The following is a 70,213-nucleotide window of genomic DNA, read 5'->3' on the forward strand; positions in this document are numbered from 1 at the left end:
ACACCACTGTGTTTTGGGAAAGCTGCTGTGGAGAAAGAAGAAATTAAGACAGCTGAATCCCTTGTTTGGTCTTTCAGAGGACCCTTCTGCTGTGGGACTGCTGAGGGTTGAAGAACAGCAGGTACTGATGGCCAGCACAAGTGTCCCATTGGCAACATGGCACCAACTGGGACTTCAGGACACTGTCCATGAGCTGATCCGTGCACTGGAGAGCTGGGCGTGCTCAGCAAGACTTGCTCACCCCTCAATAGCCCCACATGGCCCCTGCCTGAGTCCCGTGGAGAGTGGACACTGACAGTGGACTGTCACGGCCTGAATGCAGTCACACCATCGCTGGGTGCTGCCATGCTGGATGTGTTGGAACTTCAGTATGAGCTGGAGTCCAAGGCAGCAAAGTGGTGCTGCCACAGACATTGGCAATGCATTCTTTTCCATTCCTCTGTCAGCACATTCCCAGAGCTGGGGTCCCTCTTTGGGCCCTCAGGTCTGAAGCTGCCCCTAATAGTGTCTTGGCCTCCCTGTGGCCCCCTGACCACATAGGTGGGCTTGGTGACCACCTTGTTTAGTGCCGCCAGGAGCTCCAGAGGGGCCCTCTGGGTCCCTGGTGAGGGGGGAGCAGGGGCTGATGATGGAGCTCTGTGCCCAGTCACATGGGGGGATGTCTCACTTACAGGGGGGTGTCTCAGTCTTATGGGGAGGGGGTTGTCCAGTCCAATGATGGGTCCCCCAATCCCATGGGAGGAGGGGTTGTGTATCCCAATCCCATGGGAAAGGTCTCAGTTCCAAGAAGGTTAATCACTTACATGTGAGGGTCTCAAGGCCATTAATTGGTGGGCGGGGGGGCTCAATCTCAAATAGAGGGGCCCAGATGCTTGGGTGGGGACTCATTCCATGAAGGGGTATAATGTCCTCTGTCCCATTGGAAGGGTCCCAAAAATGAAGTGGAGGAAGGATGCTCTTGCCCCGTCCTGTTTGCCACACTGTTGGGGTCCCCCACGTGTATTCAGGGTCTTTCCCCTGTCTATGTTTTGTCTCCCAGAGGAACACAGTGCCACTAGAATGATGTCCCAGCTGGCCAGGAAGAGTCCAGGCACCTCCTGCCACAGGGCATGAACACTGGGGTATGGGGGATAGGCTGGGAACATGGGGGACACATGGGGAACACTGGGGACACACAGGAGACATGAGGACATTGTGGGATATGTGGGGGAACAGGTGGGACATGAAGGACACTTGAGGGACCCTGGGGACATGTGTGTACATGAGGGGGGCACATGGGGACACAGCATGGCAATGAGGGTACTGTGTCCATGGGGAGGGGCAGTGTTAGAAATGATGCAACTCCTAAAATTTTAAACTAACTTTAGTCAGGGGTTTTGTTCATCTTTGCCCAGGGAGAAGGGAATGGAAGTTTCTCTTCAAGAGACTCTGTTCCAGGCAAGGCCTGATGAGCTTGACATCTCAATGGACTGGGAGTTGCCAGAGGATGCTCAAGAGAAGTGACCATCAACACCTGAACATCCTTCCTGGTGTGTCAGACACACTTGGTCTGAGAAAAGATCAAAAGAATGAAGAATGAGGACCTAATGAGCATTGAAGGCAAAGGGATCAATAACCAATAGGAAACCAGATACAAAGAACTGGCCAATGAATGTTGAACCAATGAATTTTTCTGGGTTTTGACTGTGGAAGTATGTGAAAAATCTAGTAAAGAACCATGTGTGATGGAATGGTTTTCTCTGCACAACACAGGCAATGTGTGGATGAAATTATCTCTGTTGCACATTCTGGCCAGAACAACATCCTGGCTAGAATAAAGTAATGCCTTAATTTTCTTAAACTAGAAATGTTGTTGGAGAGTTTTTGTTTTTCCCGCAGTTTCGATGACAGCAGGACAGTGCTTCCGTGTCCCTCCATATCCCTCCACATCACCTGGGTGTCCTTTTCCCCCAGATGGATTTTATGGACAGCTGCAACCCTCAGCTGACCCCCACTGGCCACAGGGAGGCACTAGGAGCTACTGGGGCCATGCTGGGAGCAACTGCGATCACAACTGGGGTAACTAGTATCATACAGGAACAACTGGAACCATGATGGAGAGTAACAGGGAGAAAGGGGAATCATACTGGAGGTAAATGGGAGCAACTGGGACCATGCTGGGATCATACTGCTCTCATAGTGGGAGTGACTAGGATCATACAGGGAATGACTGGTACTATACCGAAGGTGACTGGGAGCCACTGAGACCAGGGCCAGAAGGATCCAGCAAACTCCAGGCCTTGGTGCTGGGACAGCCCTGGAACATATTCCCTGGGGGGAACCAATGGCACAGACAGGAAACAGGCACTGGGAACAGACAGGGCTTGGGAAAGGCAGGTACTGCCTAACTCACCTGATCTGCTGCTGTGCTCAGGTGGCCCCTGTGGGTGTTGGACATGTGTGGATGTGTCTGCCTGAAGCTCAGCAAAGCCTTTGGCACTGCCTCCATCTCCCTGCCTCCCCTGGAGCACCTGCAGTTCGCAGCTGGGACAGGTGCCTCTCGCTGGGAACACCTGGCTGGTGGCCAAGGAGGGGTGGGAATGGGGCCACAGCCAGCTGTTGGCTGTGTTGGGGCCAGTCCTGTTCAATATCTGGCCGGGGTGGAGTACTAGGGGCAACTGGGAGGCTTGATGGGGTCAAATGAGGAGTGTGGTGGCCCATTGGGAAAACTGGGGATAAAATGGGAAGTCTTGCAATGCCCTCAAGAGACCCCAAAGCCCACCTGGGCCACCATGGGTTCACTAATGCCCCAATCTGCTTCTCCTAATGGATTTCATGGACAGCTATAATCCTTGACTGACCCCCTCTGGGTACTGGGAGGCACAGGGAGCTACTGGGACCATGTTGGGAGCCAACTGAAGACACACTGGGAGCAAATGGAAGATGCTGGAACCATGCTGGGGGTACTGGGACCACAACTGGGGCAACTAGGATCATACAGGAGGGGACAACTTGGAACCATGCTGGTTCATACTGGGAGTGTCTGGAACCACACTGAGGGCAACTGGTATCATACTGGGAGTAACTGGGATCATAGTGGGATCATTCTAGTAGGGACAGGAATTGACTGGGACCATTGGGGATGTAACAGGGATCATACTAGGAGTCATGATCATACTGGACTCACACTGGGAGTGACTGCAAAGCATTAGAATCATATTGCAGGGGAATGGAATCATACTGGGATCATTCTGGGAGTAACTGGAACCATGCAGATGACCGGGAGCAACGGAAACCACACTGGGAGTGACTGGGATCACACCGGGACGATAACTGAGACTACTCTGGGAGCACCAAGGCGCGGGGTATCGGGGGCGGGGTTATGCAGATTTATGCTAATGACCCCGGCCGGTGGCGGCACCATCGAGTCGCGGAGTCCTGCAGCGCAGAGCGGTCGCGCGCCCCAGCTGCCGCGCGGAGGGAAATGGCGTCACGAGCAGCGCGGCAGCGGCGGATCCCGGCCGTGACGTCACTGGCTGGGAGCAGGAGGGGGGGTATGGGGGGCCCTGGATACCTCAGTCCGCCCTGACTCCCCCTTCCCCGGCCTCCGGGTCCCCTCCAGCCCCGCCGGACGCCTGGACTCGCCCTGACCCTGCGGTCGACTCGGCTACACCATGCCTCGCCCCAAACCCACACCCCGACGGCGCGGCGGTCCCCCGGCCCCCCCCCCCATCGCCCCGGCCGCGGGCACGCAGTGAGTGAGGAGTGGGGGACTCCCCTTATAGACACCCCCTATGGACTCCCACCACTGTTGTCCTCTGCCCCCAGCCTGTGCCCTAGACACCCCTATAAGCTTCCATCACCTATAGTCACTCCACACTCCCTCTCTCCTATAGCCCCCTATTGCGGCTAAACCAGGACTCCTGAAAACTGACCAGTATGATCAAGCAGAAGCCGTTTATTTTTTACATTACACACACTTTTATAGATTCTACAAACTACTAAGATCACACTTTTTGATTGGTGCCTTTGTCTTGTTCCCTCATTCTCTGCCTCCATTTCTCAGCGTCTGTGATTTGTTACCATGCAGGTGTTCTACAGTCCTCTGTAATCTAGTTCTTGTGATCCTGGTATGTGGTTTCTCAACTTCTTCATTCTTCATTCTTATTTTAGGACAGTTTATGTCTCAGTAACCTTGATGAATTCCACAGTGCCCTGAGAAAATTCTAGTAAGAACAGTTACAAGCGGCATGGCTCGTGCACACTGAGGCCTCAGTTGTTCAGATACATTGCTACAGCCCCCCTACATCCTGTTCCTCATAACCCCCCATACTCCCTGTCCCCTATAACTCCCCTATATCGGCTGTCACTGTAGCTCCCTATAGATCCCTCACACCTGCAATGTCCCCCCAGACCTTACAGATCCCTTATAACCTCCACAGCTTTCCCTTTGTCCCCCAGGCCCCTACAGCCCCCCATAGATCCCCTATAGCCCCCTGTGTTCTGTCAGGCCTTTTAGATCTCCTATACCCCCCATCTGTGCTCCCCAGGCCAAACAGATCCCCTAAAGACCCATAGACCCCCATCCAATGCCCCTGCAGGGCGCCACCCAGGTCAGCGGGCATTGCAGGAGATCTGCAGGTACCAGAGCAGCACCCGCCTGGTGCTGTGCCCCAGCCCCTTCGCCCGCCTGGTGAGAATCCCCCACATTCCAAAATGAACACTCCTGTGCCCTAAAATCCCCAGACACTCTTGATTTCCCCACCAGAACCTCCCCAGTGCCCCCCATGGACTCCCAAACTCTCCTGGGACCACACAGATAATCTCAGATACCCATAAAATCTACTTTGGGACCCCCAAACCCCTCCAGGACCCCCCCCCCCATTTCACCCTAGAACCTCCGGCATTGTCTGGGATCTTCCAAACCACTCGGGATCCCCTCTCCTGGGATCCCCAAATCCATCCCAGGACATGTCAGATCAACCTTCTCGGACGCTGCAACCTCCCCCAGAGCCTTCAAATCCACCACCTTCAGCTTCCCCACAGGACTCTCCCAAATACCTACTGGGACCCTTCAAACAATCCACAGGACCCCTTAAAATCCAACACCAAATCCACCCTGCGCCCCCTGAAATCCAACCTGGAATCCTCCAACCTCCCCTTTGACTCCTTCCCAAAAATCCACTGGGACCCTCCAACCCCCTGCAGACCCACCAAGTTACACCCCAGAACTCCAGATAACTACCTGGGACTCCTCAGGACCACCCCTTTCCCCCAAAGTACCCCTTGAACTCTGTTCCAGCCCTCCCCATGTCCTTGTCCTCCCCGTCCACGTGATGTGGTGGGCCTGTCCTCTCCCAACATCCTTGAATATCCCCCAGTGTTCTTCTGTGGTTCCAGACATCCTTGTGTCCTGCCACCTTCAGAGGCTGCATGGATTGGGTGTTCCCTGTGCCCCTCCCGCTGTGCTGGCACTGTCCCTCCTGTCCCATCAGGGTGTCCCCAGGGGAGTGTCCCCATGTTCCCATGGCCGAGGGTGTTCCCAGGATGTTCCCAGAGTGGTGCTTCCCCCCTGCCTCCCACCTAGGGTCTCCACAGGGTGTCCCCATCATGGTGTTCCCACATCCACCCTCCCCAGTGTATCCTCAGGTGTTCCTGTCCCCTGTGTTCCTGTCCTTGGGGTGTCCCCAGAATGTCTCCAGGGTGACAACAAGGGTGTCCCCAGGTCCCTGGGGTGTCCCCAGGGCAGTGTCTCCATGTCTCCAGGGTGTCACCGTGGTGGCCACCCCAGCCCAGGATGTCCCCAGTGCCCCCATATCCCCTCCATGTTGTCCCAATGTCCCCGCACTCCCTGTGACCCCGATGCCCCCACGTGCCCCCCTCCCCGCACCCTCCCTGCTGCAGGTGCAGGAGCTCTGCCTGCTCTTCACCCGCGGGGTGGATTACAGCTGGCAGCGCATGGCCCTGCTGGCACTGCAGGAGGGAGGGGTCAGAGGGCCCAGGCGTGGTGGAGGGGGTTCACAGAGGGGCTGGAGGGGTCCTATGGGTCCTCCAATGGTATCCAGGGGACTAAGGGGGTGGGGAGGGGGCTGAAGGGGATCTCATGGGTGCTGAGAAGGTTTCCATGGGGGTTGGGGGAGGGGGTTCTGTAGGTGCTGCAGGGGGGTCTGTGGGTGCTGGGGGTGTCTCTGGGGGGCTGAGGAGATCCAGGAAGGTCTCTTTGGGTGCTTGGATGAGGCTGAGAGGTTTGTTGGGTGTGTGTGTGATGGGAGCTGAGAGACCCATGAGACCCTCATGAGATCCCCTTGAGAGACCCTTGTGTGAGAGACCTCAGGTGTCCTCCAGGTACTCCAGGACTCACCAGAGGGCATAAGCCCCCAGGAAGGGCAGGTAGAAGTAGCGGTACTCAAGGACAATGGTGACAGTGATGGCAATGGCATTGCATAACCAGCTGAAGGCCCTGAACTGCAGCACAATGAGCCTGTGCCCAGGTGTAGGGGTACATCTTCCGACCAGGGTCAAAAAACTGCCTCTCCCCCCAAGACGAACTCCACAAAGCCAAACACCATCCAAATACCCCATATCCCTCTAAATGTCTCCCATATTCCCCAAATACAGCTGGGTACATGAGTCTCACCTGAACCTCAATTATAAAGCACCTCATGGTGGTCAAAGAACTGCCCCTGCATCCCAAAATACCCACAAACCCTCTCTAAGCTGCACAAATACAGGTGGGTGTAGGGGTCTCACCTGGGCCTTGTAGGCGAGCAGGGTGATATGGGCGATGCTGTACAGGGTGAGGTACATGGAGAGCTGGATGGAGTTCCCCAGTCTGATGTGGTTCCTGAAAGCACCAACCCTGTGGGTGCCCCATAGAGACCCCCAAAACTACCCCACAGACCCCCTGCAAATGCTCTATAGGGACCCCTGACTGCCCCACAGCTGCCCCCGTGCCTCCCAGTCACCTTCCCATACCCTCCGTGGTACCTGTGATAGAAAAGCACTTGCCCAGCAGGATGAGCATGAGGAGGAAAATGAGGAAGCTGATGGGGTGGAGGGAGCAGCTGGAATGGCGATATGGGGAGGGCTGGGCACCCCCCCTTCATCACACCCCCCACACGAGGATCTGTGCACCTTCACACAAACCACATGTCGTGGTTTGACATGGAAGTGAATTTTTCCAGGAAGTTGGGTCAAACCAATCAGTGGTCAGGTTTGGATATTGGCACCTGGAGTGACCACTGAAAGTATGGACACGCCTCTGAGAACACAGGGGGTTAAAAGCAAGAACTCCCAGGAGAACTGTCTCTTTGGTTCCGGTCGTCAGAGAGTGCAGACTCTCCCCTGCCCAGCCATGGGCTGGGTGCGGGAGGGGAAGCCATGCGGCCTTGTCCAGGTAGGCCGAGGGGCTGAGGGTCTGGAACCGAGCCAGCTCCTGCGGACGGAAGGGTGGAGAGAAGCAGAGATGCCTTTGTCCCCCCACAGAGGGAAAGAGACAGAGAGCCTGACGGCACCTGGAAATTTGCCAGCAGAGGAGAAGGAGAAAGCGGGGGGATGATGCCCAGTGTGAGAGTCGAGAATGCTGAGCAGAGATTTCAGCTGTCCAGGGAGTCTGAACTTTTAAGCCATTCCTGGGAAATTAAGGCTTTGTAAAATATTACTCCTCCTCGATTTATAGTGGAAGAGAGACAGTCTGGGACCTGAGATGTTAGAAGAAGAAATTTTTAGGTGGGAGGATATGATGGAGTAGCTTTTGGCTGGACTTTTCTTGTTAGCCATAGACTGAGCCAAACACTCCTACAATAGAGACTGCATTTTAGGGGGATGCAGTGGTGACCCAAGGAGACCTCCTTCAGCAACCAACAGCACAGGAATGGCAAGGACAGAGAAAAGCTGAGGAGGGAATGGTGATGCCCTCTGTCTTCAGGAAGAAGATGATCTCTGTTCCTGGACCCTTGGCCCCAGGGGAAAATGGGGGGGATTGTAGTCCCAAGATGAGAAGCTGAACTGTTGTCTCTTTTAGTCCATGGCAAAGCATCCTTAAAGGAGCCCTATGAGCAGTCTGTCCATGCACGGTGGTGAGAGCACTGTGACATGGAAAGGAGAGTGTCACACTGGCAAATTTTCTCAGGGCGGTTGCCATGTGTGACATGGAAACACAGGAGGTGGCAATTGTGTTTCCTGGGGGGGGGGTCTATGGCGCAAGAAAGACTCCTCTCTCCCTTGATAGACTAAGTATTGATTATCTGAAGGGTGGCAGCTTGATCAGGAATCCCGGGTGATGTTTCATGGTGGTTGATTTGGAAATTTGGAGGAGGAGGGGTGTTTTAGAGGGTCTTCATCCTGGATTTAGTGTGTGTGTGTGTGTGTCTTTTATAGTAGTAGTAGTTTAATAAAGTTTTTTCCTTTGTTATTAAGCTTGGGCCTGCTCTGCTCTGTTCCTGATAACATCTCACAGCATTTATTTGGGAAGATGTATTTTCATGGGGGCGCTGGCATTGTGCCAGTGTCAAACCATGACACTCCTGTACTCCCCCAAGCCCCTTATTACCTCCCATGACTTCAAAGTGCCCCTATGCTCCCCTATACCCCCTGTACTTTGCTGTGAAAGCCCCCCCAAACTCACCCAGAACCCCCAGCCCCATCAAATTTCAATATGCCACTTTGACCTTGACACCTCCCAGTCTCTGAAGATCCCCCAAATCCCAATATAACTTCCCCAGACCCTGATGTTCTCCAGTCCCTGCAGCTGCTACTGGACCCCACAAACCTGCCCATAACCCCACAAGCCACTGTGAGCATCTTGCAGGTGGTGTGGAGCAGCTGCCATCCCTAGACCAGGTCTGGGGGGACTGGGGGGGTGAGCACAAGATCTCTCAAAGCACTACCTCCCCCCAGGCTCCCTTGAAGCTCAGATTTCCCCCAGCTGCTCACTGATGAATAATGGGAGGATGACAATGAGGACGAGGAGGAAGGATCCTGTCTCCAGGATACCTGGGGAAGGTGGGGGGCAGGGTGAGAAGGGGTTCACCCCATGAAGCCCCCAATACCCACCAGGGTATCCCCAGACGACCCCTGCATTGCAGCCCCACCATCATTCCCCATGTACCCCAACACCTTCAGCTTCCTCACACCTCAATAACCTCAAATATATCCCCCATACTGATGCACCCCAATCCTTCCAACCCCCCAACCCCTAAAGAGTCCTCCAGACCCTCATATACATCCCCATCTCAATGTGCCCCAATCCCTGCAGCCCCCCAGACCACCATAACTCCCTATATAGCCCCAGACCCTGATGTACACCAATCCCTTCAGCCCCTGCAGAGCCCAATAAGCCTCCTCAGACCCCCCATAACCCCCAATATACCCCCCGATCTCGATGCACACCAGTCCCCCTCGCACTGCCTTTCTCCCCGGCCGCGGCCGCACCAAACTTATCAACCGAGAGGTGCCATGTCCAGAAGGAATCCCCGTTGGTCAGCACCATCTCTACTCCAGCTCCAGCCCATCGCCCTGTGGGGGGGCCGAGGGCTTCCCGGGGGCAGATGGGGGGTAGTCGCCCCACATTTGCTGAGGACTACACACCACCAGCGCTCGTGCACGGAGCGCAAGATGCGGCCACTGCACAGCACAGTCCCCGCAGCCCCTCCCAGCCCCCCCTAATTCCCCCATGCAGCTCCCCAAAATAGTCCCTGCATAGTCCCTGCAGCCCCTCAAATCCCCCAAGCCCACTTATAACCCCCCAGACCCAAATATGCCCCCCCATTCTGATGGACCCCCATCTCTCCAGGCACCCACGTTCCCGACAGGGCCCGCCCTGAGTGTTTGCCCCGCCTCCTCTCGCAGGGCTCCGCCCCCAGCACGATGCAGCACGGACCACGCCCCTACAGACCACGCCCCTGGCACGGGACATGTCCTTGTGTAGGCCATGCCCCCAGATCAGGCCACGCCCCCTGCACCGCAGCGGGGCAGAGCCTCTGTCCCAGCTTGTACTGGGCAGTACAGCCCAGTACAGCCCAGTACAACCCAGTACAGCCCAGTACAGCCCAGTACAACCCAGCACAGCCCAGTATAGCCCAGTACAGCCCCGTACTGCCCACTAGCACCCTGTAGAGTCCAGTATAACTCACTACAACCCAGCACAGCCCACTATAGACCAATATACTTCAGTATAGCCCAGTATAAGACAGTATAGCCCTGTACAGCCCAGTATTTTCCCCGAAGGAACCAAAACCAGGTGGTTCAGTCTGAGGAAGTGGAAGAGGAACAAAGAGCAGCACGTGGCAGCAGGGGGACGGCGCGGGGGGGGCGCGAAGAGGCTTGGGTGTCCCAGGGACCCCCCAGACTCCGGGAAGTTGACCCTGCTGTGTGGACTCGTACCCCTGCCAGCCCCTCGGGGACCCCTAAATCCGTATAGGCAGGGCCCTCCCCCACCGACGTCACAGGGAGGTGGGTGGGGCAGTGGTGCCAAAAAGCAATACCCCAAACTTCCCGTTTCTAACCCCAAAATCACCCAAAGCAAAGGCAGTGGCACGGTGGGAACTTGACGGGGAGCAGGGGGGTCCCCAAAATCCCTGGGGACTGGGGGGCAAGGGTTCCTTGGGGTGTGTGGAGGTTCTTTGGCCCTAGGGGCGGTCCCTGGGTTCTGAGGGGGGTGCCTGGGGTGTGTCTGCCTGGGCTGTGGATGGGGGGGGGGTCCTCTGGGCCCTGAAGGGAATCCCTGGAGTGTGTGTGTGAGTCCCTGGGGAGTGGATGAGGAGTCCTTGGACACAGAGTGGGGATCCTGGTGTTCTGGTGGGGTCTCTGGGGTGTGGATGAGGGGTCCCTGGGGCCTGAGTGGGGTCTTTGGGATGGTGGTGGAGTCCCTGGGTCACAAGGGGGATCCCTAGGGTGGTGGGGATCCTTGAACCCCAAGTGTGGTCCCTGGGCCTCGAGGGCGGTCTGTGTGGTACCAAGGTCACGCCTCATCCTACTCTCTCCCCCACTGCATCCAGGATCTCCACAGTGTGAGTCAGGATGTGCACCCCACTGCTGGTGACACTGGTGATACTGGTGATGGTGCCTGCAGGGGTCTCTCCCTATGGCTTCCGCAACTGCATCCAGGCGCCATGGGACCCTGGGCTGTTCCGCTGCATCCAGCGCTTCCTGAGCACCGTGGGGGCTGCAGTGGGTGACCTCCCCTCCACTGCCACATCCCTCAACCTCTCTCTCAATATCTTGCGCCAGGTGCCCCCTGGTGCCTTTGCCCACCTGCCGCAACTATACATCCTTGATCTGACCCACAACCAGCTGGAACTCCTGGCCCCAGGGGCTTTCTGGGGGCTGTCAGCACTGGCCCACCTAGACCTGGCCCACAACAACATGTCAGTGCTGGCCACAGGTGTGTTCTCTGGGCTGGGCAACCTGAGCACACTGCGGCTGGACCACAATCCGCTACAGAAGGTGGCCCCCAGGGCTTTCCAGCCACTGGCTGCACTCAGCATGCTCTGGCTGCGGGATGGCTGGCTCACCGCACTGGAGCCTGTGGCCATGGCTGTGGGGAATCTGACGCACCTAGACCTGCTCGACCTGTGTGTCAACATGCTGTCAACACTGGGCCCAGGGCTGCCGCCCACGCTGAGAGTCCTGCACCTCTGCAACAACTCCCTGGGAGCTCTTTCAGGGGCCACCCCTGGGGTGATGCCCCCAGGGCTGCGTGTGCTCGACCTGTCCTACAACAACATCTCAGACCCTGCACCACTTGCTCACCTGTGCCTGAACAACCTGACACACCTGCACCTGGCTGGGAATCCGCTGAACGTGGTGCAGCTGCTGCACGTGGCTGGAATCTCCCCACGCCAGGTGGACATGTCAGGGCTACAGGTGGGCACAAGCGGCCTGGAATACCTGTGCCAGCAGCTGAGAGGACAGCAGCTGCAGAAGCTGCACCTGCAGCGCATAGGGCTCACATCAATGCCTGATGGGGCTCTGGCCAAGTGTCCGGTGCTGGGTGCCCTGGATTTATCTGGCAACCGGCTGCGGCAACTGGGCTGCATAGGGCGGCTGCTGAACCAGGCACAGCATGCAGCACTGCATGAGCTGGTGGCTGAGCACAACTTGCTGCAGCGGCTGCCATCGTGCAATGGGACCCCGGTTCTGCGGCAGCTGCACAATGTGTCCCTGCGCTTCAACCGCATCCTAGTGGCTGGTGCGGGTGCTTTTGACAATGCACCAGCACTGCAGCAGCTGCGGCTGGATGTGAATGAGCTGGCACGGCTGGATCGCGCAGCTCTGCGTGGACTCCATGACCTGCGGCACCTACGCCTTGACAACAACCTGCTCACTGACCTCCTGCCTGGCTCCTTTGCTGACCTGCACCAGCTGGAAGACCTCAACCTGCGCAACAACCGTGTGGCCGTGCTCTTCCCTGGCGCCTTCAAGGGGCTTGATCACCTGCAGACCCTTGACCTGGGGGGGAACAACCTGCGGCACTTGGCAGCCAAGGCATTCCAGGGCCTCCCGCGGCTTTGCCGGCTTTACCTGGACCGCAACCGACTGCTGGAGGTGAGAGTGGCTGCATTCCAGCCGGTGCAGGTGACACTGGGTGTGCTGGACCTGCGTGCCAATGCTCTGCGCTACCTGAGCCGACACCTGCGGCAGCTGCCACCTTTCCGCTACCTGCATAAACTCTATGACCTGAAGCTGCAGGCACAGCAGCCATATGGGATGCATGTAGTCCCACAACGCTTCTTCCAGGGCCTCAGTGCCTTGCGCTCGCTCTACCTGTCACAGAATTCGCTCTCGGCCATCCCTGCCGATGCCTTCGATGACCTGGCACAGCTGCAGTACCTGACGCTGGCTGACAGCAATGGCGGGATGGGCCACCTGCCTGCCGGCATTTTCAAGAACCTGAGCCGACTGCGCAGCCTGAACCTGGAGAGTGCAGGACTGCGCAGCCTTGGCCCTGAGGTCTTTGGCAACCTGACACAACTGAAGGAGCTGCGCCTGGCCAAGAACGGGCTGCGTACATTGGATGTGACTCTGGCCACCCGCCTCCCCGCCCTGCGCTATCTGGACCTGCGCAAGTGCCCACTGAGTTGCAGCTGTGCCAATGCCTGGCTGCCTTCCTGGCTGGCACATGGGCCCGTGCAGGTGGTCTACCTGTATAACTACACCTGTGGTGAGATGGGTGGGGCCTCCGCATACCTGCATTGCTTTGACACGCGTGTGTGCTACCTGGACATGGGGCGGTACCTGTTTGCAGGAACAGCACCAGCTGTGCTGCTGCTGCTAGTGCTGCCGCTACTGCACCACCATGGGTACTGGCGCTTGCGCTACCAGCTGTTCCTGCTGCGTGCGTGGGCACATGGGCGCTGGCGGCGGGAGCAGCGGCGCTACACCTATGACACCTTTGTGTCCTACAACTCCGGGGATGAGCAGTGGGTGCTGGAGGAGTTGGTGCCTGAGCTGGAGCGCGGAGCCCTGCGGCTCTGCCTGCACCACCGTGACTTTCGCCCCGGCCGCGCCATAGTGGACAACATTGTGGACGCTGTGTACAACAGCCGGCACACGGTGTGTGTGGTGAGTCGCGGGTACCTGCGCAGTGAGTGGTGCTCACTGGAGATCCAGATGGCCAGCTATCGCCTCTTTGATGAGCTGCGCGATGTCCTTGTCCTCATCTTCCTCGAGGACATCCCTGAGGCCGAGCTCTCGGCCTTCCACCGCATGCGCCGTGTGCTGCTGCGGCGCACACACCTGCGCTGGCCCTCCGAGCTCCCTGCACGGCCCCTCTTCTGGGCAAAGCTTAGGTGTGCCCTAAGTGGGGGGGAGGAGGACGAGGACAGGGAAAGGGGGGGCAGGGAGGAAGGGTGCCCTGGCACATCTGGGACCCGTGGGGAAGTTCTTCCTCAGGAAAGCAACTTTCTGCCCCAGAATTACTGTTTTTTATCTGGGGAAGGTGTCCTGTGGAGTGGGGGTGATGGCAGCAAAGAGGAAGAAGAGAATGAGGAGAGGAAGACAGGGGAAAGGGAGGGAGGCTGCCCTGACAGGACCAGGACCACTGTGGAGGTTCCCCCTCAGGAAAGCAGTTTTCTGCCCCAAAATCACTGTCTTTTCTCTTGGAAATATGCTCTGCACAGTGGGGATGAGGGTAATGAGAAGGAGGAGGAGGAGGAGGAGGAGGAAGAAGAGGAGGAGGAAGTGGGGGAGGAGGAAAAAGGTTGCCAGGAGAAACAGAAGCTGCTCTAGAGCAACCTCATCCTGGTGTAATGGGAATCCCCAGGCACATTCCCAATCAAAAAAAATGTGGTTTTGTCCCAAAATCCCTGGTTATCCTCTGAGAAATGTGCAGTTGGAACGATAGTAATAAGGAAAAGAGGGGGCAAGATGGACCTCAGTTTTCAGATGCAGCAAATGCTTCATCACTCAGTTCCTTTTCCCGGCATGTGGGAGCTGCAGCTCTTGCACATCTGGGTCTTCCTGGGCACACACTGCTGCAGCTCAATCGGCTGCTTCTGCCCATAGCGGCACCCTCAGGGCTGAGAAATTCTGACAGCCTACGGGAGGCACCCACCAATCCATTCCACCACACACCATCCTGACCCCCAACTCAGCAGCTCCCGAGCCCCAGTCAGGTCCCTGCCTTGCTCCCGCCTGATCCTCACCAGCAGTACCTGGCTTGGCTGGCAAACCAGAGCATGCTACAGGTGTCCGGACCGGCCGGCGCTGTGGGCTCATGGCCACGATCATGGGGCTGTGCAGCCCAGGGAAGTCCTTCTGCAAGTGCATCAACTGCTGTTCCAGAGCAGGATGTGGCTCTGCCTGCTCTGTCCCAAGAGACCAAAGCTCCACTCACCTCTCGGCCCTGGGGTGCTCAGGGATGTCCCTTCCAAGCCCGCCCTCAGACAGCCAGAGCCCAGCAGTGCCAGGCCAGGAACAGCCTTCCCTTACTGCTGGCCAGAGGGCGCATGACTGTCAAGGGCCAGCAGTGAGCGATTGATGCTAGTCTCTCCCACAGCCCCTCTCCCCAGTCCTTGGTGACCCAGGCTCACTCCAAGCCCGCTGGGTCAGTCAGGCTCACCTTGGCCACACACAGATTCCCAGGAAAGCCAACAGTGGGGTTGGTCCTGCTGCTTCATCTGGATCTGTGAGGTCAGAGATGGCTGAAGCTATGGCTCCACATGCCCCTGGGGAGGTTGTTTGGAGCAAGTAGTACCAGCGCGACCAGGACTCCGTGTTTCCCATGGAATGGGTCAGTGGATCACACTGGAAGATGGGGCAGGAGTAGGAGAGGAACCTGGCATGCTGTGAGCATGAGCCATACACCTGGAGATGACAGAAAGAGCAAAGCCAGGGAAAGCATCTGGCAGGAAGGTGTAGAAAACCCTCTCCCTTGGAGAGGTATCCCTTGCATGGGCTATGATAAGATCTTCTCAAACTCTCTTGGATTGAGAAATCCTCCTTGGTCATGGTGAGTTCCCAGCATGCTATGGAATCCCATGTAGATTCGTTGGGACCAATTGGTTTTTCCTCCTTTTGTACCACCCCTGCTTTTCCCCATAAAAACCCCAGTTTCTGCCCTGTTGAAGAGGGAGCTGTCGTCCCTAGCCTCCTTTGCAGGATGCTGGAATAAAGGCTACCTCTGTGGAACTGCTATACCATGCTCCTGTCTCTTTGTCCCTATGTTGGCCAGGGTACACCTCGCAAGGCAGCGCTGAAATCACTGCTCAGAGCTGAGCTGCCTGCACCTTGCTGAGGTTACCCGGCAGCTGAAGGACTGCCTGAGACCCCTAGAAAGTCGTCTCTTGCGGGACCTCTCTCTGGGAAGGTTGTGGTGTCCAGGTCAAGCCAGGAGACCCTGACCGGCCACCCAACAGGAAGGGACAGAGTTATAGAAAAGAATCAGCAACTCCCATGTTTAGTGGTGGAGGATGGTACAGCTGGTCGGGTTTCCACGGCCCTGGAAAAGCATACAGACAAGTCTAGATTGATGTGAAAGCGAGGTACACAGACATTGAATAGAAAAATCATAAACTTATGCTTCTATAGTTATAAGCAAGAATATGCTTTAAATAAGTAAGAAACTGCATTAGATAAGATGATGAAGGGTTTTATAGCACAGTAATGTAGTAATGTGATTGTATAGATTAAGCTAAAAGTTTAGATGTTATAATAGAGACATATGTGTGTGCATGTAATAAGACCTTCTTGGACAAAAGAATCCAGATTGCAGTAGAAAGAAGTAAAGATGACAGGTCAGGAAAGTAAAACATACTCTGTGGCGACTGTCCCTTGGATTAGAAAGTTATATACTGTCTTGCAACAAAGAACTTGTGACCATCTCAGACTTTGGCCGACTGCTAGCTGTCTCACAGCCTTTGAGACTGATGTTATCTAAGCAATAAATCGTTCTTAGTGTGATCAGGGTCCCATCCCTTTGACTTATGTGACGACAGCTACAACCCAGCTTTGGCAATATGAAGATCATCTTTTCTTCTCCCTACTGACCTATACATTGGCTGTGGAAACACTACAGACAGATTTGAAAGACTTGAGCAAACTAGAGAGGAAATGTCCCATACTCTGGTCCATACCGTATGGACCAGAGTCTCTGCTATTGGGAGCAGTCAAAATCCTGCTCAGGAGAAGGGAGACACACTATGAAGTAACCTGTGGTTTTAACTGTGTGACCATGGAAAGGACATGAGGAAGTGGGATTGCAAACCCATCTCTGCCCCATCAGCACAGGTGAGTTGAGAGGAAGAACACCACCACAGAAAACTCATCAAGGATAAATCTTCTCCAGTTTCCACTGGGCAAGTCCTCAGACAGAACAGATGGGCTGATGTTACTTCTGACCCTCTTGAAAGGACCTCCAGGTCATATTTACAAGAAGTGAGCAACGAGTACTATGATCAGAGCTAGAGGAGCCCTGACTCCATCCAGGTGGAAGAAAGGGACCATCGGATCTATTGGAGAATATGGATCCAATGGCTGGTACAGCAGAACCACAAGAGTACAATGCTTTATTTGACACCAGTACCTGATGTACCCAAATGCCATCAATATCTGTAGGGATAGAATCCATCTCTATTTTTAGTATGACAGGGGAATCCTAACAGCTGACTGTATTGGAAGCTGAAGTGATCCTGACTGGGAATGAAGAGCAAAAGCATTGTGACTGGCCCAGTGGCCCCATGTAGCCTTTGCAGAAGTTACCTCAGGAAAGGATATTGTAGGGATACATCAGAAAACAGAAGGCAGCCCTGTGAAGTCCTATGTGATAAGTTGCAGAAGTTACGGAGGGACAAGGTGGATCAAGTCAGGTTGCAGAGTGGAAAGCTGTCCAACTGACTTTGGCCATTGCTGGATATCACTGAATGAGATAAATGGCCACTGACTCATGCATACCAGTAAATGCTCTGTGGAGGTGGCTGGACAATGGAAAAAGATCAATTGGCAGTGCAAAGGGAAACCCATCTGGGTTATTGAATTGTGGCAAGACATTACTGTGGCAGCAGCTCTCTGGCCACAGAGAGAAACAGACAACTTTCCCAGGCTTTTCTGGGAAAAGTCTGTGAGAAGATCAACGAAAAGAATGAAAAACAATTCTTATCTTAATTTTTTGCACCTGTTGTTGTGAACGTGGGCTTGTGTGTGAAGCGTTCAGATGCTAGAGGACGGTGGCTGCCACTCACCTGCCTGTTGGCTTCACGTTAGCATACGTATGGAAGGAGTTCCTGGACAACTTTCCTGTGCTTCTACCTAGTCCTCCTGCAGCCCTCTGCTGAAAATCTTGTGCTTCCCTTTAGGCTGCAAGATGCAGAGAACTCGATGGCAGCTGCAGAAGACGAAGGTATTAGAGAGACCACCAGTGAGTTTGATGTGGTTTACGTGGCGCAAGAGGAAAGGTGCACTCAAGGCTGGCTTTTACTCCTACAGCCCATTGCTACGGGAGCAGCTGCTGAAAGATGTCAGGAGACTTGTGAGAGTGAAAAATGGGATGGCACATCTAGCTGGGAATGGGAGTGCCAAGCAGAGTGTTGTCCATTCTTCCGAAGCTGTTTGGGGAAAGAATGCTTTGCGTTCCGCAGAAACCTGCCACAATGAACGTTTAAGAAAGTGCATATGTCCATGTTTAGAGATGAACGCCCACGGCTGCACGTTACATTTTCAAGAAGCAAGAGCATATGCAGCTGCCTATGCTTGTGAATGGGCAGCTGCTGGATTTTTGCAATTGCCTTCACTGCGCACAAAACCCCGGTGCTCTGCTGCTTCGTTCTTCGCCTTCTGTGATCTGCACACGACTGAAGCTGAGCCAGGCTATTCAGCTTTGCCGCTTTTCAGCATCTGTGCTACACATGTGCACTGTGACATCTCTTGAGATCTTTTGGCTTTTCCCAAACATCAATAAAATCACAAGTTGCCTCCAGTACTTCTGACATGGCTGCATGTAATGCTCCCCGCAGCACTTCCCTGTCTCCCAGGAGCTTCTGTGGACAAGGCGACAGATGAGGGAATTCTGCCAAAAACAGGGTTTTCTTCTCTCTGATTTTGTCTTGCTGACCATTTTGCTATCTTCGGAGGAGCTTGTGCTTGAGGGCAGAGGGGAAGTTGATGCTGATCTGGCTGGGAAAGTCAGTGCTACTCCTTTCACCATGGTAGGAAGAAATTTGTATGCACTGGGGATGGGAAGGTCTGTAGTATTTTACTAGGGGCACTGGAGAGTTTTCTTGGGAAAATTCTATGGTCAAGGGGAGCAGAGCAGGCAATTGCCTTTTTGGTAGATCCCTGCAATTCTCTGCTTGGCAGAGGTAGGATCACGTTTCCCTCAGCAGGTGCAGGATTCTGCCAGTGCTGAAATAATAACTCAGAGAAAGCAGCTGCCCCTGTGGGATGGAGGACAACCCCTCCCTCCCTAATTTACTGTGTCCAGCATAGGACCACAATGGTCAGACCTTAATTACTGTCTGGTGAGGTCTTCTCCTTGTTTCCAGTAGATTAATTTCTGTCTTACACGTTTCCACTTGCCACATCTCATGTTCCTTCTTAATTTTGAAATCTTTCCTCACTGCTGGAACAAGGTTTGCCATCTGGAAAGGCTGCCAGGGCTGTGTGTCCATGGGAGCATCTGGAGAAAGAGGCTGCATGGTAGCCCAGGATCCCATTTCCCAGCAAACTTCACCTCCGAGGAGGGGGGGACATTGCTCCCAGCAGCCCTGGACAGGGGTAGCTGGGAGCCCTTGGCTTGGAGAGCTGAAAGTGGGGCCAGGATGGAGGCAACAGGTGAGTTCACAGGTGGGCACTGTTCTTTTAGCTTTGCTTTCAGTACTAAAACATCAGGTTACCTCGGGAAGGAGAGTTAAACACAACATAACAAGTGCTCTGTGCTGATCATCCCAGTGGACTGCTGCAGAACAAGGCACCAATGGCAGAACTTCCGCACAGTTTTCCTTCAGCTGCTGGTGGCATAACCAGGGAGCATCACAGAAAGGCTGAGCTGCTGCCCCCGCTGGGTTTGTACCAGACCAGCAATCTCAGTTGAGTTTCTAATGCAATAAATCACAGCTCCTTCAAAGCACTCCCCTCCTACCCTTTTTGTGCAGTTTTGCTTCCCAGAGGCACATTCTGCATTGTTCCCCTGTGCTGGGAAATGAGAGTATCCAGCTCAAAGATTCATTAGCACAAACACCTTCTACCATGAAAAATGCACCATTGAGAGGGACAGGGTTCTGTGCCCTGGGGAGAGCCCTGCCAGGCAGTCAGGCATGTGGTTTTATAAAAATTGGAGCTACAGTTTGAAGCAGTTTAGATTTTTACCACTCAACTGTAATGTCCCCTTTACAGCATTTATCCTTTGGAGCTGGATAGAAATGGACTCTCCCCCTGGTCTGCAGCCATTCTTTTGTGTTGGCAGCAGCTCTAATTATACAGCAATTCACCTTAATTAAACCAATTCTTGTGTAAGTGCACATGCAGACAATGCACCTGAACAAATGTCCTGACAAATATTGTCACTTTCAAGGCATAAACCCACATCAAATCCTTAATTGGAAAGTCAGATTGTAAATTGCTGCAGATTTTTAGCCTTTGTTCTTCAAATGATTGAACAGGAGTAATGGCCAAATACCCTGAATGCTCCCAAAACCTTGGCTGAATTCATTTTCTTAGCTGCTGAGGCCAAAAGATGTTCTTTGTTTAGGAAAAGGGAATGATGGAGCATTCTTAACTGTAACATTTGTCAGGCTGCTCTAGCGGGTATCAGAATGGCGGACCAAGGTAGAGACACCAAGTTCCCCTTCTGGAGGCTGGGTGACTTTGTGCAAATTGCTGGATTATTTGGCGATTCCTGCTGCCATCTGCCTTGCTGTTTGTCCAGAAAATGCTCCCTAAAGCTGGCACTGTCCATCGTGTTATGCCATGGGCTGCAGCTCCACCCTGTAAGCAGTAATGCAGCCAACAGATGGTGCTGGCACACATGGCTGCTCCAGGTTTCTTCCCAAAATGCCACACAAGCTTTCTGCAACTGGGGATCCAATTTTTATTATTCCTATTTTTAGGGAGCTGCTACAAACAACAACCTTTTTACCTTTATTTCTCTGAGCCAAATTATTCTCTGGGACTGTGTGTGGTGTGTGGGCAGAATTCTTGCCAAAGGGATTTCATATCTCCACTTTGGCCCTTCTACAGAGTTTGATATAGAGGAAATAAGTTTGACTATGAAAAATTCCAGGTTCTGCATCATTAATTTGTCCTCCAGTGAAAAAAAAAAACTGAAGACCTTGAGACAGTGGAGCAAGGGAAGAAAAAAAAAAAAAGAAAAACTAGCACTGAATTCAGAATTTCCTGCTGTTTGTAAAATGTGTTTAGCTGGGAGGTGCAGGGAGACAAGATTTCCAATCCTTTAATATGTATTGACTTCCTGGTGGTTCAGCTTTGTGCTGCTGAATGCTTGCCTTTCTGTAGATAATCAAACAGGCTCTAGGCATAGAGCTTTGTGGGGAAATATTCTGCCTTGTGAACCCAGCTAATAAAAGCAGAGCTAATTAAGCATGTAAATCATGCCCACATCAATTAGTTACTAACATGTTCCCTTGGCACTGGCTGTGACGGGCAGGGGGATTTGCAGGATCCCTGTGCCCGGGGATTTACAGGAGCCCCGTGTCCATGCAAGAGAGACGGCACAAATAGGGTGGTGGGATGACGCTGGCATGGTGGCTGGGAGCTGAGGGTGGGATGCAGGGTGGCAGATGCTGAAGCAGCTCAAGGCAGGGATGGGGACAAAAATTACCCAGACACTGCATGGCTCCATTTACAAAGGGATGTGACTCCATCCATCACTTCCTAAACTGATGGAAACACTTCTCTGGAATAGAATGGTTTGGGATTTGGCCCAGGGTAAATCCAGTAAAAGGATGTAGCTCTGGATTAAAACACATTCCCAGGAGAAGGGACAGAATCTGCCCCACTTGCTCCTTGCAGTCCAGGTTCAGCCCTGCAGGCCCCTGAGATGTTCAGCAGATATGTGGGGACATTAGAGTGTTTGATTAGACTTTGTGGGCATGTTGAACATTTCACAGCAGGCATGGAAGCAAGCTGACTGCACAGTTGGAGAAAACAACGAGGGCTTGGCCTGTCTGGGGGCAGAACTCAGGACAAGTGGCCTAGTGTGATGAAGAGCGAAAGAGGAGTGAAAAACCTTTCGCAAATGAGGTAACAAAAAATGTATTTTGGCAGCTGGACATGTCTGTGAAATCCCAGGCAAAATATAGGTGGGCTAAAAATTGCTGCCATCTTCAGGGACAGTGCTAATCCAAGGTGTGCATGCAGAACTAAGATTTTTTCCCCAGGAGCAATTTTTTTTTTTCTTCCAAGCCGCCCATCAGACTGCACCGGGTGGCATCCCTGCACATCCCTGGCATGTGCAGGAGGGCCCAGGGGAGGTCCTGTCAGCTGCCCTGGCTCTCCATCTCCCTCACATTCCCAGAAACCCTGCACAGGCACACAGCAAGACCTTGAAAAGCATCCAAAGGCATCCACCTCACTTTTCATTAAAGAGAACAGAATTAGCATCTGGATGGATCCCAGGCAGGGATGGGAGCACAGGGGTGGGAGCAGAAGGAAGAGCAGGCTCTGGGCTACAGGGCCAGATGAAGGTGCTTCTGGAGAGCAAAGGTTGGGTGGGAAGCCACAGACAGCAGGGTACAAAATGCTGAGCTATTCCAGATGTCTTTATTTTTCAATTAAATAGAAAATAAAAGTTGTCCTCGCCCCTTGCAAGATCTGGGACCATGAGGTTAAAGAACACATTTTATCACTGCCACCTGTTTGAAAGCAGGAGCCTGCAGGCATCCTCTGAGAGCAGGGCTCACTTTTCTGAATGCACTAAGCTGACCTTTGCTGCACCAGGCCCAGGAATTGCCTGCTCACCAGGACTTGGGTCCAGGCTGTCTTCTGCAGCCAATGCCATGCCCTTTTCTGCCTGGAAAGCAACTTCTTTGGCTCTGGCAGCAACTCATCCTCCTTCTTGGAGCCGGGCCAATGCGCAGCCACAAACAGGAGCAGCCCTAGCATGAAGGAGGAGGAGGCCTGTGATGAAACTGTTGGACCATTCCCCTGGTTGGCTTCAGTCTGTGCTGCCTAGACACTTCATTTGTTGTTTCACACCTTACTGGCAGGGCAGGAGAGCTGACGGTTTCTGCTAGGACATGGTGTGAGTGCTGGGGACAAGCTGCACTACAGCTATGAGTCTAAAATGAATTTTTTCCCCTTGTCTGCCATCAGTCAAGGACTTTGCTATGACAAACTCTTGGGTACTAACAGACCATCTGGTAGCGGTGGAAGAAATAGCAGAGCAACTTCCAGTAGCTCTGGGCAAATTCAGTTAGATTAAATTAAATAACCACAGGAGCTTGTTCACAAATTTTTGTCAACTGAAGCTCAGAAGACAGAACGAAGAGACTCCCCAGAAGCTTCCTTCAACCACAGATCCCAAGAGAACAGGATCCAGCTCTGTAGTGACAAGATCCATGCATCTTCATGGAAATACAATGGAGTCAAGTTCATTACAAATCAAGGTGTCAGGCAGGTCCCACAGTATTTCCTTCCTTCCCACAGCAGAGTCTCCACACTGTCATGAATGCAGGCAGCTCTACCCTTTCCACCTCCTGCTGAAGTCATGAAAGAAGTACCAAACATGCCAGCATGGATGTGTACCACCCTCACCCTGCGCCTCCAGGTGCCCTCCAAAAAATCCCTGGTGCCTTCAGCAGAATTCTAGGAATGAGCAGAGAAGAGGAGCCTGCAGAAGGTACTGACAGACTCTTTGGTGTTGAGTCCCAGATCAGGGATTTGTAGCCCACAGCTACCACTTGAAGGAAACACCTGAGGAGCAAATGTGTCCCCCAAAGGTACCTGCTCTTCACAGGCAGATGGGAGCAATGCTCCTCTGGCTATGCTGAGACCTGCAATTCTCCTGTTCTGGAACAGATCTTTTGAGTCACCTTGAGGAAGGTATTTAATCTCCCCGTGTTTCCATTCTCCAAGTGAAAGACAGAAATAGCAGCACTGCCTTCCTTCCAGCAGACTAAGTGTATTAAATATTGTGAGGTGATGGTAGTCCTGGAAGGGCCTTGAAGGAAGAGATTTATTTGAATGCATTTGTTGTGCATTACTCCCTCAGCCCTGAGTTTTAATCTTCTTCTCCTTTCCATCATTGTAACCTAAATTTCCTTGAGCTGTCTCACCAGAACTCAGTCTCAGTTTAATCCCTGCCTTGTTTGAGTGATTTCTCCAATTTCTCCTTTAGCAGATGATGAGGTTTATGCTAGCCCTCATCCCTTCTCTCAGTCTATCCCAGGAGAGCTGCAAAAGCTCCCTCCACAGGGAGCACCAGTGGTTTATGTGGGAGCTTGTGCAACTTTTTAGGATAATCCCTCTTCTGTTTTTCCAGTCTAGTGATGTGTGGTTCACAGCCTTTTCCAGACCTGCTGCACTGCCTCATGCTGGTGGGGGGGTTGGACGGAACCTTTCCACCAAAGCATCAGCAGCCTGTGACTCCTCTTGGCTCCCTCGGGATGTTTTGGTCTGGGCAGAGGTGCCTGGGTACCCCTTGCTCATGCAGGTGGGAACCCTGTGTTTCACAGAGGTGCATCTGGCAAGCTGGGCGAGCAGCATCATAGAATCTGGGAATGGGTTGGATTGCCTTGGGAGGGACTAAAGGATCATCCAGTTTCAATCCCCACAGACAAGGACACCTTCCCCTATACCAGGTAACTCAGAGCCTCATCCAGCCTGGCCTCAAACAATTCCAGGGGTGGAACATCCATAATTTCAGTGCTATGTTTGGATTCTTCCTGGTTTATTAACTTCCAGCTTTTTTGACTGTTTTTTTTTTCCTAGCAGGATTATTTGATACTCTATTATCAAACAAATCCTGGCTCACATAGGCAGAAATGTGCAGGAGGCATATCATTCCCAATTTATTAGCTTGGTTAACATGATGTTATCGAGAATTGATTGTAATGCTTAGTGGCGTTAACAGTGCCTTCCTATCATAATGGCAACATTTATTGCCAGGGGCACTATTTGTGCAGCAGTTGTGTTACACCACAAATAATTCTATTACGTACATTCAATTTGTATCATTACACATAACACAACTGTGCCTGCTGCACCATCTCATACTTCATTAATGCTTGAGGCAGAACAAACTCACATAAGTACCGTTCTTGGCACTTTTCATTGGAAATTATATTCCACTCATTATTAAAATGTAGATCAAAAATGACATTTCCTGACTATTAAAGATACAGAAAGAAAAGTCACTGCTGTATTAATAAAGAAGACCAAATAAAATTCATTACTCTGAAAATGTTCACTACAAATTTAAGGAGACGCTATTAGGTTTGGTAAACATCAACTATGATGACTCTTATTTTCCTGCATTTCTCTGCAAATTTCCAGCAATTCTGTGTCATTGCCTCAATAAAAAGCACTAGCATAAGTTGCCTAGAGATGCTGTGCATTTTCCACTTCTGGAATTGCTCAAGGCCAGGCTGGATGGAGCTCTGAGCAACCTGGTCTAGTGGAAGGTGTCCCTGCCCATGGCAGGGTGTTGGAACTGGATTAAGGTCCCTTCCAACCCAAACTTTTCCATGATTCTATGAGACTGTCCCAGGTAGCCTTCCAAGAGAAGCAGATGGTAACACATAATAGAATGGGACATTTCACCACAGGAACATGAAGTTTCTTTCACTTGGGAAGTCTTCTGGGTGGGATCTACTCCAGACAGAGCACAATCCCTGTCATTTAATCCAAGCTGCAAAGACACTCTAGAGGAACATGCACACATCTCTTAAAAAACTCAGCAAGAAAAAAATGCATCTTGACCCACACAGACAGCCCTTGTTTGAGGAGGTCTCCATCCTCATGAAAAAAAATCTACCAGGTGTCAAATTAAAGGGATTTTTTGGAAGCATTTATGGGCACATGACATGACCTGTGCCATGCTGTGGGAAGGGATATCAGAGAGGTTTTTTGTAAAACAAGATACCAGGAGGTCAATTGTTGCCCCAGCTCATGGTGACAAACTCCTGTTTGTGTCAGCCACTGAGCAGGGATATGGAAGTCTAAGCCCTATCAAGGATTAAAGGTTAAGTCCACTTAGCCTTGTTAGGCAGCTGTATTTGGAGGTTTTGAAACAATTCAGACAGCAGTGAGGTAGATTTAAATAAGTGAAAGAACTTTTTGGCATTTCTAACAAGCAGGAACATTTTCAGCTTTCAGTACAGGATGAGGCGAGGAGGGCAGAATGTGTATTGGAAATATTTGCACATATGATATTAAAGCACACACGAATCACATTTTTGTGAGACACATACAAAGACACAAGACTTGGGCCATCTCTAACTTAGGACATAGCTAAAAATAATAGAGATTTTGAACATATTTTTGAAGAACTCTCGAATGGCAGTTGAAAGGCAGATGAAGTGGCTATTTTTACCTGGCAAGCTTCCATGCAAAATTTCCTGCTGATGCAGGCTCAGAGAAATGGAGATCTGAGAGGAGGGGGAAGAACAAAGTGCCATAAAGCTTTCTTGGATGAGCCTTGAAATGTTTCTGCGAGCTTCTATTGCAAGGTTTATGAACCTTCTGCTTGTTAACTTCAGTTTTGCTCAGTGTTTTAACCCTGCTTTATCTTCTGTGGTCCAGATGACACATTTACACATCTTTAGAAAATTCAGTGAGATGCTCTTCAAACAATGTGTGACTTTGCATTAGCGAGGGCAGAAACTTGATGGTTTTACCTCAATAGATAGAAATTTTTCAATATGTCTATAGAAAGTGCTTTTCTGTGAAACATTCTCTTTGGTTAGATCATGCAAATTTAGTGCTGACTGGTACATCCATAAGATGAAGAGTGAGAATAACTCTTGAGTGTTTCATCATTTGTCTCTGCACTGGTCAGAAATGGTCAATTGAGCTCCAAACTGTAGAAATTTAGCAAAAGGAGTTGGACACTCAGAGGATAAAAATAGAAAAAAATGCTTTTGAAGGATTTTTCCTTGCTAGTGCTCCTATGTTGACAAGTTGCCTAACAGGTATGAAACTGGAATAATCTATTGAGGGCACATATGTGGGTTGTGCTGCTGAAGCAATTCTTGATTTGCAGTGCATTTAAAACGATAGTGTTTTCTTTATTTACCCTTTTCTTTCCCTTCAGAGAAGAACTGAAAGCCCCACGTCACCCAAGATCTCTGGTAAAGTGTCCAACAGAGGACAGCCATGGTCCTCATACACCTCAGGCTTGATGCACACCAGCATCTTCCCATCTCCCTCAGGACCTGAGCACTGCCCTAGAAAAGCTGTGAAAGTGTCAGCAAAGGTGCATCAACCTGGAGCCTTCTTCATTTATCTTTTGCCTTTATCTTTTGGAATGTCAATAGCTGGCTGCCTTGACCTCTTTCATGCAATTGGCCGTCCCATGAAAGACCCTAAAAAATTCAAACCCAGTATTCATTGAATCATTGAATCATGGAATAGTTTAGGTTGGAAGGGACCTTAAAGATTATCTTGTTCTGATCCCCTGCCATGGACAGGAACACCTTCCACTAGGCCACATTGCTCAGAGCCCAGTTCAGCCCAGTCTTGAACACTTCCAGGGATGGGGCAGCCACAGCTTCTCTAGGCAACACCTGTGCCAGTGTTGTTTCTGTAATCAGTGTGCACTAAAAATTTGCTTCCACCTTTCCCAAATACAAAGGGATCTGGGCTTGGGCCACATTATTTTGGCAGTAGGAAATGCCCAAATTTCTGTATGTTCCGGCCTAGCACTTGAAAAAGGAAATATTTCCCTATACTGAGGAATTCAGCTGTTCTTTGCTTTTTTGCTTTTATTTTTTTTTTTTTTAAGGTAGATGTCGTGGTTTGACAGGGAAATGAATTTTTTCAGGAAGTTGGGGTGAAACCAATCAGTGGTCAGGTTTGGATATTGGCACTTGGAGTGACCGCTGAAGGCATTGGACACGCCTCTGAGAATACAGCGGGTTAAAAGCAGAGAACGCCCAGGGGAACTGTCTCTTCTGTTCCAGTCAGGCAGTCCCTGGGAGCATGAAGGAGCCCCTAGGGCCATTCTTGACCAAGGCTCCCCAGGGACTCCTTCCAGCAGATCCTTGAGGCCACTGGGATGTGGGCTAGGGGGGGATGCTGAGGGCAGGACAAGGGGGTGATGGTGCCCAGCCTGGCTGGGGCTGTGCCAGGAGGCCCCAGTGCCTCAGGACAAGGTGTCTCCTCACAGCCCTTGGTGGCACAGACCCTGCTGTGCCCCAGGGCACCAGGACTTGGCTTCTCTTTGTCCTCACCTGTCATCAGTGCCCCCAGTTCTCTGCTCTGCCTGGGGCCTGGGGACGCTTTCTCAGTCGTGTCCCTCAGTGGGAGCCATTAAAAGTCAAAGAAACTTTGGAGTTGGATTCTGACTTGGAGTTCTGGAGAGGTTTCTTCAGCTCCCTCTCAGGGCCTGATGTTCAGGGCCTGAGCACAAAGCCCCAGAGGGTCATTCAAGTGCTTGTGCTGTGTCTGTGCTGCTGAGCTGGGCCGGGCTCCTGGCACAGAGGGTGAGCCTGGCAACCAAGGAGAGCTTCAAAAGCACATTTCTCTTGATGAGCGGCTCTTCTCCCAGCCCAGCAGGGCTGGGGCACTGCCTGCAGCCAGCCCGGGCACAGCCCAGAGGCACAGAGAGCTTCAATCTGTCAGGGCTGGGAAGATGCTGAGAAGTGCCTGGGGCAGAATCACAGCCAGCCCTTGGCACAGGAACCTTTGGCTGCAGGACAAGGCAGCTGCAGCTCCTGGAGTGATCTCCTCAAGCTGGAACATCCCAATGCCCACAGACCCTGTAAGTACCTTCTCTGATTCTCTCTTGTGCAGAGCAGCCAGGGGTGCCCAGGGCTGTCCTGCAGAGCAGGGTCCTGCAGCCCAGGGCACTGTGCTGGGCCAGGAACTCTGCTGCCTGCCAGAGGCAGCTCTCAGCCAGCCCGGGGAGCTGCTCCCAGCACTGGGGGACAAGATGTGGGTGGAAGGAGACAGGTGAAATTTGTTGTGTGGTGAGGATGCTACATTGTTCAGGACTGCTCCCAGCATGGCATTTAACTCCAGAACATTTCCAAGTAGATTATACAGGGAGCACAGCAAGTCATGGGCTGCAAACAAGGGCAAATCCTGCAGTTTTAGTCTACTGCTCTGGGTGGCCTGGATAGGAAATTGCACATAGATATTAGTCTTTCAGTTGAGGCAGAGAAAAATAATAAAGTTTTCTCTCTGATATTAATAAACCAGGCAGTGACAGAAAACAGCACAGGGCCCCTTAGAGGCACCATCAGTGTTGCTTTTCCAGCCTCCTCAGGGTTGCTCTGGCGTTGCCATTAGAGCCTGCAGAGCCAGAGCTGCCTCTGTGCAATGCCTGAGCTTGGAGGGGTCTGCAGAGCAGAGATGAGCCCCCAGGGCTGGGCTGGGCTCTGGCAGCACTGGCAGGGCCCAACCCTGGGCACAGGGAAGCAGCTGCTGGGCAGACAGCTCCAGGCAGCAGAGCCCTGGGCAGGCAGAGGGGGGAAAGTGCCCCCAAGCTGTGCTGGGATATTTAAAGTCCTCTCCAAACCCCAAAAAAAATTCCATGATTACCTTTTTTACAGATCCACGTGGCAAGGCACCACAAATGTCCAACAGCAGCTCCATCAGCCACTTCCTCTTATGTTCTTCATCTCAGTAGAGCTTTTCCTCCTGACCGTCATATGCTACGACTGCTACGTGTCCATCTGCAAACCCCTGCACTACGGGACCCTCCTGGGCAGCAGAGCTTGTGCCCACATGGCAGCAGCTACCTGGGCCAGTGCCTTTCTCAATGCTCTGCTGCTCACGGCCAATACATTTTCCCTGCCCCTGTGCCATGGCAATGCCCTGGGCCAGTTCTTCTGTGAAATCCCCCAGATCCTCAAGCTCTCCTGCTCCAAATCCTATCTCAGGGAACTTGGGCTCACTGCAGTTACTGCCTGTTTAGGACTCGGATGTTTTGTGTTCATTGTTTTCTCCTATGTGCAGATCTTCAGGGCTGTGCTGAGGATCCCCTCTGAGCAGGGACGGCACAAAGCCTTTTTCACCTCCCTCCCTCACCTGGCCGTGGTCTCCCTGTTCCTCAGTACTGGCACATTTGCCTACCTGAAGGCCCCCTCCATCTCCTTCCCATCCCTGGATCTGTCCCTGTCAGTTCTGTACTCGGTGGTGCCTCCAGCCCTGAACCCCCTCATCTACAGCCTGAGAAACCAGGAGCTCAATGCTGCAGTGTGGAGACTGATGTCTGGATGCTTTCAGGAACATTAAACTGCTGGCCAATTTTTGCCAATCACTTGTAATAAAAGTAATCTTTGATACTTCTTGTTGGTTTCATTTTGGACATTCTTTTTCTTTATTTTAGTTTTTCCATATTGTCCACAGAGAAATGTCATTGCTTGTGCCATTTCTCATTTTGTTTCTCTCCACCTTCCCTGTGGCCACAGACTGTGTCAATGAGGGGCTGCGATCTTGGTAGCTTTAAAGGAACTCAAGGATGTCCCAGCAAAGTTTTCTGCAGAGATGCCCTTTTATTGCCTTCTCTGGAGCTGCAGCAGCAATGTCTGTGTGCAGAGCTGGGGGCAGATCAGTGCTGGACAGCAGCTCTGGTCCTGCTGGCCACACCATTCCTGATCCAGGCCAGGAGCCATTGGCCTTCTTGGCCACCTGAGCACACTGCTGGCTCATGTCCAGCCTACTGTCCATCAGTCCCTTCAGGTCCCTTTCTGCCTGGCTGCTGTCCAGCCACTCTGTCCCCAGCCTGTGGTGCTGCAGGGGTTGTTGTGGCCAAAGTGCAGGACCTGGCACTTGGACTTGCTAAACCTCACCTTGTTGGATTTGGGCCCTGGATCCAGCCTGTCCAGGTCCCTTTGCAGAGCTCTCCTACCCTCCAGAGATCAACACTCACATCCAGCTTAGTGTCATCTGCAAAGATGTCCTTGGTTCCAAGGAGCCCCTCAGTGTCACAATGTCCCTTTGGTTACACCAGGCCCTGCACTGTCACACTGGTCTCCGTGGTTCCATGGGGCCCCAAAATGTCACAAATGGACTCCTTGGTTCCATGTGACTTCACAGTGTCACAATGTTCTCGTTGGTGCCACAGTTTCACAGTGGCCCCCTGGTTCCATGGGGCCCCAGTGTGTCACAAAGGCCCCATGGTCACATGAGGCCCCACACGGTCACAATGCTCTCTGTGGCTCTACAAGTCCCCTCAGTGTCACAATGGGCTCCTTGTTTCCACGAGGCCACACAGTGTCACAAGAGCCTTCCAGATTCCTTGAGGCCCCAGAGTGTCACAGTGGCCCCTTGGTTACACAAAGTTCTCCAGTGTCACAATGTCCCCTTGGTTCCATGAGGCCCCGCAGTGTCAGAATGACCCCTTGGTTCCCCTGGGCCCTGGACTCTCCCAATGGTCTCTTTGGTATCGCAGTGTCAAAATTGTGAAACCCCTCGGTTCCACAAGGCCCCGCAGTGTCACAATGGCCTCTGTGGTCCCACGAGGACCCAGTGTCACGGTGGACTCCCTGGTTCCATGTGGCCCCAGAGCACCACAATGGAGCCCTGGTTCTATGGGGCTGCACAGTGTCACTCTGGTCCTCTTAGTTCCACGAGACCCTGCAGTGTCACAATGGCCTCAGAGTGTCCCAATCATCACAGAATGACAGAATCAAATAGGCTGGAAAAGACCTTTGGGATCATCAAGTCCAACCAATGCCCTAAAACTGCCTTGTCACCCAGACATGCCACTAAGTGCCACTGGAGAGGGACAGTAACTCTGCCACCTCCCCCCTGGCCTGCCCATTCCAATGCCCACTCACCCTTTCTGTGAAAAACTTCTTCCTGTTGTCCAGCCTAAACCTCCCCAGGTACAGCTTAAGGCTGTGTCTTCTTGTCCTGCCCTCCAGCAGATCCACACTCACATCCAGCTTGGTGTCATCTGCAAATCTGGTGATGGTGGGCTTGATCCCCTCACCCAGATCATCAGTGAAGATGTTAAACAGGACTGAGCCCAACACAGATCCCTGGGGGACAGCAGCAGGGACTGGACACCAGCTGGATGCACCACCATCCCCACCACTCTCTGGGCCCAGCCTCCAGACAGCTCTTCAATCTCCCAGCGAGGAGGGAACCTGCCCAAGCCATGGGCTGCAGCTTTTCCAGGGAATGCTGTCTGAGACAGTGTCAAAGGCTTTGCTGAAGTCCAGATGGACACATCCACAGCCTTTCCCACATCCACAGGTGGGTCACCTGGTTATAAAAGGAGATCAGGTTGGTCAGACAGGACCTGCCCCTCTTAAATCCACACTGGCTGGCTCTGACCCCTCAGCCATCCTGTGGGTGCCCTGTGATGACTCTCAAGGTGATCTGTTCCATAACCTTGCCAGGCACCAAGGTCAGGCTGACAGGCCTGGAGTTCCCCAGATCCGCCTTCCAGCCCTTCTTGGGGGATGGGTTCACACTGGCACCTCCAGTCCTCGGGCACCTCCCTGGTGAGCCAGGACTGATGGTAAATGATGGAGAGCAGCTTGGGGAGCTCATCCAACAGCTCCCTCATCCCCCTAGGATGGATCCCCTCTGACCCCATACACCTGTGAGCATCTGAGTGGCCCAGCAGGTCACCAGCTGCTTCCTCCTGGATTACAGGGGGCTGTTCTGCTCCCTGTGCCCATCTGCCAGCTCAGGAGAACTCTTGTCCTGAGGACAACCTGTCCTAATATTGAAAATTGAGACAAACAAGGTGTTAAGTAGCTTGGCCTTTTCCTTATCTTTAGTTACTATATTCTCCACGGTATCAAATAAAGAGTAGAGGTTCTCCTTATCCCACATTTTGCTATTAATTTATTCATAGACACATTTTCTATTATTTTTCACAGAAGTGGCCAGGTTAAGCTCTAATTGAGCTTTCACCACTCAACTTTTCTTTCTTCATGACCTAACAACATCCTTAAAAATTCCTAAGTTGCCTTCTGTCCAAAGTTGATGCACCCTCTTCTTTCCCTTGAGTTCCCACGAAAGCTCCATGGGCAGCCAGGTCAGTCATTTTCCTCACCAGCTCATCTTTTGCCACACTGGGACAGGCTGCTCCTTTACCCGTAAGATTACTTTCTTGAAATGTGTCCATCCTCCCTAGACCCCTTTGTTTTTAAGGGCTGTTTCCCATTTAAAAAATCAGTACTTGATTCGCTACTCTCCAAATCTCCATCCTAAATAGGCCAAAGTCTGCCCTTCCTAATTCCAGTGTGGAAGTTCTGTTGCTGCCCCTCCTTCTTTCACAGAATATTGAAAACTTGACTATTTCATGGTCACTGTGCCCCAGGCAGCCTCTGACCCCCACATCTGCCACCAGCCCTTCTCTGTGAACAGCAGGAGACAGAGCTTTCCTTGGGAGTGGGAGTGTTACCAAAAATTCAGTAAAACAGAAAACTCCTTCACACCAACGCAGCATTAAGAAGCAGCGTCCTTTATTCAGACGGACGCACGGGGGATAGCTCCTCCAAAAGCCAAGCATGCTGAGTGCAGGAAAGTTTCTGTTCATATTCTGTATTGTGCATACATATTCATTGATTGTCCGGGACTAAACACACATCTGATAATCATTTCCCCAAAATCATAAACACATTTCCCCTCCCCTTTACCCATGCTGCCTTCTGTCCTGGGGGGTCTCTCTGGTGGTCCCTGGTGGTCGTGGACCCCAATGTTCCAGTGGGCCTGGCTGAGCTGGCAGGACACTGAGGCTGGTGAATTTCAGTTCCCCTTCTCACACAATGGGCATTGTGTGGTTTCCATAGGCCCGGGGTTTGGAGAACAAGCTCCAGGTGTCAGCTCACCTGGTGGAGACAATTTATCATCTGGTAACATGAGGTCACAGAGCAGACTATGACATCACAGAGTTGGCTGTGACATCAGAGACCATCTATGTGACATTAAAGAATTGGCTGTGACATCACAGGACAGAGCTCTGACATCATAGAGCCAACTCTGACATCACAGAATTTTGCTGTGACATTACAGGGCAGCTCTGTGACATCACAGAATGGACTGTGGCATCAGAGACCAGCTGTGTGACATTAGAGAATGGGTTGTGACCTTACAGACCCTGCTGTGACATCACAGAGCAGGCTGTGACATCACAGAGGGGCTGTGTGACATCCCAGGAGGGTTCTGTGAGGTCACTGGGTTGGTCACTCCACCCCAGTTCCCCCTCACAGTTTCTCCCAACAAGTCCAATGCTGTTCATGCCCAGCGGGGTCCCTGTCTCCCCGTATCCCCCCGGTCCACCTGGAGCCACAGCCTCCACCAAAGGATGTTCCACAGGATCCACCCCAGAGTCTGACACGGGGAAAAGGGGCCAGGGTTGTGTGACCAGGACATCAAGGACGTGGATCATCCAGGTCCCTGTGGCCTGGCTTGGGTTCCCCAGGGCAGGAAAGGTGTCTGGCAGCTGGAGCAGGCTTAGGGAAGGGCCTCCAAGGTGGGGCTGGAGCCCTTGGGCTGTGAGCAGAGGCTGAGGGAGCTGGGCTTGTCCAGCCCAGAGCAGGGAAGGCTGAGGGGCTCCTCATCCCAAGCCTGGCAGTGCCAGCGAGGAGGGGATGGAGAACACAGAGCCAGGCTCTTCACTGGGGAGCCTGGTGGGAGACAAAAGCCAATGGGTGGAAGGGGAAAGAGGGGAGATCAGCCAGGCCAGGAGGAGATGAAATGAGTCAGGCTGGTTTCAGCATTTCCTCAACACCAAAAGCAGCCTGACCTCCCTTCTCCATCCACCACTGACAGCTTTGCAAATCAGGAACTGTTTGAGCTGTTTTTCCCTCACTCCTGGAAGAGCATCCTGATACAAGAACTTAATTGTGTTTATATCTATCACAGAATCATGTTTGTCAAAAATAAATTTTAGTAAGGAAATCACTTGTGGATGGTGGACACATCAGACTTACTGGGACGTTGCACATAGCTCAGGGAAGAGTGTGATTGTTATTAAATTGTGTCCTGTTCAACTGTGGTCTGTTGGCCATGAAGAGAAACTTTCTGTGCCTCTGATTCTCACCAGTTCCTGATGCCCAAAGGACACAAACCTGATGAGCTGTGGTTCCCACTGCAGTGGTGGCACTTGCACCTCCCTCCATCCCCAGAGCAGAGCTGCCTTGTCCCAGAAAGTCTCAGGCAATGCAGGGATGAAGGAAACAGGACAGGCTGTGGGGATCAGGGGAAGGGCAGGGCCAGGGATTTGGGGTGGTTGTGAGCACAGGGCAGGACTCGGCCCTTGGCCTTGGTGAACCTCATCCAATTGACCTGGGCCCATGGCTCCAGCCTGATATCAATCTATAAACAGGAAGAGAAAATAAATAGGACAAAAGAGTTCTCTGCACTGTTTTCAATACAGTATATTCACTTTGAATACACTTCTGAAATCTGTCTAATTAACCACAGATGAATTGAGATCTTCAATTACTACCAGCAGCTTTTCTTGTTTGGGTATTTTGAACAAACATTTATGAGCATTTCTCACTGAAGTCGTGAACTGAAGAGCTCAAGAAAGAAGAGGCCTCTGGAGCAGTAAAATTAATCAGCAACCTCCAAGGGGCTCAGGATCCATCCCCATCAGAGCAGCAATGAACGGAAATGGGCACAGCTTTGTGGCTGTCCCAGCTCTGGGATGGGCCCTGGGCCTGGAGCAGGAGCAGCTCTGGAAGGCCCCAAGGCCGGGGCTCTTGTGCTGGCCTGGGCAGATGGGATGACAGCAGGGGCTCCAGAGTGTGGAAGGGGTTCCTGCTCTCCCTTGGGAGGCAGCAACAGTTTAGAAAAGGTTGCCAATCAACTGCTGCTCTCCACCCCAGAAGAGCTGTCCATCAATGTTTAGCATACTCCCCAGTTCCAGAAAGTTCAGTTATTCTGTTACCCCCATTGGCTCCTGTTAGAATACCACTCCTCCTCTGTACCCCGATTAGTTCTTTGTATGTCACCCCACTCTGTCTCTCCCCCTTTACCCGTTGCCTGTTGGCTGTTTTGTACCCTAACCACTCCTACTCCTTTGCCCTTAATACCCAGCCCCGCCTTCCCTCGGGGCTCCCAGAGTTCGCTCCCTTCTGGAGAGTTCGTGTCCCTCGTTTCACCCTCCTGTTCCTGCGACGCTCCTGAAATAAAGCCTCTAGGAATAAAGCCACTTTGGAGCCCTCTCGTCCTTACGGTGGAGCTATCCGTGTCCCGCCACCTCCTCCCCACGGACCGGCCGTCCTAGGGTTTTCCCCCGGACTGGCTGGGCACCCGGGTGAAGCCCGGAGGACTTGTAGTTTAATACAAGTGGCGCACGAACGCGGCGACCACTGCCCTGGTCACCGAGGAGCGTCTCCCGTGAGCATCCGGATCCGCGACCCCGCGCTCCGGGATTTCAAGTGCCATTTGCCGCCGCTTCCAGGGGCAGCTCTACTTCTGTTGTTTGAAGGCTTCTGCCTCCTGGCGCTGCTGATAACTCGTGGAGATCCGACCCTGCAGCTTCGGGGGAAGCGCCGGATTTCACGAGATCAGCAGCACTCCACCGTCCCGCCACAGCTTTCTTCTTTTCGCTGCGTCCCGGTGCTGGTGAGTTTCGCTGCTCGAGGCGAGCAGCCGACGCAGGCTCTTTTTTTTTCTTTTCTCCTTTTGCTTTGGCCGGGGATCTCTCTTGCAGCGGGAAAACTGGGCAACCGCCTTTCCCCTGCACGATGGGAGTTTTATATCCAAGTTAAATCCGCCCTTGTGTTGGGGAATGTTTCCTTTAAAAAAGGGGTTTTAAAATCTTTTGTTAATTTTATTTTTGAGCACTTTCCTGACGTCTCCATGGACGATGTCTTTTCTGTTTCGTTTTGGGGGAAAGTTGGACGTTACATTTACGATGTTCAAGTTACGGGGAATTTTAAAGTGGGGAGATTTTTTCCAATTTATGATTCCATTTTTAATTTAGTTAAATCGAAAGGGGAAAGTTTGGGTCCCAGTTCTCCTACCCCTCATTCCGCCCCCCTCGCTCCTAACCCCACTTCCCCTAAGGGTGGATCGGGAGACAGATCCTGCCAGAATGAGGCACAGGGCTGCTGCCGTCTCCCTGCTACCTCCCGTTCCACCCTATCCTCTCCTTGTGTTGGGACTGGCCACCCCAGCACGAGCCCTACCCCTTCCCTCGTTCCACGAGTCCCTGACCCCAGTCATATCCCCAGTTGTCATGGCTGTTCCAATGCTGTTTTAATACCTCAAAATGGCGACGGCCTCGTGGCCGGTCGCCACACAGTACAAAATGGCGCCTCCTCCTCCACACCCCCTCGGGTTCCCACCATTGTAACATCTCCGCCCCCTCCGTCAGTTGCTGCCCCCGCGTCGGGTCCCAACCCCCATCACGCATCGATTTCAGTGACGTCGGGACCCTCCCATCCTGCCTCCTTGACCACACCCCTGGGTGGGCCCCTGGTGGGTGGGACAGGCCTGACGGAAGGCCACGCCCTGGTGGGTGTGTCAGGCCACGCCCCCTCTCCTGCCGCTCCCGGTTCCCACGCTACTGGAACCGAAAGGAGGCCCAGCCGGAAGCAGGCCATCTTGGCCTGCAGGGTCTCCTGGCACCGGGACCCACCGGCAAGGGAGAGGCTCCGCACACTAGCCTGTCCTGCCTCATCATCGGAAGAGGATGAGGACAGTGACAACCCCCGGCAAACAACCAAGCCAGGGGAGGGCTGGGCCCAGATCCGGGCCGAGGCCATCAAGGATGGGGACCTAGATCTTGCAAGGGATCTAGGTCCATTTGCAGCACCAGTTGTGCATAAGAGGGGAAAAGAGCCGAGGTGGGAACAGTTACTATACGTTGAAGTAAAGGAGTTGAGGAGAGCCGCAAAGGATTATGGGAGAAAATCTCCCTTCTTTAAAAATGTTTTAAACCTTACCTTTTCAGGACATTCCCTTATACAACACAACCTTCGCTATATAGCAAAGGCCCTGCTACATTGGAAAAAATTGATTAAGTCTCTCCTAACAAAGTATGATCTCAGGGAGGTGTTAGGAGACGGCGAGGAGGGCCTTGAAGCTTTGGTAGGGGAGGGGGAATTTAGCAGACCTGAGGACCAAATCCTCCTTCCCGAGAATTTGTTAAGTGACATAAGGGACGCTGGGAAGGAGGCACTGCTGAAAATCCCCGATGGTACCACCCCCCTCCAAAACTTTTCATCAGTTCTTCAAGACCCTGATGAAACTTTTATCAAGTTCGTGGACAGGTTAAAGGAGGCCATCGACAGGCAAATTGAGAACATCGAGGCCCGAGAACTTCTGCGAAAAATGGCCCTGACCAATGCCAACCCAGAGACCAAGAAGATCCTGAGAGCTCTTCCCCAGGATCCGGAGCCTACCATCGCTAAGATGGTAGAGGCGTGCACCAAGGCGACTTCTATGGAGCAAACAGTGGCATTTGCGGTGAGCAAAGGGGTGGGGGAGGTGATGGTAGACCTGATGAATACTCGCTGTTTTGGGTGTGGCCAGTTGGGCCACATCCAAGCGAACTGCCCACACTGGCCGCCAGATAGGTCTTACCACCCTTACAACCCCTCCCCGAGACCAACATACAGGAATCCCCGCTTCCATCGGCCGGGAAACAGCAGGCAGAGCGCGAGGAAGGGCCGCGCCATGACACCAAATGGCCCGTCCCAGCACCCAGAGCTGCCATCTTTCCCGGAGAACCACAGCCCCAGCGGTACGTTTCTCCGGACGTCCGCAGCCAGGAGGACGGGCTCCGGCTCCTCAGAAGAACCAGGCAACTGAACTGCGCCCGTTGCCAAGTCCTCCGGACCAGCCTTCACGTCATGTTTACAGATGAGGACTTGGTTTGCGTCCCGGCGGGATTCCTGCCACCGCCCTACTGTGACTACCCCACCACTGTTTTGCTGTTAGGAGACACCGCCAACACGCCGTATGACCTCACCATCATCCCAGAGGTCGTCTACTTCAAGCCGGGGACAGAGCTCACTGTCTCCGTGGTATGTTACCAGCCTCCGTTCTCCTTGCCTAAGGGGTCTCCTTTAGCCCTTTGCTACATTCTTGCATGTCCACACAGAAGACACCGGCATGGACCTTTCAACAGACCTTTCTTCGGATTTGGACTCTTCGGCCTTTCTTGTGCAAAATGTAAGCAGACAGAGACCTATTATTAAGACTTCTTTTGTTTTACAGGGAAAGTCCATCCCGCTTGACCTGATGGCAGACACCGGTGCGGATGTTACCATCATTCCCCAGGCAGGGTGGCCTCGCAGCTGGGAGCTGGTGTCCCCTTGTGGCACAATCTCCGGCATGGGAGGTGCTGTCAACTCCCACCAGAGCAAACATCTGGTATGTGTGGAGGGGCCGGAGGGTCAAGTTGCCACGATTAGGCCTTTTGTGGTAGCTTCCAATATCAAATTGTTAGGTAGGGACGTTTTGTCCCAATGGGGTGCCCGACTTGACATCCCTAGTCCTGCGTGGGATTTTTAGTCTGGGCCACTGCGGAGCGCACCTCCCCACCGCTCAATTGGAAAACAGACACACCGGTGTGGGTGGACCAGTGGCCCCTACCATCTGAAAAATTAAGGGCGCTCAATGAACTTGTTGAGGAGCAGGTGCGCCTGGGGCATTTAATACCTTCCACCAGCCCCTGGAACACACCTGTCTTTGTAATTAAGAAACCCGGCAAAGACAGGTGGCGCCTGCTCCAAGACCTATGCAGGGTTAATGATGTCATCGAAAATATGGGCCCTTTGCAACCAGGCCTTCCCTCTCCCTCCATGCTGCCCCGGGATTGGCAGCTTGCAATCCTTGACATCAAGGATTGCTTCTTTAACATCCCTTTGTATCCCGGAGATGCTCCCAGATTTGCCTTCTCGGTTCCCTCCATCAACCGAGGAGAGCCATATAAATGCTATCAGTGGACCACTCTGCCCCAGGGATTGAAAAATTCCCCTGTGCTCTGCCAAACCTTTGTGGATCAGGTCCTTTCCCCGGTCCGTCGCCTCTTTCCCGAGTCAATCTTTTTGCACTACATGGACGACATTTTAATTTGCGCTGCTGATGCAAAATACCTGCGAGCAGCATTGGAAAAGACAATAAAGACCATCAAGGACTCAGGATTCCAAATTGCGGAAGAAAAGATCCAGCTGTCATCCCCCTGGAAATATTTGGGCTTCCTAATCACGGGAAGGACCGTTGTGCCCCAGTCCCTCACCATCAAGGACAACCCTCAAACCCTGCGGGACTTGCAGCAGCTCTGCGGCACCATCACGTGGATCCAACCTCTCCTAGGACTCACCACAGAGGAGCTGTCACCGCTGTTCCAGCTGCTGAAAGGCAACGGCGACCTGGCATCCCCACGCCATCTCACCCCGGATGCCTGTGAGGCCCTGGAGAGAGTCGCAGCTGCCATCAAGTCCCGCCAGGCACATCGGGTCGTGCGGTCCCTCTCCATCAACTGTGCCATCTTAGGTAAGTCCCCAAACTTACATGCCCTCTTATTCCAGTGGGACGACAGCCAGAGGGACTCACTCTTAATCATAGAGTGGTTGTTCCTCCCACATCAGCCCGCAAAAACAGTGACACCTTTTCCGGAATTGATGGCAAAACTTATTATTAAGGCCCGCCAGCACCTCCGGACCCTCGCAGGGTGTGACCCAGCATGCATCTACTTACCATTAAATTTGGACCAATTGGATTTCCTCTTACAAACAAATGAAAATTTACAGATTTCGGTAGACAGCTATCCTGGTCAAATTTTAATACATTATCCCAAACACAAACTTTTTAAAGACACCTTGTATTTGGCCCCAAAATCTTTCAAAAGTAAGATTCCATTGAAAGGTGCTCTCACGGTGTTCACCGATGGGTCAGGTAGATCCCACAAATCATTGATCACCTGGAAGGACCTGGACAGTCAGAAGTGGGAGTCTGACGTCCAAATAGTTCAGGGTTCCCCCCAGATCGCTGAGCTTGCAGCGGTCGTGAGAGCCTTCAAAAAATTTCAACAACCTTTCAATCTTGTCACTGATTCAGCTTATGTGGCCGGGATAGCAGAAAGGGCTGAACACGCCCTGCTCAAAGAAATTCACAACAAAGCATTGTACAGCTTGCTCTCAAAACTCATTTGGCTTATCTCACACCGGAAGCAACCGTATCACATTCTGCATGTTAGGTCACACACAGACCTGCCAGGTGACATCACTGAGGGAAACCGGAGAGCAGACGCCCTGGCGATGTTGGCCACCTCCACCTCTGTAAACCCTACAATTCTAAGACCCACCTTGCCAGATGTCCACATGCAGGCTAAGATGAGCCACGCCTTTTTCCACCAGAATGCTCCGGCGCTTTGCCGTCAGTTTAAAATCTCCAAGGAGCAGGCGCGGGCCATCTTAGCCACCTGCCCCAATTGCCAATCCCACGCCTTACCATCCTTAGTGACGGGGGTTAACCCCCGGGGACTGGGGGCATTGGAAACCTGGCAGACGGACATAACACACTTTCCCTCCTTTGGGCGGCTGAAGTACATCCATGTGTCTGTAGACACGTTCTCGGGGGCAGTGTTTGCCTCCACCCACACGGGGGAAAAAACAAAGGATATCATCAAACACTTATACATGGCTTTCTCCACCTTGGGTGTCCTTAAAACGATCAAAACAGACAATGGACCAGGGTTTGTGTCCAAACAACTCATGGAATTCGTGCAACAATGGGGCATTGATCACATTACAGGTACTCTGCACAACCCTACAGGGCAATCGATCGTGGAAAGAAAACATCAAGAAATTAAAAAACTGCTAGAGCAGCAAAACGATTCGGCCCTCACCACGAGCCCTGTAGAGAGGTTGTACAAAGCCCTATATGTTCTCAATTTCATGAACTGTTCGGTCCGTGAGCCAAACCCCCCGATACTACGCCACTTTCATAATAACACCAGGGCGCAGTTGAAAGAAAGACCACCAGTGCTCGTTAAAGACCCTGAGTCCAGGAACATCAAAGGTCCGTACCCGCTGATAACGTGGGGGAGAGGGTATGGCTGTGTCTCCACAGAACAGGGCCCCAGGTGGATCCCCAGCAAGTTTATAAAACCATACCGGGAAGACATTGTGAAGGAAAGCCACCCCCCGGACCACTCCCCCGAGACAACAGCTCCAGCGGAGACCACCGTCGCCTGGAGTCGGAGGAAAAGGAAGGGAAGCAGACCCATCGATACCGCCACAAGGACTTTGATAACTAATCGATACTTCCCACCGGCTTGGACAGTTTTACCCCCTGACCCCATCCCCAACCATTCCTTACCCTTTCCCGTCCTACCACTTTCCTCGCCCCCTTACCCTCACACCTGACCCCACATTTTTCTGTTTCAATGTTAATTTAAACGGGGGAGGATGGGGATTTGAAGAGACCCTTGGTCTTATTCTCTTTTTGTATGTCCGAGTTATTAGATTACCGACCACCCAGATGGCAATTACATCAGCCAGAACACCCCACAGCGACTGGCTTCCTGCAGCTGCCTTCGTCACCATCTTATGGCTCCACCTGGCAGGAAGCTGGCTCGTGCCACAGCCCAAGGAAAACGTCTGGGTCACGCTGGCAAAGTCTATAGGACAAGAACAGCTTTGCATGGCCATGGGCAGTGTAGACAATCCGTTGTCTACATGCCTGGTGGGAGTCCCCCTGTCCGAAAATGATTTTCCGTTCACAGGGATGAAACTCAACCCAGCGGACTCCTGGATGAGTTGGATGAGGACATTACCACAGGCACCACAGGAACCCCAGGAATTGGACCTACTGGGGTCCACAAGGGCTCAGTATTTGTATTCGGTTTTATACTAAGGCCCCACAAACAAAACCAGGGCAAAACATCAAAGACGTAACACCAGCAAATAGAAAATACATCAATGAGTGGTGCAATTACACAAGCCCTGTGTTGTCTAAGTCCTACCCATTCCCTAAGGAGCTCCCTCGGGGTGTGTTTCTCATCTGTGGGGACAGGGCGTGGGCTGGGATCCCTTCCAATACAAAAGGGGGTCCCTGTAGCCTTGGCAAGCTTACGACGCTAACCCCCAATAAAACCCAAATTCTGGATTGGAAAAAGAAAAGTCAATTGGCACGCAAAAAGCGATCGTATGGTGAATTTGACCCAAATTGCAATTCCAAAATTTATGATTGGAGTGAGGGAAAGAGGGTTGCCGCTTCTATTTTTCTACCATGGTACGCGGCAGCGAAAGCCCTCGGTGAGATTTCTCACCTGGGGTGTTGGATGAGTAAGCAGGCCAACGCTACGTCTGCCGCATTATCAGACCTCTTGGCAGAAGAAGAGACCACCAGGCACGCCACCTTACAGAACAGAGCGGCCATCAATTTTCTGCTGCTCGCCCATGGCCATAGCTGCGAGGACTTTGAAGGGATGTGCTGCTTCAACTTGACATCGAAGAGCACATCCATCCAAGCCAAAATCCAGCGGATCCAGGCGTTAGTCAAAGACTTAAAGACTGAAACCAGGGCTATGGACGCGGTGAACAAGACCTTCTCCCAGTGGGGTGTTCCTGGGTGGGCCGTGCCAATCGTTAAAGGTTTAATTTGGATTTTGATTATTATCTTCTTAATTTCTGTAGCCTTAACTATTTTTAAGAAAATGTTAACGAGGAACTTGGGGAATGTTTTTTTAATAAATCAGAAAGGGGGAGTTGTGGGAGGGGCTCCTGCTCTCCCTTGGGAGGCAGCAACAGTTTAGAAAAGGTTGCCAATCAACTGCTGCTCTCCACCCCAGAAGAGCTGTCCATCAATGTTTAGCATACTCCCCAGTTCCAGAAAGTTCAGTTATTCTGTTACCCCCATTGGCTCCTGTTAGAATACCACTCCTCCTCTGTACCCCGATTAGTTCTTTGTATGTCACCCCACTCTGTCTCCCCCCCTTTACCCGTTGCCTGTTGGCTGTTTTGTACCCTAACCACTCCTACTCCTTTGCCCTTAATACCCAGCCCCGCCTTCCCTCGGGGCTCCCAGAGTTCGCTCCCTTCTGGAGAGTTCGTGTCCCTCGTTTCACCCTCCTGTTCCTGCGACGCTCCTGAAATAAAGCCTCTAGGAATAAAGCCACTTTGGAGCCCTCTCATCCTTACGGTGGAGCTATCCGGGTCCCGCCACCTCCTCCCCACGGACCAGCCGTCCGAGGGTTTTCCCCCGGACTGGCTGGGCACCCGGGTGAAGCCCGGAGGACTTGTAGTTTAATACAGCAGAGCTCTCAGCACCTCAGCCAGAGAGGAGCAGGGCACCCAGGGAGCCTCCTTGTGCCTTGGCCAAGCCCCTTCCCCCATGGCTGGGGCTGAGTCCTGGCTGAGCTGCAGCTGCTGCTGTGCCCTTGCCAGGGGCTGAGGCCGTGGGGCCAGTGGCCAGAGCAGCCTGGCCTGAGCAGAGCTGTGGGGCCAGAGCCGGCTGGGCTGTGCTGGGGAGAGGCCCTTGGTGCTGCACAGAGCTCAGGGCAGCTGGCAGAGCTTGCAGGGAACTGGGCTGGGCTCCGAGAGCCTGGCCCAGAAACCATCAGTGTCCATCTCAGCCTGGCTGAGCGTGCAGGGGCAGGACTCAGCCCAGGCCTTGTGGGGCAGGGCCAGCGCCTGTGCAAGGCATTGAAAACAGCCAAGTGCCCGAGAGAGGAGGCTGCTCTGTGCCCTTGGGGGCATGGACACAGCAGGGAGGGGGCCCAGGACATTTGTCAGCGCCAGCCTCTGTCCCCAGCCCTTGGCAGCCCTGGCTGCTGAGCCCAGCTTTGGCCTGGGCTGAGTTTGGCTGTGGCCCAGCTCCATCCTCCTGCGGGGCTCAGGGCCTGTTCCCTGCCATGGCCAGCCCTGGCCAGCCTCTCTGCTGGCCCAGAGGCCGGCAGAGCCCGGGGCAGGGCTGTCTGTGCAGCCCCACAGGTGCCATGGGCTGGGCAGGAGCTGGCAGAGGCTGCCCAGCAGGGAGGCCATGGGGCACAGAGCCCCAGGCCTGCTGTAGGCACCATGGCACAGGGGCCATTCCCAGCCGCAATGCTCCTGTCCTGGGCTGGGCCTGCACAGGGGCTGTGGCACCATGACTGGGCCAGCACAGGGCCACAAAGGGGCCACGCAGCCGCTGCCGGGGCTGGCAGCAAGGCCGGGCACAGACAAGGAATTGCTGAGCATGGCCTGCGCTGGCCAGGGCTGACTGTGCCAAAGGCAGAGCTCGGCTGCCCTTGGCAGCTGCAGGAACAGTCAGGAGCCCAAAGAGCCTCCATGGCTGTGCTGGAGACCAAGGCTGAAGCAGGGAAATGCAGGGCTGCTGCGCCATGGGGAGGGCATTGAATTCCAGCACACACCTCAGCTCTCTGATGATCCCGGCACCGTGCTGGGCCCTGTTTGAGACTGGAGCAGAGCAGATGTTGATGGCACAGGAGCCCTGCAGGGCTGGCAGGGACCTGCAGCTTGCAAGGTGCTCTGCTCTCCCTCAGCTCCTCTCTGAGAGATTCAATCCCAGCTGGGCACCTCAGGGCACAAGTGGCACTGCCTGTTCATGGGCACACACCTGATGTCTGCCTGGAAAGGGGCACAGGTTTTAATACCTGCTTGTTTCATAATATACAAACAAATCATTATTATCTGGGTCATTTGAGTACTTTAAAGACAAGGCAGTTTTCCTGCCAGGAAAACAAATTTCCTGGATCTACTGGATTCTTCTGCTGATGGCAGTTAAAGAAATACTGATTTCCCCCCCTACCTTTGCCACCAACATTCAGTCTAATATTTAATGTCCCTCTTCCTTCAGGTGTTTCCAGCTCTCCTGTTTAAATGGCCATGTCTAAGGACATCACTTCATTTAGAGCTGGATCTAGGTCCTTCCTGTTGCTCCCACATTTCCTCCTGCAGCTGTTCTCAGGTCATTCCAATGCATCTCTCTTGACTGGCTTCATGCTTTGAACTTCAGGGAGTTCCCCAGTCTTTCAGAAGTTTAAATAACACCTTAGAATTTTAGTTGTATTTTTGTTGTTTATATCACCTCTTCCTATTCCTTTGTCTAAAAGTCTTCCTGCATGGCAATCCCTTGTGGGTGGTGGACATGTCAGATATTGCTGGGATGCCACAAGGAGCTGAGGGAAGTGTTTTCTTTTTTCTTAAATTTTATCATGTTCACATTTTTTATGTTGGCCATGAAGAGAAACCTTCCTCTGTGGGGACCCCCAGGGTCACAATGGTCTCACTGGTTCCATGAGGCCTCACAGCGTCACAATGCTTTGCTTATTCCATGGGGCCTCATAGTGTCCCAATGGTCTCCATGATCCCATGAGTCCCCTCAGTGTCTCCATGGTTCCATGGGCCCTGTGCTGGTGCATTCCCCCCCTCCCCTTCTCAGGCCACCCTGCCAGCTGAGAAATGCTCGCTGGGCCTCGGCCTTGGCCAACAGCCCCTGGGCTCAGCTCCTCTGGAGCTCATCACAAACACTGTCTGCTCCAGGCACTGCTGCTGCCCAAACAGCTCCTGCTTGCTTTAGGAGCAGCCCTGGGAACTGTTTTTGTTCCCTCAGTGGCACAACATCCCTGTTCTCACCCTGCCAGAGAAAGCTGTTGATGCCAAGTGCAGCCATGATGAAACATTGCTGGGACTGAAGCCCCTCTCTTGGGGCCCTACAAACAGCGCTCCAAAAGGAGCCCCTTGGAGCTCTCCTGGGCCAGCGACTCCCTCTGAGTGGGGCCTCTCCGAGCCGGGAACTCTCCCATTTGCTGCACTCGAGGGATCCCTGAACAACAACGGAGCCTGGGCTGATCCCCCCACTCCTCCAGGCTCAACCCTTCTCCCGCTGGGGAGATGCCAAAGCATCCGCAGGGAGCATTTCCCTGCCCTCAGGGGAATTTCTCACAGGTGCCTTGCACTGACTCTTTGTGTCTGTGTGCACACAGGAGTGCCTGTGCTTGGGAAATGCGGCAGAAATGCTGCTCTCTGAGGGGTCTGAGTGCCTTGGGTAGCTGAGCCAGTCAGGCCTGTAAGTAAGGTCAAATCACAAGGTGTAAGTGAAGTTAAATGCTGCTAAGACTTGTTCTTTTGCTAATTTGTTATGTTCAATACAAAGTATAAGCTGAGTTAAATACTGTTAAATGCTATTCCTCTGTTAAATTGCAAAGTCATAGGTTATTAGTTAGGTTAAATGCTGTTAAGCTCTGTTCTTTTGCTAAATTGTGAAGTTGAAGGTATCAGTTAAGGTTAAAGTATAAGTTAAGTCCTGTTAAGTTTGAGCTCTGTTCAGCTTTTATGTCTTTATTCCTTCTATCCTTGTCCTCACTGCCCTTGTGTCACACACAGAGACAGGGACAGTTCTCAGTTCATTTCTGGTTTGATTGCCTGGATTCTGTTTGGTTTTGTTGTTGCTTTGTTTCCTTGATGTACCTGAAGTGTCCAGTCAGGAGCAGAGTGACTCTTGCCAAGGAACTTTGTGGTGCTGTCGCTTAATATTAAATCTGTTTTTTGCTGATCCCTTGCTGGGGATTTTTTCAGCGCTCTCAAGCCCTTGTTGGTAACAGGGTGAAGGAGCCCTGGCCCAGGCTCTGGCCCTGGGGGACACGGGGACGCTGCCGGGGGGTCCCTGTCCCCCTGTCCCACCCCCCACAGCCCCAGCCCCTGTCCCCGTGTCAGGCTCTGGGGTCGATCTCGTGGAACATCCTCTGGGGGAGGCTGCGGCGCCGGGGGCGGGGGGACCCGGGGGGACAGGGGACCCCGCTGTGTACGAGCAGCGTTGGACTTCTCTGGGGGAACTGGGAAGGGGGGGCTGGGATGGAGTAACCTTCCCAGTAACCTCACACAGCCCTTGTGATGTCACACAGCCATCACCATGATGTCACACAGCTCCTGTGATGTCACACAGCCCCTGTGACATCACTGCCCAGTCTGTGATGTCACACACCCATCTCTGTGATGTCACACAGCCAACTCTATGGTGTCACAAAGCCACCTGTGATATCACACAGCTGCCCTGTGATGTCACACAGCCCTCTGTGATGTCACATAGCCATCTCTGTGATGTCACATAGCCATCTCTGTGATGTCACACAGCCATGTCTGTGATGTCACACAACCTTGGCTCAGTGCTGGGCAGCCCCAGCACCGTCCCAGCAATGGCCTCTCCCTCCTGCCCCGTCCCTCAGCCGGTGCCGCCCTTGGGGCGCTGGGCCTTGGCTTCCTCTTCTCCCCGGGCATCCCCTGCCGCCCGCCCGCCCAGGGTGTCCCGGGGAGCTGCTGCCCCTGGACCAGGGGCTCTGCTCTGCTGCCCTGGGCACCCCGGGGCGCCCGAAACACCCCACGGCCAGGCCGGGCCCAGAGTGTCACAATGTCCCCTTGGTTCCATCGGGCCCCGCAGTGTCACAGTATTCCCTGCGCTCCCTGAGGGCCCACATCACCCAGCCCAGGTCATTGCCGTGGTTCCAGTCCCTCCCAGTATGATCCCAGTGACTCCCAGTCTCTCCCAGTATACCCCAGTTGTCCCCAGCATGGTCCCAGTCACTCCCACTTCCTCCCAGTTGCTTCCAGCATGATTCCAGTTACCCACAGCCACTCCAAGTGACCCTTAGTTCAGTTCCAGTTGCTCCCAGTATATCCCAGTTGTCCCCAACATGGTCCAAACTGCCCTCAGCATGCTGCTGATCACTCCCAGTGTGATCCTCATCCCCCCCTCAGTGTCGTCCCAGTTCCACATAGTACGATCCCAGTTGCACCCAGTCACCCCCAGTACAGTCCTGCTCACTGCCAGTATGACCTCAGTGGCTCCCAGCATAGATACAGTCACTCCCAGTTGCCCCCACTTGCCCCCAACATGGTCCCAGCTGTTCCCAGTGTTGTCCCCTCCAGTATGGTGCCAGACGCGCCCAGTATATCCCAGTTGCCCCCAGCATGCTCATTTGCAGTCACCCCAGAGTCCCCAGTATGGTTCCAGTTGCCCCCAGGATGACCTCACTCATTCCCAGTATATCCCAGTTACTTCCAGCAGGCCCCCAAACCCCCTCCCAGTAGCACAAATGGCCCCAAGAGCCACAAAAGCCTCTTTCAGTCCCACCAGAAGTCCGTAAAACCCCTCCCAGCCCTCCATGGAGCTGACCTGGAGAGGCTGGTGGACAGGAACATCCCCAGCCAGGAGCAGCTCGGTCACTTCAGTAGCAATTTGGGCACTTTGTGGGGGACACCCTGGATGGGCAGACCCAGGCCAGGGACTGGGACAGACAACCGGAATTCCTGGAGAACAGATGGGGTCAGATGGACATGTTCTGCTGGAACAACTACGAGATCATGGCCATGTCCCTTGGTCCCAGAACACCTAAATCCTCCTGAATCTCCCCCTCAACCCCAAATTCATGCTCAAATCCCAGTAAAATTACTCAGCTTTTGATCACTTTACCTAATTTCTTTATTTTTACCCAAATTCTGGGTGTTTTGATGGGATAAACATGGGAATTATTCAGGTAGGAAAAGACCTCCAAGATCATCCATTGTTGCTTGATGCCACCAGAAGAAACAATGACACAGCAGGTGAGATTTTTTTGGGTGTAAAGTCAAAAAATCAGCTCTTCCCAATTAATTTTCAATGTTGATCAGACTCCCAATGGATGTTCCTGCCCTGAGTTCACCAGGTGCCTATGGGGATCCAGGAGGACGTGGAGACTGCCAGCCAGGTGTCTTCTCAGCAGAGATCATTGGGAATGTGCGTCACCAGGGCTCTGCCCAATGTGGGTTCTCCCATGGGGGATGGCGTTGGGGCAGCGCACGAAGCTCTTCGCACAGCTGAGGCATTTGCAGGGCTTCCCTTACCGGTGCCTCCGTTGGTGTTGGGTCAAGTGAGAGTTCGTGGAGAAGCTCTTTCCACACTGGGGACACGTGTAGGGCCTCTCCCCAGTGTGGATGCGCCGGTGCACGAGGAGACTGGAGCTGGTCTGAAACCTCTTCTGACACTCGGGACACTCATAGGGCCGCTCCCCAGTGTGGATCATTTGGTGGATGATCAGTTGGGACCTCTGGCTGAAGCTCTTCCCACATTCCCCACATTTGTATGGCCTTTCCCCAGTGTGGATCTTCTGATGGCAGATCAAGTGGGAGCTCTGGCTGAAGCTCTTCCCACATTCCCCACACTCGTAGGGCTGTTCCCCAGTGTGGATCCTCTGGTGGCAGATCAAGTGGGATCTGCAGATGAAGCCCATCCCACATTCCCCACACTCGTAGGGCCTCTCTCCGCTGTGGATGCGCCGGTGGATGACGAGGGTGGAGTTGTACTTGAAGCCCTTCCCACAGTCGAGGCAGCGGAAGGGCCTCTCCTCTGTGTGAATCCGCTGATGCACAAGGAGACTGGAGCTGCTCTGAAACCTCTTCTGACACTCAGGACACTCGTAGGGCCTCTCCCCGGTGTGGATGCGTTGGTGGATGACGAGGGTGGATCTGTAGCTGAAGCCCTTCCCACACTCCCCACACTCGTAGGGCCATTCCCCGGTGTGGATCAACTGGTGCTGGATCAGGTAGGAGCTCTGCCTGAAGCTCTTCCCACACTCTAGGCACTTGTAGGGCTTTTCCCCATCATGAAGCTGCTCATGGACCACCAGCTCCGAGCTCTGGCTGAAGCTCTGCCCACCTTCCTGGCACAGGGTGGGTCTTTCCTCCTCAGAGCACCCTGGGCTGGCTTTGCAGCCCCTCCTCCTGTGGGATCTCCGGGGCGTTTCCTCCCTGTTGGATTCCTGTGCCATAGAGCTGCTCAAAACAGCCTCTTCCACGAGGTTCTGCCGTGGGGATTTGTCCTCCCTGGTCTCCATCCTCAGCTCCTGGTCTGGGGGAGGAAGGACAAGGAGAGGATGGGATTTGCCTCCGTGCCAGAGTGAAGGGGAAGGAGATCCCCCCAGTGCGTCCCCGGCAGGACGGTGTCGGCAGCGAGGCTGTCCTGCAGCCGGGGGCCGTGCTGGGCTGGGAGATGGAGCAGGAGAGAGGGGGAAAGGGGCACTGACTTTCTCCTCACCTGCCTGGGGGTCCTGGGGCATCTTCCTGTTCCTCGCAGTCTCCTCCTCCATCCAGCTATGGTCTGGGAATGGGAAATCCTGGTTTGGGGAAAAACAAGGGATGAACAAGGGTTCAAAAACAAGGGTTGAGTTTGAAGGTCCCTCTGCCCAAGTCCATCTCTAGATGTCACCAGCCATCTGGGGTCCATAAAAACCTCCCAAACACCAAGATTCAGCCCTGAAAATGCCTCCCAGGAGTTCCCCATCTCTGGTCTCTCCCCTTTGGTGTTTGGCGTTTCCCCCTGTCCCGGCTGCTGGGGGTCACGCTTGGATTGGGGGGTCCCCCTTCTCCTTGGTGCCCACCCTCCACAGGCTGCTGGGAGTGCCAGCAATCCCAAAAGCTCCCCCCTCTTCACTCTCCCCATTTAGGGATGCCAGGGCTTTTTGGGCTCCTGGGGTCCCTTCTCCCCTTATTCTCTGCTTTGGGCTGCAGGGGCTCCAACGAGTCCCCCCTGCCCCTCTCCAGGCTCTTGAGGGTCCCGCCAATGGCGGCGCTCCCCCCTCTTTGGGCTCACCACTTTGGGCTCCTGGGGGACACAGGGCTCTGCTCCTCCAGGCTGCCTCTGCCGGCAGCCGCCACCGGGACCCCCCAATGTCTCCCCAAGGGGCCTTTTCCGCTCAGCTTTGCAGTTCTGCATTCTCCAAACATCCCCCCAAAACAACCCAACCCAGGGACCCCCCAGGGTATCTGGGCCAAGCTCCCCCTCCCTGGTCACCTGTGGGATGGGGGGGTGATGGTCCCAGAGAGGCTGTGAATTCAGGGAGTGCTTGACCTCATGGTTCCTTCTCCTTTCCTTGATCCTCCTTTGTCCCTCCTCTTCCTCCCGCTCCTCCTCTTCCATCCCTCCTCCTCCTCCCTAAGCCCACCTCCTTGCCCTAAATCCACCTGGCTCTCCTTCTTCATCCCTCCTCTTCCCTCCCTCCTCCTCCTGCCCCAGGAGCAGCGACACCCTCGGTACCCTGTTCCCGAAGCCCTGGCAGCCCACGGCAGGAGTGGGGATGGAGCCGGGACAGGTTGGGATGGGCAGCGTGGGGCTCTTGGCTGCTCCCACCCGCTGTTCCAGGGGGGAACCTGGCCCGGGTAAAAGGAGAGGCAAACTGGGAAAACTGGGGGCTGCACATCCCAACTGGGCCTTGCTGGGGACCCTGCCTGGGCACTGCCAGCCCTTGGGGCTCCTCTCGGGACATCTGGGAGGGGGCAACGCAGAGAGGGCTGGGGGATCCCAGGAGTGGCAGCACTGGAATAGACTGAGATTGTACTGGGATCATAGTGGGATCATACTGGCAGTGACTGTGACGGTACAGGGTTTGTACTGACATCATACTGGGATCATATTGGAAGTAGCTGGGCCCATGCCAGAGGAGACTGGGATCATACTGGGATCACACTGGGAGTGAGTAGGAGCCTGCAGTGGGCAATTGAGACTGTGCTGGGGGCAAATGGGATATACTGGGACTGACTGGGATCATTATGAGGGTGACCGGGAACAGCTGTGAGCAACTGGGATCATGCTAGGAGCAACTGAGAGGAACTGGGAGTCACTGGGTGCATGCTGGGGTGACTGGAAGCAACTGGGCTTATACTGGGATCAACTGGGATCATGCTGGAGGTGACTGGGATCATACTGGCAGTGAGTTTGACTACACTGAGGCTGACTGGAAGTGGTTGTGAGCAAATGCGATCATGCTGGAAGGATCTGGGAGAGACTGGGAATATGCTGGAAGGAACTGGGGTACACTGGGAGAGACTGGGAGTGACCGTAACAAAAGTGAGGGTGAAAGGGAGCAACTGGAACCATGTGGGGCACAACTGGTTCATACTGGCAGTGACCGGGAACACACTGGGGGCATCTCTGGATCATACTGGGAGGGACTGGACTAATACTGGGAGTGTCTGAGAGCGACTGGGAACACACCAGGCACATCATCCCCCATACTGGGGGTGACTGGGAGCAAATGGGAGCATGCTGGGAGCAAATGGCATCATACTGGGATTGACTGGGTTGATCTAGCTGGAGGCAACTGGGACCATACTGGGAGTGATTGGAAGTTACTGGGATTATACTGGGACCATACTGGGAGTGCTGGCATGTGACAAGGATCATACTGGAGGTTACTGGGCTCATATTGGTGATAAAGGGGAGCAACTGGGAAAAACTGGGATCATGCTGCAAGCTGGAGGAACTGGGTAGGACTGGATGCAGGCTGGAGACAACTGGGATATACTGGGCGTGACTAAGATCATACTGGGATAACAAGCACCTTACTGGGATCACTCTGAGTGTCTGGGAATGACCACAGACATGCTGAGGGCAACTGGGATATACTGAGGGGTGTCTGTAACCATACTGGGGATGACTGGAACACACGGGGAACAACAGGGAACATGCTGGGGGGAACTGGGAGCGAGTGGAAGTGACTAGGTCTACACTGGGGACAACTGGGCATGACTGGGACCACACTGGGGGCAACTGGGCATGACGGGGACCATGCTGGGAGGGATTGGGGTCATATGGGGAGTGATGGGGATGATACAAGGGACAACTGGGGGCAACTGGGATCACACTAGGAAGAATAGGAATCAACTGGAACTATGCTGGGGGCAACTGGCATCCTACTGGATCTTACTTGGAGCAACTGGGACTACACTGAGGGTGACTGGGAGTGGCTGGGATACACTGGGAGAGACTGAAACCACAGCGGGGGTAAATGGGAGCAACTGGAACCACAGTGGATGATAATGGGAGCAGCTGTGCCCATGCTGGGGTCATACTGGGATCCTACTGGAACTGGCTGGTATCATACTGGGAGTGACTGGAATAGTACTGGGAATATCTGAGAGTGACTGGGATCCTACTGGAACCAGATTGGGAGTGACTGGAATGGTGCTGGCTGTGACTGGAACAATGCTGGAGGTGACTGGGAGCAACTGGGCCCACACTGGGAGTGACAGGGAGTCACTCTGGGCAGGACTGGAATCATACTGGGAGGATCTGGGAGTGACTGGGGTCATACTGGGAAGGACTGGAACCATCCTGGGAGCCACTGGGATTCCAGCAGGTGTGAATGGATCCTGACTGGGGTTACTGGGAGCTATTGGGCCCATGGTGGGAGGAAAATGTGGGCACACTGGGAGCAACTGGGATCAACTGGAAGGTACTGGAACCATGCTGAGGGGACTGAGACCACAAATGGGATCATACTGGGAGCAACTGGGACCACACTTTGGACAACTGCCAGAAACTGGGATCATGCTGGAGGCAACTGGGAGTAACTGGGAAAGACTGGGATCATTCTGAGCTAACCAGAACCTTACTGGGCCAACTGGGATATACTGGAAGTGGCTGTGACCATTCTGGGGGGACTGGAACCACACTGGGAACAGCTGGGACCAGGCTGGGGGCACTGGCAGTGAGTGGAACCATGCTGAGAGGGACTGGGACTATTCTAGGGACAACTGGGATCATACTGGGAGGAACTGGGAACAACTGAAACTATTCTGGCAGCAACTGGGATCATACTGGGATGAAAGTGGGAGCAGCCAGTGTAAGAGGCTGTCTGAAGCCCCCCTCATTTTCTTTTTGCCTCCCGATTGCCACATGCAGGATAATTCCATCATTCTAACTGCCATGGCAGTTCTGGCTTGGAGAAGACGCCAGTGCAGGTGCAGTTGCTGGACCGTCACGCTAGCTGTTCCGAACGAGGCCTGGCAAGGACTTGGCAAGGACTTGGCAAGGACCTGGCACGGACCCAGCAAGGAACGGCCTGCTGCGATACCTGCTGACTACAATGGTTTCCCCACCTTTAAGCCAAATGAACTTTTGGGGTCACTCTAGTGGTCTCTCACTGAAGACCCCTCACCTGCCTCGTTACCACTGTGACAGACGGAGATCGAAAACCCCCCTCCCAAGGACTGAGACTGAGACCCCTACCACAGGGAGTGGGGAAGAGGATGGTGTGACCACTCATGACATGACCTGTTCTCCTTCAGTAGCTCCAATGGACTTATTCTTCATTGTGTTCGTCCTGCCTTTGTGGTTTCAGTGGACTCACCTGTTCCCCCGCAGCAACTTCAATAGACTCTCATTGTCCTGCATGTTCCCCCCTTTCTCCTCTGTGGACTATAACTGGACCCCTGAGTTGACCAGAACTTCGGAGACTTTTTTTTTTTTTGTTTGTCTTTTGCACTTTTGGGATCAGTGAAAAGAACCATCATGATTCCTTTGTCCCTACGGGCGGATCGTGACATTAATTGGTGTCACGGACAGGATTTCTGTCTAGACAGAAGGGTTGCAGGTGAAAAGCACCCACACTGTCTTCAGAAATTCACAAATGATCCCTTAGTGCAAAAGGCGGGACACTGTTGTTTTGTTGTTGCTGTGTGTATCTGGACTGTCTGGGAAGGAAGGGACAACTTGAAGAAACTAAGCAGAGCCTCCCAGGCAGATTTTGTCTCTTCACCCACCCAGGGAAGTGAAGGGAGACACCTCTAGCCATACTCGGTACCCCCGACCAAACCCTGGAACACATTCACAAAGCTGCCTGCTTGCAAATGATACATGAGAGAAAATTAACTACAGGCTATGAATCACCAATGCAATTACCTGTAAAGCCTGAAATTATGGCTCCTTTAATTTGAGGGCTTCCAGAATCACTCAAATCTACAGTTTTCCTTCAAAAAACCATAGCAGCTGTATCTCCTGTAGAAAGACCAGACAGATTTCTTAGTAACCAGAACAACTCATTTGTTCCCCTTTATGACTTGTTGAGGAAAGGGGTGAAATGGGATTGGACTCCTTCTCAGGAGAAAGCATTGCAATTGCTGATTTTTGAAGCAACAGCTCCTCAAGGACTGGGCCCTATCTATCCTACAGATCCTTTCCAGGTGGAATGGGGATTTGCCTCCTCAGGGCTGTCAGTACACATATGGCAGCGGGGTCCTGAGGGTCTGACAAGGCCTGTTGGTTTTTATTCCCGTGGTTTCAAAGATGCTGAGAAAAGATACCCTGCCTGGGAAGAAGGATTGTTTGTGGTTATCTTAGCTCTCATAGAAGTGGAAAAAATTGCACGACAACAACCAATTGTGTTGAGAGGCCCTTTCAATGTTATTAAGACAGTCACACCTCCTGATGGGGTGGCCCAGAGGGCCTCAGTGAGGAAGTGGCATGCTCAGATTGAATATTATTGTAACATCTTCTCAATAACAGCTGTGAAAGATTTGGCAATACAAGAAACTGAGAGCTTGGATAGCAACCATGACAAACCTGCCTCTGTAATCAAAGTAGCCCCTCCTTTCTCCCCTGAACAATCAGCAAATTCTTGGTTCACTGATGGCTCTGCCAAACGAGAGGGGAAGGTCTGGAGGTACAGGGCAGCAGCCCTCCACATTTCCTCTGGTGAACTAATTATTACTGGGGGAGAAAGCAGTGCTCAGGCTGGGGAGCTGATAGCTGTCTGGAGTGTTTTCCAACGTGAGGTACAGAATACCTCTCTTGTCTGTATCTACACTGACTCCTATGCTGTGTACCAAATGATCCTAATAATCCAGCACATTACCCTGGCCAACCTGTTCTGGTGGACCTCCCTCACTATAGGACTAGTACCACTTGTGCTAAAACCCCCTCTGAATAAATATGCATGGGTAGCCTCTGGTGCTCTAGGGAAAGAGCATCGGATAAATACATGCAGGATAATTCCATCATTCTAACTTTTCTGCCTCTTGGTGGCAGGATTCTGTTGTGTTTACTTTTTCAGAAGAACTCTGAGGGACATGAAGACCACCTAATCCATGATAAAACTGGTAATACTTTTCTGCATCCTACCACAACCCCATGGCCAGAAACCAGCTGAGTGGCCATGGTCTGAAATAATTGTGGTAGCATGCAGAAAAAAAAGTGAAAGGATCTTTTTAAGCACAAAAAGATTTGTACGTACCCAAGCGTACAGGACTGGCACAATTTCACATTAACACAAACTGTAGAAGTAGTTTGTCTTTGGTCCAAAAATACTGAAGTGCTATTTTTTTTTTTAAGTTTAAAAATATTGATTTAAATACTGAGGAGAGCTTGATGTTAATGTTGTGACACCTACCACCCAACCACTGGTTATGCTTAGCCCGAAAATTTTTGAAATTGGACCATATATAATCAGCAAAACAGGTCAACAACAAATATTGTTTAATCCAGCATGGTCTCTCAAGTCAAACTGCTGATGCAAAACAACGTCTCAGAAATTCAGCCAGATTGTTCACCTTCTTTGCAAACTTCTTTTCAGCGTTGGACAACCTGGTTGCAACAGCGAAACCCTTCTAAAAGACGGATGCTAAGAGACATAACCGGTGTTGTGGGAACAGGATTGGGAATTCTAAATAGTACTGATTCAGAAGTATTAATGAATAAATTGGCTGCCACAACTAAAGATTTGACCAAATTACAACAACCACTGCAATCGTTCTTATTGGCCTTGGGAACACATCAGTGGTTGCTATCAAATATGATACCAAGTTAGGAGGAAGTAAATGTAAATGATCACAAATTGGTAATTGATGCACTCGGTGCCACACAAAACAACATTTCTTTAGCTCTCAGCTGTATCCAGGCTCAATTATGGATGCAGTCAGTTGTTGCCTCAATTATAAGAGAAAGTGAAGAAGGCACTTTTCCTACTGAGCTTTGGAAAATAGTCTGGGACAGTGCCACTGATTTTGAAAAGAAATTCCAATCCTGGTGGAACTTAGTGAACTTTACCTATGACCCCATCACAAACATAGCTTTTGTGTTAACCATACGTGACGCCTCAGTGCATTTGATATTCCCCATCATTGCACTAGAACTGGGACACACTGGGAGCCACTGGGAATGTGCTGGGGGGAACTGGGACCACGCTGGGGGCAACTGGGGACAAGGGTGAGTGACTGGGACCCTGCTGGGAGACACTGGGATCATACTGGGAGTGACTGGGACTATACTAGGGGCAATTAGGAGAACTGAGAACACACTGGATGACACTGGGAACAACTGGGACTGTGCCAGGGGAAAAATGCATCACAATGGGGAACGACTGGGAGCAACTGGGCTCCTGCTGGGAGCCGCCCCTGGCGGCGGCCCCAGGAGCCCCAAACCCCTTTCCCGGCCATGCCACCCCTCCAGCCCCAGCACCCCCCACTGCCGAGGTGCCGGCACTGCAAGGGGTCCCCTCCTCTCGGGGTCCCCGCTGGGGCTTCTGGGGCTCTCCTCTCTCTGGGCTCCCGCTCAGGGAAGCCGCGGCTCTCCCGGGGCTCCCCAAAACCGCTGTCCCCCCGCCGGGGCTCTGCCGCCACCGCCGCCCACCGGGACCCCCAAAAACACCTCCCGGGGAGCCCCGGTGTCCCCCCGAGGGCCAGCTGCGGCTCGGCTTTGGAGCCCTGCCAGCTCCAAACATCCCCCCAAAAAACCCCAAACCCAGGGAGCCCCGGGATATTTGGGGCGAGCTCCCCCTCCCCGGGCACCTGCGGGATGGGGGGCGATGCTCCCGGGGTGCTGCGAGTTCAGGCAGCGCCGGAGCCCCACGGTTCATCCTCCCCTCTCCTCCAGCTGCTTCCTGCTGCCGCTCCGCCTCTTCCTCCCGCCCTTCCTCTTCCTCCCTCCCTCCTCCTCCCCCGCACCCAGGGAAGGGGCGGGGATGGAGCCGGGACAGGTCGGGACGCAGAGAGGGCTGGGGGGGATGCCAGGAGTGGCAGTGACTGGGCTGTACTGGGATCATACTGGGAGCAGCTCCTGGGTGCCTGAGTTCTACTGGGATCATACAGGGATCATACTGGGAGTGAGGAGGAGCAGCGCGATGGCTCCAGCGCTGGGGCTGGGGGCGCTCCTGGGGCCCCGGGGGGGCGGCGAGAGCTGAGTGGGACCCCCGGCACCGGGACTCTTTGGTCGCCCATTCCGGAGCACCGAGGGGCCCCTGAACCCCCATTCCCGGGCGCCGCCATCCCCCCGCACCCCCATTCCCGGCGTGGGTTCCACCCTGCACCCCCTTATCCGGCACCAGCAACCCCCGCACCCCTTTCCCCGCCATCCCGCCTCTCCTAGACCCCAGAGCCCCCTTTTCCTTCATCCAGAGACCCCCCGGACCCCTATTCCTGCCTTTCCCAGCTCCCAGCCCCTCCTTTCCTCAACACTGAGGGCACCCGGGACCCCTATTCCCAGCCAGCCCGGGTTTCCCCACCTTTAGCTGGGAATGGGGACACCGGGGACCCTTGGAGTCCCCTTTCCTGACGATAGTGACACAATTAAGCCCACCCAAACTCCTCCGGGATCTCCCCTAACCCCCCAGTGGGGATTCCTGGGAGTTTCCCGGTGTTCCCCCTTTCCCAGGACTTAGGGGGTCCCCCCCGACCTGTCCGTGCACCCCCAGATTTCTTCCACAGTCCCCCTGGGATGGTGGGGGTGGGGGCCGAGTGCTGGTGCCCCCTGCCTGCAGCAGATCCAGCGGTGAGGGGAGTTCGGGGGGTCCCTGAGCATTTGGGGTCCCCTGGGGTTTGGGGTGACCCCCCGGGCTCCCCAGGATCTCCCTGAACATGCTGATGCTGCCAGTGCACAGTGAGAAGGTTCATACCCGGCACAGGGTCCCAGCTCTGTCACCGGCAGGTACCCCAAAACAGCCTTGGGTTCCCCCGGGATCGCCCAATCCCCCCCTTCGGGACCCCTGAAAACCCCCCTAGGAACCCCCCAAAAATCCACCGGGACCCCAAAAACCCTGGAGATACACAACCCCCCCCCCAGGAATTCATCATGAATGTTTATACCCAGCACGGGGTGCTCATTGCCATCATTGGCATCACCCAGGTACCCCCAGACCCTCTTGGGATTCCCAAACCCTCCTGGGACCCCCAAAACCTCCCAGGTACCCCCAAATCCTCCTGGGACTCCCAGCCCTCCTGGGCTCCGCTGCCGGAATCAGCGAGAGTGGTGTTGCCCTTTTAAGGGGAGTGGGACCCGACCAGAGTGGGGGCACTTAACCCCAAAAATCCACCCTGGGGGGGGCAAAACATCCCCTACAGTGGCTTGAAGTGGGGGGCCCCATAAAAATGTCACTTAAAACCGTCATGATCCCCCCAAAAAAGGGGCATGTGGGGCTGCGGCCCCACAAACACCCTAAAATGGGGAGGAAAAAACAACCTTGGAGTGGTGGGAGCCCCCCAAAAAACCCTAAAAAGAGGAAGACTCCTCTTCAGAGGGGCCTGAAGGCCCTTCAAGGCCCTTGAGAAGGAACAAGATCCCCTCCTCCGCTGGGGCCTCTCCGAGCCGGGAGCTCTCCCATTCGTTGCCCTCGGGGGAGCCCTGAACAACGGCGGCTCATGGGCTGAGCCCCCTCAGCTGGGGCTGCGGAGGGAACTGGGGGGGCTGGGACGGGGCCTGGGAGTCCTGGGGTGACCTGGGGGACCCTCAGTGGCTCCCACCTCCCCCTGTGCCCCCTCTCCCACCCCCTTCCCATTGTTCCCCCAAACCTCTGCTCCCCCAGCTGGGTTTGGGGGTGCTGCTACCAACACCCTGACCCACAGGGTGTCAGGTCGTCAGTTGTTCGGGTTTTTTTGTTTGTTTGTATTATTGCAGTTATATTTTTGATTTTCCTAGTAAATAACTGTTATTCCTATTCCCATATCTTTGCCTGAGAGCCTTTTAAGTTCAAAATTATAATAATTTGGAGGGAGGGGGTTTACATTTTCCATTTCCAGGAAGGCTCCTGCCTTCCTTAGTGGACACCTGGCTTTTCAAAACAAGACAGATTTTGGTGCCCAACATGCAGCACGAGGGCATCAAGAGAAAAAGGGAATAACAGTTCTTGAGTAACCTAATTTTTGTGTGCTGCTATAGAAACCTCGTTAAGCAACACCACGTGGTCCAGCTTACCCTGGTTTGGGTAGCACATGGTCATGGCTGTGCCAGCTCCCCCACCGACCTCCAGCCCTGGGAACCTGGAGCAAGTGGAAACCACAACTTTGCAAATGCTGCCTGTGCCTGAAGCAAATGGAAAGAGAACTGGGGTGTGAAAAATAAAGATTGTTTATTTTCAGAAGTACAGCAATGAGAACACAGAACACATTTGCATTGTAAGAATATTTGTAACAACAACTGTCTATAGAATGTATATGCCTAAGAACATATCTAACAAAAGTCTATGAAACGTATTATAGAAGACAAAAAGAAGCCCTAAAACATATATCCTAAAGACAACAACAAACTCTAAAACATATGTACAAAAGGGTGGCATCTCTGTTGGGGATCTCCATCAGTCCTTGAGAAAAAACAATTGCCACAGTCACTCCAATCAGGCAGAGAGGGCTCTTCCATGTGCCCCCAGGCTGGCACAGCAAGCGCAGGACAGGCTGGGGATGACCACCAGAATCCAGTGCACCGGGTACCACATCCCTGAGCAGGGACCACCCAGCCCAGTCCCAGCCTGGCAGCAGGGGACCCACTCTGCCTGTGGGGACCACGTCCTGCTGCTGGTATTGGTCTTCATCCCAAGATCATGGCTTCTTCCTCATCTTTTTCATCAATGTCCATGTCCTCAATGTACTCTTTCACATCCACCTCCATCTCTTCCTCTCCAGTCTCTTCTCCATCCACTTCCATGTCCTCCTCTGTATCAGTCTGCATGTCCACCTCCATCTCGTCCTCTCTGTCTGTGACAGCCTGCACAGGTAGCAACACCTCAGAGGGGGGTCCCTGTCCCACACCATCCCCACAGAACTCCAGCCCAGCTGGGCAGCTGGGGGCTATCCACCTTCATGGAATGGCACCATACCTTCCTCAGGACAAATGTCAGCATCCTGCAGGGATGGATGACAAAATCCAGGCAATCGAGAGCTTTCAGGACTGATGGGAGTATCAGGGCGCAGGTGGCAAGAAGGGTGACAGGGAGTATGGTGAAGGGTGAGCTGGCACAAGGGCTGGCACAAGGTGGGCTGACACAAGGGCCAGTAGTTGTGTTGTGCTCTTTGCTGGACGCTGGAAGTTCCAGCTGGAACGTGGAACGTGACATCACAGTTGATCTAAAGAGCATCTTGTTGCAAGCTGAGCAATCTTCCCCCAGACCATGCTGCTCACAGCCCTGTTCCCAAGGATGGGGCATCCACAGCCTGGGCCAGTGCCTCACCACCCTCAGTGTAAAAGAGCAGCTTCCTTAGATCCAACTTCAATCAGCCTCCTGCAGCTGAAAGCCTCCCCCCCTTGTCCTGTTGCCACAGGCCCGGTGGAACACTGTCCCTGTCTTTCCTGTGGGACCCTTCCAGTCCTGCAGAGCTGCAGTGAGGCCTCCCCAGTGTCTCCTCTTTCCAGGCTGAGCATCCCCAGCCCCACTTGGACAGCAGTCAGTTAGATCAGGGGGAGTCAAGGCTGAAGTCAAATAGCATCAGGAATTGAGAGATGGAAGCTTTAGGCCCAGGTTTGCCTCTATAATAACAGTGGAGGGGAAGATGGTGGGACACTGGCTCTGTTCTAACTGGTGAATATTTTCTTCTTCTTCTTTTTGTTTTTTTTTTTCTTCTTGTCTATCTTGCTGATGCAGGTTTTGCTGTTTGAAAGGAAGCTTGGCACAATATCCATTGTCTTCTCCATTTGTGAAACACCGAGCAGAGTCTGGGTAGGCTGATGATGCAGAGCAAAACCTGCAAATATACTGATGATCCTGAGCCTGGAGGATGCAGCTAAACCCAGCCAAAAATAATTTCTGGAAAGTCAAGCCTGGTTTACATTTTTTGAGTTTGGCTATGCCAACTTCACCAGTCATTTATAAAAAAGCAAACAAAAAACTCAAACCAAAACAGACAAAAACCCAAACAAACAAACCCATGCAAACCAATCAAACAAAAAGATTAAAAAACCCAAATAAAACCAAAGGGAATGAGAAGTTAGTGTTAGTTGTGAGGCTATCACAGCAGGCAAAAGGCTGCTTCCCACAGGATCACAAGCTAACCACAAGCTAAAGACACAGGATGAAACTTGGCAAGAAACAGGGACCAAAACTTGCAGAAATGAAGGGCAGAGCTCGCTAAAACCAGTGAGGAAATTGCTGAAACTGCCAACAAGAGACTGCACATGCCTAGAAGAGAAAGGTGAAAAGGGCACGGCGATGAAGGCATCCAGCCTTCACCAGAGGACCACAGAGGAAGATGCGGAACCTTCCTCAGTGCCACCTCCAGCGTGCACTGTGCCTGTGCCTCGTGTATGCTGATGATTGTAATGAGTACTGAGAAATACTTTGCATAGCCACACCTTTTCTAGGGAAACCATGAATATGCATAAAGTATAACCAGATATTGTAATCTGCTGTGTGCCTGAGTGTGTGTTAGGAGGAGATATCCCCGCGCACCCGGTGCACTGAGTAAAGCAAATCCCCACTCCTTGGATTTGGTCTCGGAAGTGTCTCTTGGCCCGGTTTGGGGCCATTCCTGTGCATGGGGTTCTGTCAAGTCACAGTGGAACCTTGGTGCCACATTGTTCCACGGCCTCACAATGCTCTCCTGGCTGCCATGAGGTCCCTCCCGCTGTGACACCCTGCAGCCCTGGTTCCATGAGGGTCTCTTGGGTTCCACGGTGCACACCTTTTTCACATCTGAGCCTTGCTTCCATGGGTTCCATGGACTGACAATGGCTGTCTGCATTCCATGGGCCCAGCTAGATCACAGCAGAGCCTGGCTTTCATCAGGTTCCGATACCTGTTCTGCCAGCTGATGGGGGATTTAAAGAACACAGAAACCAATGGAAGGAACGGTCTTATTTTACTGTGAGTGTTAAGGCAACACAAAAGTAAAATTATACATTCAATAAAACTACATGCTTGGCTTTAGCAACAAGCAAATATAAGCAAGGTAATGTACCTGATCATTATTATAGGAGAGAAAGAACAGGGATTGAGAAAGATACATCCTCAATTGCCTAAATACTGTACCATCATCCAGAGCCCTCAGTCGCTGAGGAGCCCCGTTTCACAGCAAGGACCTGGAGAACCCTTCCAAGCAACTGGGAAAAGCAAACCTGTTGCATCCACCCGTAGGTGAGGTCTCTGAATTTGCTCCAAAAGTGGGTCCAGCTTTTATGGGCCCAAATCAGCAAGTCAAAGTGACTTGATGATATTTTTAGCACATGAATTCCTGGGTCTCATGGCACTTTTGCTGACCAGGAGAGCCCAGGCATTGGCCAGAGCCCAGTCCCTGGCTTGGAGGGTTTCCCTTAAAATATTCTACAAGCCTCCAGTCATGTCAGTTGGGAACATTTCTTAAAATGATACATTTCTTGCAGGTAACTGCACAAGATTATGTGACAGTTTCTAAAGCAGCCGGTTTGGTGTTAAATAGCTGGAATAAGCATCTGGGTCATCCATTTTTAGCTAACTAAAACGATGGTGTTAGTCACATAATGCCCAGGGTTCATCCTGTAAGCCAGCTCTGGCTGAGGCCTGCCACTCAGGCCTAAGCACATCAGAAGCTGAAGTGACCACGGCTGGGAATGGCAAAAACACCCCACTGGGACTGGCCCAGAGGCCCCAGGACTCCCTGGCATGGATCACCTCAGGAGACAGTATTCCAGGAAGCCCAAAGGACTTTTGGGAGAGCTGCTGTGGAGACAGAGTAAATTCCACAGCTGAATCCCTTGTCGGGGCTCCCAGAGGAACCTTCTGCTGTGGGGCTGCTGAGGGTGGAGGAACAGCAGGCACCGATGGCCAGCCCAAAACAGGGCCCCGTTGGCAACACAGCACCAACTGGGACTGCGGGACCCCATCCCTGGGGTGAGTCAGGAACTGCAGAGCTGGAAGTGCTCAGCCAGACCCGCTGACCCTTCAGTAGCCCCATGTGGCCAGAGCGTGAGGCCAGTGGGGAGTGGCCACTGGCAGGGACTGTAGGGGCCTGAACCAAGTCCCAGCCCCACTGAGAGCGGCTGTGCTGGACATGCTGGAACTCCAGGAGCAGCTGGAGTCCGAGGCAGCCAAGTGGTGCCACCATCAATGTTCCTTTCTTCCCCCTCAGAAAGGACACTGGGAAGCTGGGGAAGTGTCAATGAAAGGAGAAGGGATGGTGGAAGCTGTGGAACAGCACTAACACGAGAAACCCAAACTCTTCTGAGAAAGGAGGGCAGAAATCCCTGGTGTCCAGCATCCTGCCAGAGAAACCCATTCCCAGTATTATCAACATAAAACCATCCTCCAATTCTCTGGATTGTGCTGCTCCTGACCCACTAACACCTTCCCACCAGAGTGAAGCTCTGAAGTGGGACTGATGGAGGAAACCTGAACCCTGAGCCATGCCAGGGTCAGTGCCAGGAGCATCCCCTGGCGCTCTTTAACAGCGGCTCTGCAGAAACTGGGGATGCAAACAGGATGAACCTGAGCATCTCCCACCAGCAGATACCTCAGAGCTTACACAGCAACACGGCCGTGACTCTCCCAAACTGGATTTAGGAACGGCACACCTACTGCAGCCATTGGATCCAGACCTGCCCAGATCCCTTTGGGACTCCTGCTTTTGGTATCTCTGCCTCCTCTCCCTGCCCAAAGGAGGCTCCTCTCTCCCTCTCCCTGCCCTGACAAGACAGTCACACAAATGAAGATGCGGGATTGCCTGGTGCTGAGGGGGTGTAGAAGGAGCCTTCTCCAGGTCTGGCCTGTTTCCAAAACCCACACAGTCTCCTGCAGCAAGGAACATCCTTGTTCACCCTCTCCAAGGGTGTCAAGCTCAGGAAGGGATTCCTGACACCCTGCCCAGCTGGGAGAGCTCCCATGTCTCCATACCAGGGGATAAAACCAAACACAGGAACCCTGGGGGGACTGAGATTGTGGCATGGGGACATCTGTATTTATTTCCCAGTGACAAACAAAAATGTGTAATGGTGCCGTTATAAATAAACTTGTTTTAATAGGTGGGAGTGGTGATGGGTAGATTGTGTCGGGTGGGTTGTAGGTAATTGCCAATTGATGTAACCAATTGTTAATATAATGAATTGTTAAATTGTTAATGTAGTGAGTGGTTGTGAGTTACTGTTAGTTAAGTAAGTACGCATAGTTGTCACAAAGTTTAATATGTACCATTAGTTAAGTGGTTGTGCATAGTTGCCAATCGGGGGGAGGAGGCCAGGTGCATCGGAGAGTGATATCATCAGTCCAACCTGCTATTGGAGAAACAGACCAACCAATGGTGCCTCGAAGTTCAGGAATGATTGGCCAGAAATGCACCATCTTATAAACCAATCAAAGACCAGAAAAGGAGCCAATCAACGAGAGGATCAAGAACACACCAATCAACAGCCTCCAGAGATTTTAACAACCCCGGGTGCTGGCCACCCGGGGTCTTTCCGCAGACTTTGTTGCCAAGGAAACACTCTGTGCCTGTGCACAGCTACTGTTGCAAATTGTTACTCTCTGGCTTGCCGCTGAGGTCCTGGGCTTATCCTGGGACCTCGTCCTCGGTTGTCTGTGATTTTAATAAACAGGCCCAATTTTTTTTAACATATTCCGCCTCTGATTCGCCTGTTTTTAACAGGTGCCAGCGCTTGTTTTGATCTACATCAACCTTTGATAAACGTCCCTCCTCCCGACAGTGACTCCGCTGCAGCTGCACTGGGAGATCTCCTGGGCTGAGACCAGTGAGAGGAGATTTCAGTGGGGCTGAGGTGATCGAGGGGGCCGATTTCAATGCTCTGCTGAAGCCCAAGGACATTGTGTTTCCCCAAGGAGCAATGCTCCTTTCTGGCACTCACTGCCCTGTGAGGGACATTATTCAGTTGCTGCCGTTGGGTGAGTTCCAGCCACAGGGAGAGGGAGGAGGAGATGATCCCACCCATGGCTGCTGCTGGCTCCAGACTTTGGGTGAGGTAAAGCTGAGACAGAGCTTCAGCATCTCCCCCAAAATCACACAATCACAGAATGGCTTGTCTTGGAAGGGACCTTCAAGTTCATCTCATTCCACCCCCTGCCATGGGCAGGGACACTTTCCACTATCCCAGGCTGCTCCAAGCCCTGTCCAACCTGGCCTTGGACACTGCCAGGGATCCAGGGGCAGCCACAGCTTCTCTGGGCAAGCTCTGATCTCTGCCCAGGTGAGCAGGGACAGGACCCGAGGGAACAGCTGGAGCTGGGCCAGGGCAGGGCTGGGCTGGATATCAGCAAAAGCTTCTTCCCCCAGAGGGGGCTCAGGCACTGCCCAGGCTCCCCAGGGAATGGGCACAGCCCCGAGGCTGCCGGAGCTCCAGGAGTCTTTGGACCCCACTCCCAGGGCTGCACGGGCTGCGATTGTTGGGGTGTCTGTGCAGGGCTGGGGGCTGGACTTGATGATGCCAATGGGTCCCTCCCAGCTCAGCCCCTTCTGCAGTTCTCACCCTTTGGATCAGCCTTTGTGTCCCCTCGAGGTGCTGGCAGAGCTGTTCGGGACAGGGCAGGAGTGGGGCAGCCCCAGCGTTCCTCTGTCTGTGACACCCCAGCAGTGACAGCCCCAGCGTTCCTCTGTCTGTGATACCCCAGTGATGTAAATTAAGGGCCAGGAGACCAGCTCCTTTGGAAAGGCCTTTATTAGGTGATCAGCTCTGGGTGGGGGCCCGAGGGGTCACGCACACCGTCGCTGCTCCCTTCGGCGACGCAGAGGAGGAGGTGGTCAGTTGTGCTTCACAGCAGAACTGGGGCTTCCGTCCTCGAGGGCGTGCCTAGGAAGATGATTAGTGGCTCGTAGACTAGGGTCCTCATCTCGGTCTGGCTACTTTCAGGTGGTGGTGACCTCCAGAACTCGATTGATGGCATGGGGGGACTCTTCCCACTAGGTCTAGTCACTTGGTTCCTCGAATTTCCACGTTGGTTTGGTGTTTTTAGGCCCTTTTGGTGGACTTTGTTCTGCTTTACCTCATTTGCATATTGCCGAGGCTGTTTCCGGCCGCCATTTTGGGAGCAGCGAAGGCAGTACCCGAGGGACTGAATGAGGGTAACAATAAAGGGATTTAACAAGGGGTAACAGGGGGGTCTTAGTGAACATGGGGAGCATATAACAACTAGGGGGGGTATTACAACAAGGGTACAGTTGGAAGGGACATGGGGAGACACATGGAAGCAGCAAACAGGGGGGTGTTGCGTCCTGGAGGTTGGGTTTAGATTAGGGTTTTTAATTTATGTTAAAATAATTCAAGTTCTGTAATCCCGCGTTTCCCCCGTGTTGTTCCCCCCCCCGCGGTTTCTGCCCCCATGCAGCCTGCTGCCGGCTCTTACCCCTGTTCCGCTCCTGTAACCACCCTGCCATCCGGCCCCGGGAAACCCCGTGCTGGCCACACGATCCCGCTCAGCCCGCGGCTCGGTGCCCGCCCCTGCGGGGTTCTCTGGTTGGTCGCGGTTGCTGGCGTCACCGCCACGGCAGCCGCCCCTATTGGGCGGCAGGCCGTGGATCCTCTCGCCCCTCCCCTCCATAAAGCCCTATCCCGCCGGCAGTCAGGCGCCATTTTCTCCCATGCGAGTGCTGGGAGCGGTCGCATCTTTCCATCGAACCGCGCCATGTGTGACCAATAAACCGTTCCTGCCAAGCACGGAGTAAATGGACAAATTCCTTCCTCTTTGCCGGGTCCCTAGCGCACGGTAACAGAGGCTGGCCAGCCCACGCGCCCGAGACACGGAGCCGTGTCCGGGAACCCGCGGCAGCAAACCCCGGCAGCACGTGGAAGCTACGCCACAGCCGGGCTCCCAAGAGCCGCGTGCAGCCGGGGAGAGCGAAAACCCACGCCGCAACTGGCGCCCCAACGTGGTGCCGAGGCCAGCGCTGAGCTGATCGCTTGGACGGAGGTTCACCGCGGAGCTCCAGGAACAGCGCCGGGAGCTGCCGCCGCCGGCCAGGGGCCGCGCCGCCGCCAAGGGGGGAGCGCCGCCGCCAAGCCAGAGCGGGCAGCGGTCCGCGCCAGATCACAGCTCCTTGCCGGACGGAAACCGAGAGCAGGGGCTCTCCAAAGTACGCCAGTGAAGTCTCCGTCGCCCACGAGGGACCAGACAGTGTGTCCTGCGTGGGACAGGAAGTGCAAACTTTCGCAGCCAGGTGGGCAGAAGAAAGGACACTTCCCGGGACTCCCGGACCCTGATGGCAGCTTTTCTTTGCAGAGACTTCAGTCTGGTAAGTATTAGTCATGGAAACGTGTCCAGCTAATACGGGGAGGGCTGGCCATGTTCCTGAGGTTGGGACGTGCGGCGCGCAGCACGAACGGCAGCTGCTGGAGTTGCCTGCGTTTTTTTGCTTTTTTTTCCTTTTTACTGCCCCAGGGGTGAGGTAGTTTGGGTGGAAGAAGCATGGGGACCGTGCTATCTGCCCAACAAAAGGAATTTTATTCCCAAGTTAAGGAAATCCTTTTGGTGAAGGGCCGATACCCAAAAAATTTAGTTAAGAAATCTGTTCGGTGGTTGTTCTTTGCTTTCCCCCGTCTGTCTACCGAGGACACGCGCAAAACAGAATTTTGGGAGCAAGTGGGAAAAAGGCTAGCAGAGGGGATCGGTAGGGATCCCTCCATAGAAGACTGCTTCCCTAAATTCCATTTGTTGATCTCAGATGTAGTAAAATCAGACCCCGTGCGAAACTCGGTTGGGGAAAGGAAAGAACCATCCAGAAAATCTGTTACTCCCTCTGAATCTGTTTCCCCATCCCCTTCTTCTACCCCTTCTTCCCCTAACCCGGGTGAGCGAAGGGGGGCACCCCATCATTCTGAGACGCAGGGCAGCTCCACAAATGTGGACTGTGCTCCTGGCTCCCCCAAGCCACCCCGGCGTCCCCGCCTTAGCGAGATCGGTCGATTCGCTGAGGCCACGACCCTAAACCCCTTCTCCAATCCCTTTTTCCCAGTTGAAAATCCCAGTTTCGGCGCTACCCCGCGCAGTTCTGTTTCTTTAAACCCCTTTCTTTGTCCCCCTGAGGAGGCCAAGGCCACGTGGTCGATCTCTTTGTCTTCCCAAGATGGAGGGCAGCCACATGGCAAGGCTTCCCCTTCCCACAATCCCTTTCTTCCCTTTGTTCCCTATGACCCCACCCCCTCCTGCTTCCCGGTGGGCGCGGGAACTGCCCACTCAAGGCATCGGGTTACCACCCCTCCCCCTGTCCCTCCTCAGGTACGCGTAGGCGTTCCCTCCTTGCATGTTCTACCTGCCGCGTCAGCAGCCCCGCCCTCTCCCAGCCGGGAGGGCTCAGTAGCCTCCTCCCCACCTTCCGAGGAGGAGTATTCTCCCCGCCCTGTCCGTCCTCTCCCTCGCGCTCCGCCCCCGCGTCCTCCTGCTCCTCGGAGACCTGGGGTGGGGGGAGGAGGGGGGGTGCAACGGAGCCCGGTCCATGAAGTCGAGCAGTCGATCCACACTCCAGTCCCCTACACAAGGCGAGGGGAAAACCCTGCGTGGACACCCCTCTCCTACGATTCACTCAAAGAGGTCTGCAAGACATTGCAAAAATTTGGCAGAAAGAGTCCTTTTTTTAAAGGGATTCTAAAAGCCACTTTAACATCTAAAACTGTAGTGCCAGCTGACCTTAAGCGTTTATTCAACTGCCTGCTTCTCCCTTCTGAATACGACCTGTGGGAGAGGAGGTGGAAAAGGCTAGCGGCAGACCTGCTTCCCGAAATCCACGAGGGGCCTTATGGCCTGGATTTCGCGGAAGAGCAAATCACCCTA

At 53.3% G+C, this 70,213-nt stretch overlaps 3 protein-coding genes and 1 long non-coding RNA gene across 4 annotated transcripts; 3 read left to right on the forward strand and 1 right to left on the reverse strand.

Annotated features, from left to right (window-relative positions):
• The first annotated feature begins 3,542 nt into the window (after positions 1-3,542).
• Positions 3,543-6,072, forward strand: LOC128820939 (histone H3-like centromeric protein A). Its single transcript, XM_054001779.1, is given in 4 exon segments — positions 3,543-3,697; positions 3,699-3,733; positions 4,581-4,672; positions 5,884-6,072. Coding segments are annotated over 4 exon segments (360 nt in total). The 5' UTR covers positions 3,543-3,653.
• A 4,926-nt stretch (positions 6,073-10,998) lies between these two features.
• LOC128820940 (uncharacterized) lies at positions 10,999-45,358 on the forward strand. The gene is made up of 11 exons (XM_054001780.1): positions 10,999-13,829; positions 17,772-17,870; positions 35,844-36,132; positions 37,654-38,257; positions 38,377-38,540; positions 38,734-38,889; positions 39,525-40,014; positions 40,729-41,274; positions 41,593-41,718; positions 42,846-43,095; positions 45,322-45,358. Exons 1-11 carry the CDS (start codon positions 10,999-11,001, stop codon positions 45,356-45,358), a joined length of 5,592 nt encoding a protein of 1,863 aa, XP_053857755.1.
• A 3,571-nt stretch (positions 45,359-48,929) lies between these two features.
• On the reverse strand, positions 48,930-58,142 carry LOC128820896 (zinc finger protein 239-like). Its single transcript, XM_054001738.1, has 4 exons — positions 58,059-58,142; positions 55,177-55,272; positions 50,533-50,611; positions 48,930-50,346 (listed from the first exon to the last, which is right to left on the reverse strand). Exons 3-4 carry the CDS (start codon positions 50,582-50,584, stop codon positions 49,340-49,342), a joined length of 1,059 nt encoding a protein of 352 aa, XP_053857713.1. The 5' UTR covers positions 50,585-50,611; positions 55,177-55,272; positions 58,059-58,142; the 3' UTR covers positions 48,930-49,339.
• A 3,764-nt stretch (positions 58,143-61,906) lies between these two features.
• Positions 61,907-63,930, forward strand: LOC128820912 (uncharacterized). The gene is made up of 3 exons (XR_008440994.1): positions 61,907-61,993; positions 62,117-63,334; positions 63,445-63,930. It is a non-coding gene; the product is annotated as an uncharacterized LOC128820912 (long non-coding RNA).
• Positions 63,931-70,213: the final 6,283 nt, after the last annotated feature.

This window comes from Vidua macroura, chromosome 32, assembly GCF_024509145.1.
Source record: "Vidua macroura isolate BioBank_ID:100142 chromosome 32, ASM2450914v1, whole genome shotgun sequence".
NCBI lineage: Eukaryota > Metazoa > Chordata > Aves > Passeriformes > Viduidae > Vidua > Vidua macroura.

Bases quoted from the DNA above. Each gene is read 5' to 3' on its own strand.
- LOC128820896 (XM_054001738.1), bottom strand. From the start codon at position 50,584: ATGGAGGAGGAGACTGCGAGGAACAGGAAGATGCCCCAGGACCCCCAG. The intron at 50,347-50,532 runs GTGAGGAGAAAG...TTCCTCCCCCAG, and splicing joins GCCCCAGGACCCCCAGGCAG to ACCAGGAGCTGAGGATGGAG.
- LOC128820940 (XM_054001780.1), top strand. From the start codon at position 10,999: ATGTGCACCCCACTGCTGGTGACACTGGTGATACTGGTGATGGTGCCT. The intron at 17,871-35,843 runs GTGCACTCAAGG...GAGGACTTGTAG, and splicing joins TACGTGGCGCAAGAGGAAAG to TTTAATACAAGTGGCGCACG. The intron at 36,133-37,653 runs GTGAGTTTCGCT...CTCCTTCCCGAG, and splicing joins TTCGCTGCGTCCCGGTGCTG to AATTTGTTAAGTGACATAAG.